The sequence below is a fragment of the Colossoma macropomum genome, unplaced genomic scaffold (genome assembly GCF_904425465.1).
Source record: "Colossoma macropomum unplaced genomic scaffold, Colossoma_macropomum, whole genome shotgun sequence".
Taxonomy (NCBI): domain Eukaryota; kingdom Metazoa; phylum Chordata; class Actinopteri; order Characiformes; family Serrasalmidae; genus Colossoma; species Colossoma macropomum.
This window is the reverse complement of record NW_023494809.1, coordinates 24573132-24645220: the sequence shown is the minus strand read 5'-3', so window position 1 is coordinate 24645220 and position 72089 is coordinate 24573132. Positions and strand designations below refer to the sequence as shown.

The 72089-nt window shown below is 40.3% G+C and overlaps 3 protein-coding genes across 3 annotated transcripts in view; all 3 read left to right on the top strand.

Annotated features, from left to right (window-relative positions):
* The window catches only part of ptchd1 (patched domain containing 1), a 14250-nt gene extending 2619 nt beyond the window's left edge, over positions 1 to 11631 (top strand). Inside the window, exons 2-3 of the mRNA XM_036558604.1 lie at positions 2708 to 3374; positions 9871 to 11631. Coding sequence (XP_036414497.1) covers positions 2708 to 3374; positions 9871 to 11522 — 2319 coding nt within the window. The 3' untranslated portion in view covers positions 11523 to 11631. The remainder of the gene's footprint in view (positions 1 to 2707; positions 3375 to 9870) is intronic.
* Positions 11632 to 22105: 10474 nt separating this feature from the next.
* On the top strand, positions 22106 to 66336 carry LOC118798558 (mucin-5AC-like). The gene is made up of 29 exons (XM_036557938.1): positions 22106 to 22279; positions 31906 to 32012; positions 40227 to 40814; positions 42376 to 42441; positions 42603 to 42644; positions 42791 to 42850; positions 43092 to 44300; positions 44469 to 45317; positions 45408 to 45566; positions 48038 to 48088; positions 48186 to 48265; positions 48358 to 48516; positions 48611 to 48648; positions 50578 to 50708; positions 50877 to 50994; positions 51081 to 51145; positions 52912 to 52959; positions 53049 to 53116; positions 53243 to 53283; positions 53384 to 53414; positions 53522 to 53556; positions 54315 to 54442; positions 54870 to 54999; positions 55541 to 56154; positions 58174 to 58845; positions 61676 to 61904; positions 62032 to 62187; positions 63970 to 64116; positions 66237 to 66336. The coding sequence occupies exons 2-28, from the start codon at positions 31907 to 31909 to the stop codon at positions 64034 to 64036; spliced, it is 5940 nt and encodes a 1979-aa protein (XP_036413831.1). The 5' UTR covers positions 22106 to 22279; position 31906; the 3' UTR covers positions 64037 to 64116; positions 66237 to 66336.
* Positions 66305 to 70322, top strand: LOC118798955 (adhesion G-protein coupled receptor G2-like). Its single transcript, XM_036558594.1, has 6 exons — positions 66305 to 66368; positions 66447 to 66486; positions 67700 to 67806; positions 68251 to 68375; positions 69552 to 69823; positions 69930 to 70322. Exons 3-6 carry the CDS (start codon positions 67738 to 67740, stop codon positions 70031 to 70033), a joined length of 570 nt encoding a protein of 189 aa, XP_036414487.1. The 5' UTR covers positions 66305 to 66368; positions 66447 to 66486; positions 67700 to 67737; the 3' UTR covers positions 70034 to 70322.
* Positions 70323 to 72089: the final 1767 nt, after the last annotated feature.

The window sequence follows — 72089 nt, the reverse complement described above, 5'->3', positions numbered from 1 at the left end:
GGTCAAGTATTGAGCCCTGTAATGCTCTTTTAGTGTATGCAACACGTGCAGTCACGCACTTGTTGAGAACATGGTGAAGGCTGACTCTGACTTAGCCCATTATGAGTCTGAGGCTCCTGCCCTTTGTGTTCTAATAAGTAATTCTCTTTTAAAGTTACTTAGATCTTTTCCACTGGCCATCTTCGTTCAAAATCAAGGTCAGCTGGGTCTGCTTCACATTTTTATACGTGCCACAGAGCATGGTAGGACATTAATTGCTTAATTTTGTTGTGCAGTACACCTGTCTGGAAACATCTGCACTTGGTAGGTTTCTCCAAACATTTATTCAAGTTTTTCCTTTAATTTGTCACTTGTTTGTAAGTCTGTAGCATAAAAGGCAACGCTGTATCTCAAATCTAAACAATGCAACCAAGTGAGGTGTTTAAAGGAAAAAGGTTCAAGTGAAAGCATTTTGGATTTACTGAGAGGCAACCTTTTGGTTGATCGCCTCCTATTCTATGTTCTGTAAAGAACCAAGAAAGAATCCACTAAGCTTTAAATATCTTTTTATCACTACATAAAGGTACAGCCTATTCAAAGGTGAAAAAAACACAAAAAATACATTCACGTAATTCATTTGAGGAACATGAAAGGACTTGAACCCATGAACTGCTGGTTATGAATCCGCAGTTAGTTACAAATCTGCCAGTAGCACACGATTATAACATGATATAATTGCTATGTTGCCATGGTTCTTCTGACTGTAAAACACCCTAAGCACCCATTAAGGACGAAAAAGCTTTTGCATGACTGCAGAATGATTGTTCATAATCACATAAAAAACCCTTAGGAAACCTCTTTTCTCTGGCCTTGACAGAGAATGTTCTGCAGACATGCTGAATTTAGTTTAAAGCTGTTCCTGTCATGCAAACCGTAAATGTTAGGCCACTGCACTTTCAGTTATGTGATATATTTAGTACCAAGACTAGTTAGTATTACTTCTTGTTTCAAAACAGGCCCCAAGCTCAGTGGTAGCAAGGGACTGGAGCTGCATCCTCCCCATTCCTACCCTCTTAATATTCATACATTGCATCAAAATGCTCCACATCTCTGCGACTGAAGCCTTGTTTATATTCTTTCTGCAATATAACACTTCAAGTCTTACTGTAACCTTGAGCATTGTGGCACTGCATCAAATCTCATCCTGAGAGAGCAAAGCCGTCTCTTCACTGCCCAGTGGTGATTTGATAGAGTACAATGCACTCGAATAGCAGTGTGCGTGTGTGAAGGTCTGGTAGTTCTGGGAGAGAGAAAACTCATGGCTGATATGTTCAAGCTGAATGGTCAACATTGTCGAATATTGTTCCTGTAGCCTCTTGCTTTTCCTTGTGTAAAGAGCAGACGGCTAGCTAGCAGCATCCATCCAGGTCAGTGGTTCTGACTGTGGGCTTGCAGATGTCACGCTTTAGCCTCCAACGGGGGGCTTAATTAGCAAGGCGAAGCAATTAAAGGTCCAATTGGTGAGCGTCTGACATTTCTCTCGTTCTTGAGAGAGCTGCAGGAACACTAGTGGAAATGACTCACTGTGGCAACCTCCAGTGATCTGAGCCCGTCTAATCGCTCCCACACATGGCGTGGAGATGCTGACCTCAGATAAAGGATTTGTTTGTCTTTTTGTCTCCTTCCCATACTGTGCTGGGAGAAATAGAAGAAGAATACCTGCTAATCCAAGAGACCCATGTGGGGAAAAGATTTGTAGGTTATTTTAAGGCTATTTTAAAGACCATAATGTGGACAGAGTCTGTGTTCTTTTCTTTATGCCCATTTTGGAAAATGTTCCAAATAAAATGGGTTATTTAAACAGGCCATAACATAAAGTCTGCATTCTTCTATTTATGCACATATTTGTGCACCATACCCTTGAAATGTTAGCAGTTACACAAAAGAGTCTTGCATCTTCAAACGAACAAAACACACCAAACAGTTATTTGTGGCCTTCCTAAAAGGTTTGAATGAAACTATGCAGCATTTAGTAGTTGCCTGTAGTATTAACTTGTTTATCTGTGGGTCCTATTTTATGTGTATCATAGAATAAATTTAAACAGGAAGTGAAAGTGGCTGCCCACTCCTTGTACCATGCTTCCCTGTTGCCTGGCAACCGCTACCCTGCAGGTCTCAACAGTTGCCACTGAATGCTTTTAGAACTTGATATAATCACATACTCTTAGAGCCCCAATACCTCCAATTTCTCTGTCAGCCGCATAGCTGTCTTTTTTAATTGTCTTTGTGGACAGCTGGGCCAGATTGGCTCTTTGTAATTTTTAACATGATGTGCAGTAGTTGGTAATGCATCTATTACACATGGGTTGGTCTCAGTTTCATAGCCATCAGTGCTGCAGCAATGGAATTTGGGGAAGGGAGAGCATGCTTCCAATACAAGTTGTTCAATTTCTTGGCAAATCAGATCACAAAGTCGTGATGGGACGGCACTTACTGCTTCCTTCCTTTGGGTAGGGTGTGCATGATCAATCAGACACACTTTATCTAGTTTCACAGTAAAACAATTGAGCACTATTGAATGAAGGCATCATTGCAAAATGTTTGACAGCTGGAATTTGTAGAGGCTAATAAGGTAAATCAGCTCTAAAATTTCAAAGAATAGAACTTTTTGCAGTCATTTCTCCTGATGTGAGGCTCCGCTTAACTTCATGTCTTTTACCCCCACCAGCTTCACAGCACCATCACCCACATCCAGGTTCCAATGCTGGGCTTCAACTACACCTTTGCCCACCTCTGCCTGCTGGATGACAGCAAGAACTGCATAGTGGACGACATCCTGCGGGCCCTGGAGGAGATGCGCACGGCTAGGGCCTCCAACCGCACTGTGCTGCCACTGCGCTACCCCATCACCAGGCTCAAGGACGGGCGGGAGGCCTACATTGGACACCAGCTGGGTGGGGTGACTCCAGTCGGCAGTGGACGAGAGGGTGTGCGCACTGCCCGCGCCCTCCAGCTCACTTATTACCTGCAGGCAGCCAGTCCATTAAACGAGGTGGTGGCAGCCCGCTGGGAGCTTCTGTTCTGCAAGGAGTTGGAGCACTTTGGGAAGGCACACCCGGAGCTAGGCCTGTATCCTTTCACCTCATCCTCACTACAAAGGGACTTCCAGAGGACAAGCCGTGTGTCAGAGCGGCCACTGCTCTTTAGCCTGGCTGTGTGCCTCTCACTGGCTGTGCTCTGCTGCTCCATGAGGGACTGTGTGCGCACCAAGCCCTGGCTGGGCCTCCTGGCGCTGGTCACTGTCAGCTTGGCCACCCTCACCTCGGCAGGGATATTCAACCTTGCGGGGGGAAAGTACAACTCCACGTACCTCGGCATTCCTTTCGTTATGCTAGGTAAGCACTCCCGTCTTTACACTCTTAGGCCGGAAACATTTCACACAAGTACGCATCGCAAATGACAGTGCTGCACCAATATTTTGCATTGGTGAATCTGCTGAATTGCTCTAAAAATGTCCAACCTATGCGTGGATTAAGATCACTTCAGGCAGGGTCATTTTGAACATGTGGTGGCCCTAGGCAACATTCAGGGATGCAGGAAAGTGTTTTAAGTCTGAGGTGCTGAAATTTTAATTTAAGTTTAATATAGGTGACACACACTAAGATGTCATGCTAAATACTATGTGTTTCGTTTTTCATTTGAATTGTTTGGATAATTTACCTGAAACAGAACATATCAAACATGCTAGATTGTGATGGGGAACAACAATCATAGGTGATATACACCTATGACCAATACAGCACCCACTGATGCACACCCTGCTCTTTCTTACTGGACAAACTTTATGCAAATAAGCTGAGCTTCGACCAGTCAGGTTGCTAATAAGGGGCATGGAACCCACTTGTATTACTCATATTGTGTATTTTTATACTACAATATTCTATACTACTTTAGAATATTTTTAGGCTGCATCTGGACACAGAAAAAGCCAATACATGAACTCCTGCTCGTGTTTTAAACATACCCCCAAAGCAGCAAGTCGGCAAGGGAGGTAAACTTAAACAGTGCATGGCTACTGCAGCTTTTGAACATATATAAACAACACAAAATGAAAAATACAAACTATATTACAAAAATACAGCAACACAATACAAAATCACACATGGGTCTTTGCTATACTTAAAATGTTCTGCTATACTTAAAAAATATATTCAAAACTGATCTTTTATTTTTCTGCCATTGGTTTTAGCAGTTCCAGCTAAACAGTACTGAAATCTGGGGGTGCTGTAGCCCCCACAGCATCCTTGCTTCCTGTGTCCCTGGTGATACCCTAGTTGAGTAGCCCCACACCCTCCCCAAATTTCTTTTGCCTACAAGAATAGAACAAGAATTAATATCTAAATCATTTTGATGAAGAAACAATCTAAGATAATCTCTGAACTCATTGCTCTTTCTGACAAATAAAATTAAATACATTTTTAAAAAACAACTGTACATTCGCGTGGGCCCCCTAGTGGCTTTTGGGTCCATGAGTGGGCCATACCACTTATACCTAGAAACAGCCCTGGCTGTAGAACCCCTGCATTGCTTGCAATGCATTGTACATTTTTAGTTGACTTACTTTAGAATGCATTGATGCGTGAATTCCTGTCTCGTAGCTCGAAGCATTTGCGTGGAGTATATTCCTGGCCTTAAACATCAACAGGGATACAAATGTGCTCATAATTTTCATGTTGTCAGTGTTCACTTTCACATTCTCATTACTCATCCCTTCTTCTCATGTCCTCTTGTGTACAGCCTTCATTTCCCGAGGCTGTCACAGTAAATCATCAACAGAAAAAGCAGAGGGGGGAAAGTGAGCACACCTATTGACTGACCATCGCCACTTGTGGCCGGGCTTTTGTAAACTCTTCATTAAAAATTAATATCCAAAGATCAAAGAACTAACAGAGCGCAACAGTGGCTCTCCAAGGGATTCCATGCTGATGTCATCTTTGTGCTCCATCCCTTAGTCATTCAGAAACAAATTTCCAAACTGACAGATTCTCTCTGACAAATTCTGCACATAGACGAACATACGTAAACACACATGCAGTCAGCTTCCACTGACAGATCGCCTCCGTCTCATTCTCTTGCTCTTTCTATTATTCTGTCTCTCTCGCACACATGGTAATTAGTGTCATGTGTAGGAGGGGGTTCTGTTGACTGGAGTACTGGGTGAAAATAACAGACTGGAGCAAGATGGAAGGGAAAAAGAGCTAGAGGGGAGAGGGGGAATGTCAAGAGAGGGGGTGAGGAGAAAGAGAAGGGTAGGTGCACTATATAGACCCGGGGGCCACTCCATACAATTACCATTGCCTCTTTATCTCAGTAAGACTGACAAGGCTCTGGGGTTGTATGTCTGATTGTATGTGTGTAAATCCAAGCATCTACCACAGTGCTGGCCCCAATAATGTGAATACTCAAATATTTTTTTTGTCATGTTGGTTTTCTGTTTAGTATTCAGAAGCTTTGTTGTTTTTTTAAGCCACAAAAATTGTAGCCCAAAATAAATTTCAATCTCAAAGGTCTTTAGACAGAACAGTTATTTTTAATTTATGGAATTTTTAAAAAAGAAATTAATTACGGCTGGTTTAGTTGAACGCATCATAAATTCACGAATGCCATCCACGTTTTGTTGGATGATAAGAAAAATACCCAGTGCAAAAAAGATATTGGAGGTAGAGGACTGCCTTCCTGCAGATTCCTGCAGGACCAGCCACAGTATCTTGAAGCGCAGGACTAATTTTCAGTGCTGTGTGCAAGAGTGGTGGGTAACCAGCCACTCCAACCAACCTGCAAATTAATTAATAGCCTAAATAAAGTAAAACTAAATCATATATAAAAGCAATATAAAATGAGAACAGTAAAACAATTAAAATTAATTAAGTCATTCTAAAGAGTTGCAAAGCAATCAATTATGTGAATAACACACAAATTCGCGTAGTTTATAGAGATGGTGGAACCTTCAGTTCGACGGCCACAGCTGCCCAGCATAAAACAAAAGATAACCACTCTGTGGTTTAATTCCTGCTTTGTGTTGACTGGGAATAAAGGGCGTTTGGTGAAGTTACTTCACAGTGAGCCTGATGACTATGACTACCATGTTATTTCAGCAGAGAATAACGTATATGTGCATTGACTGTGTCTTATATTGGATGTCACTTCACCTTGACGGAACTGTGTGGGCCGGAGCGGGACAAAGCGTTTCGGTTGCGGGCTGGAGCGGGACAAATAATTCCGATTTTCTGCAGGAATGGTCAGAAGCGGGATGAAATCTTCCGGGAGCGGGACTGAAAAAACAGCCCTGCGTAGACCTCAAATTGGAGGCACTATTAAGTTTGATGAATCATTTCAAATTTGTAAATGTAGCGATCTTTATCGGGGTACTGCCACGCTGCCTCCGAATCAACTTAGGCAAGAATTTTGGCTATTATTTCTCCTTTTCTGAATAAACAGTTTTACAGCAGGTTTAAAACTTTAAAACACAAACAGCAGATCTGTTTATTGTGACAAAATTACTGCTGTATCAGAGAAGAGTAGCCTCCACATATCATTAGTACAGCACAGGAGCTGCTCTGCAACTACCACTCCAAAAAGATCAGCTCATTTAGGTTAGTATGGTTTAGAACACTAAAAAAGTGAAAAAAAAAAAAATGCGACAAGTCGGAAGGGCTCGTGTTTGGCGACGGTAAGATATGTGTAGTGCAGTGAGTGTGTACTGAAACACTGATTAAAACAAACGTATGTGTTATGTCAGATGCTCTGAATATAATTGATTTTAAAGGTGATTCTGAGAACAAGTATTTCAGTACTTGTTTGGAAATACTGTTTGGGACAGCTCTAATCTCATAGCCTCCCCCAGTTCAGTTGAATCCCACCCCTTGGTCATTGTGTTGTTCAGTGGCAGCATTACGTATTAAAAATATTGCAATATTGCAAAAATGTTGCAATTCAGGATGAATTGTACCACCTAATGTCAACTTTCTGCAAATAAAAGAGCTTAAGTCATGCACTCAGGGCAAACACTGCCCTCCCCACTCTGTAACACAAATGCTGCACTACATCTCCGTCTGTCTCTTGAGCTTGAATAGACACTATATACTCTGGTGCAGTCAAATAGAAATATGGAACATGATAATTACCGCATTACAGACTTAGGCCAGCACAATGGCCCTTATCTCCATGCACCACCAGCCTCTCGTTGTAAAAGCTAATTCCATTACAGAGACATCAGCCTTCAAATGGGCTCATATGATAGTCTCCCAACAATGATGGAATGATCGACATAGGAGATATGAAGGGTCATAATTGCTGGGATTAGTATTGCATTTATGGGGACGAAGCGTTGGTTATATGCTCTATAATATCTTGCGAGACACCAGAGTGGTTTCTCATGTGTGGAATAAGCAATGTATTGTGCGGCAGAAATGACACAGTATATCATTCTTACTGTGTCTTTTTAAACCATGTTTTTAAATCAACAGCTTTATTTAACTAATTTTATCCCACTGGTCACAACTGTGACCAAAATTTTGTTCTGAATTTGAAAAGGTCTACAACGATAAACTATGAACGACCTGTGTTCTTGATTTCAGGCATGCATGTGAGTAAGAAGGAAAAAAGGAAGCAAAGAAAACATGCTATAGTACAAGTACAGTTACCTTTATTTGATTACTGTTTTAATACTGTATAGCTACATTTATGTAATTCTCGCAGATGCAAACATGTAAACAGTCACAGTTTCCTGTTGATAATCCTAATTATGAATTATGAACTTTTTCTTTTTCAATAACAGTCAGAAATAGATTCTTTAAAAACCTATTAAGCTTTAAAATTAGTGATTTTCAAAATTAAGCACTGCATTTAAAACAGTCTAAAAGTAGGCTATCATGCTCAAACTACTCAAACACTCTACCAGTCCACAGGAAGAAATACACAGTTAACAACTATTAGTTTTTTCTTTGTGGTTCACTGTTTAACAACGCAACTATGTTTTATCTTTTGCCCTGTTCTTCAATGGTCAGGACCCCCACAGGCCCACCACAGAGCAGGGCATTATTTGGGTGGCGTATCATTCTCAGCACTGCAGTGACACTGATATGGTGGTGGCATGTTAGTGTGTGTTGCGCTAGTAGATCAGCAGTGCTGCTGGAGTTTTTAAACACTGCGTCCACTCACTGTCAACTCTTATTAGTCACACACTTGTTGGTTCACCTCGTAGATGTAAAGTCAGAAAGTGCCTGTGTTAATCCAAGCAGTAAAATTAATGTAACAAACTCTCTCTGATAAAAAATGTGCATGTGTGTGTGTGTGTGTGTGTGTGTGTGTGTGTGTGCGCGCGAGTGTATGAAAGAAAGAGATGACAAGAAGAGAGAGAGATTTTTTTGTGCTTGTATATGAGCCATGAGAGCAAAGTAGAAAAGCCAGGGGCAGAGTGGAGAATGGAGTTCAGGCTCAGGTGAATGCCAGTACTCAAGCTCCTCCACTCTCTTTATTCTTTTTATCTGCCTTTCTGCATACTGCATCATCCTCCCCTTCCCCTCCCTCGCTTCCCCATGACATTTTTCTGCATTTGTAATAATTCATTGTGTCTTTTGAGCCCTTTTAGCATCAATCTCCTCCTTAGCTCAGGTTTGGAGTGTAGCCTGGCTCAGAATGTGCTGTCTCCTGAGTGCAATCAGATGGCTGTGCCCTGTGGGCAGTGCCCTGAGGTCAGTGCAAGCTGGGGGTAGTGCTCATTCCTATGTGCAGGACACCGTTCCTGGGTCAGTGTAAAGGCAGAGGTGGGCAGAGAGGTGGTGACAGGGCCGAGGGAACCTCCGTCATGGCCGATGAGTCACTGGTGCCGTGGCAACCCTGGAGGTGAGAGCCATCTGCTCCGACTGTGCTGACAACCCAGGCAAGAAAGAGGGAGAAGAAAGAGAGAAAGGGAAAAGACATAAGGGAATAGCAGGAATTTCGAGTACATGAGGGAATGGGCCAATGGACAAAATCGGCAGTGTTTCTTCATGCATCCTTTTCCATGATTTATCCTCGAGATGCATTTGAGGGACGCAGCATCACTTGTGGCAGCCTCTAAAAGTAGGCTGACCCAGTTCGGGCTTCTGCAGCAGAGTCCCTGGGCAACAAAGCAAAGCTCTTACCCAGCCTGGCATCTATGGGCCCATCTTCTCTCATCAGATCAATTTTGCATGAATGAGTGGCTGGCCTGGGTGCCTGAGAAACTCACTTAAGCACTGCTGTAGGGTGGAGAAAAACGAGTCAAGCAAGATCTACAGAATCATCTGTAAATAAAGTTGATGAACAAGAGGGTACACAGGTCATCTTTCCCCAATCTAGCAATACTGGCACTTTTGTTTGCATTTATGGATTGTAGTTACAGTAAATTACATGATGGCATGTTTGCTCTTGAGCTGGTATATATGATTTTGAGCTCTCTATAGGAAGAACAGTGGAAATAAAGTAAGAGGATAAATTAGATTAAGAAGATGCAGTATGTTTGGTTAATTTACATGCTTTGTGGTGCCACACGCCCAAAAATACTCCAGCAGGCAGTGCAAAGGAGTGAAAAAAAAGAGGGGCGAGAAGGAAAAAACAAGCACCTCTTACATCCATTTATCACCGAGGTTCTACTGCAGTGCCACCGTCTTGTCACCCTTTTATTCAATTATTTACGTTTCCCTTTCCCAGCAGGTTCCTCGTCACTTCAGGTGAAAGGAACTGCTGCCTGAACTATTCCAGTATGTGCGTCTTGTTCAAAATTTTAAAAACACTAAAAACATCTCTCTCTCTCTCTCTCTCTCTCTCTCTCTCTCTCTCTCTCTCTCTCTCTCTCTCTCTGTCCTTTAGGTCACGGCTTGTTTGGCACATTTGAGATGCTGTCGTCATGGCGGCGGACGCGTGAGGATCAGCATGTGAAGGAACGGGTGGCTGCTGTGTTCTCGGACTGCATGCTGCCCTTCACGGCCAGCACTGCCTTGCACCTGGTCACCTTTGGCATCGGAGCCAGCCCATTCACCAACATTGAGGCTGTGCGCCTCTTCTGTCGCAATGCCTGCATCTCCGTCCTTTTCAACTACCTCTACATCCTCACATTCTATGGCTCCAATCTGGTCTTTGCTGGCTACCTGGAAAACAATTATCGCCACAGCCTGTTTTGCAGGCGCGTACCCAAGCCCGAGTTACTGCAGCAGAAGCCGGCCTGGTACCGCTTCCTTATGTACACACATTACAATGAAGAGGCAGCAGAACCTGGTGACCTGCGTGCCTATGAGACCCATTTACTGGTGGCCTTCATGAAGCGCTACTACTGCGACTGGATCACCAATACCTACGTCAAGCCCTTTGTAGTGCTCTTTTACCTGGTCTACGTCTCCTTTGCGTTGATGGGCTACTTGCAGGTGAGTGAGGGTTCAGATCTCAGTAACGTGGTGGCTACAGAGACCAGCACTATTGCCTACACCCGAGCACAGCAGCGGTACTTCAGCAGTTACAGCCCTGTGATTGGCTTTTATATCTATGAGTCCATCGAGTACTGGAACACCAGTGTACAGGAGGACCTCCTGGAGTACACTAAGGGATTTGAACGCATCTCCTGGTTTGAGAGCTACTTGAACTACCTGCATGGGCTGAATATCAGCACCAGTCTGTCACGCAGTAACTTCACTGAGCATCTGCGTTCGGGTTTCCTGCGTCAGTCCCGTTACCTGCACTTCTCGGATGACATCATCTTCGCCAAGCGAGCTGATGGAGAGTTTGATGTGGTGGCTTCTCGTATGTTCCTAGTGGCCAAAACAACAGAGAACAAGCGAGAGGAGATGTCCATCTTGCTGGACACATTGCGGAAGCTCTCACTGACATCTAGAGTAAAGTTCATCATCTTCAACCCCTCTTTCGTGTACATGGACAGATATGCGTCTTCAGTGGGCGCACCACTGAAGAACTCCTGCATTGCTGCTCTCTTCTTGCTCTTCTTCTCCACCTTTCTTGCAGCCGACCCACTGGTGAATGCCTGGCTAACCGTGACAGTGGCCTCAGTGGAGTTTGGGGTTGTGGGCTTCATGACTCTGTGGCAAGTGGAGCTGGACTGCATGTCTGTGCTGTGCCTAATCTACGGGGTGAACTATGCTGTGGACTCTAGTGCCCCTCTGGTGTCAGCCTTTGCCCTAGGCCGTGAGTCAACACGAACCCGCTGGGTGAAGGTGTCCCTGGAGCGCCATGGGGTTCCGGCTCTGCAGAGTTATGTGTGCTATGGTGCCGCCCTGCTGCCCCTGGCGGCTGTACCCTCCAACCTCACCCGCACTCTGTTCAGGTGCCTCTTCCTCACTGCCCTCATCACCGCCTTCCATTGTCTAGCCATCCTGCCTGTCCTCCTGACCTTCTTACCACCCTCCAAGAGGAAGAGGCGGGAGAGAAAGAATGTGACTGAGAACCAGGAGGAGATTGAATGTGTGGAGATGGCGGACAGTACACGCGTGGTTGATCAAATTACCACCGTCTGAGCAAATGCTGAAAGGTAAAAGTCAACCAGGTGAACTCTGACCAAAGTACCCAGGGGGAATGGCAGGGAATTGGCTCACAGTGCCCATCCAGAGTGGGTCAGTATGGGCCTAGATGAGAGACACACCCTGGTCCCACGATGTGAGCTCGCAGGTGTCTCTGCAGTGGGCCTACTTTCTCAGAAAGAGTGTGAGCGCTCCTGCTGAAACTAGGCTTTGTTGTCATGGTAAAAAGTGCTAGGTAGGCCTTGCCATTAAAGCGAGACTAGGTTGTCATGGTGAAAGCCCTGTGAAGGCTATGCTGCACAACTTCCATCCCTCATGGTGTAGAGAGAAAGCTGTTGCTTGGCAAGCCAGATTCTCGGCCAGCTGCAGATAATTACAGAGTGGCTTCTCTGGCTGGCAGTTGTAGAGTAGTAGATGAATGCTGTAACAAGGTCTTGCCTTAATGCGGCACAGAGGCACATATATATGCGAACTACTGCAACATTACTGTGAGACAAGACAGGCAACCAAGGTGTCATTACAGTGTCCCTACCACTCATATTTAGAGATGGTTAGGAGTACTCATAGCTAAATCAAAGCAGCCATAGTCATCCCTTTGAACAGCCATGTCTTTTAGTAGCCATATAACATCATCTATGATTATCTTTCTCAATAAGACTCTTTAATGGTCTCTGGTTATTTTGTGGTAATAAGGAAGGTACATGCTTGAATAGATGTCAATAGGCATCAAGACTTCATCACAGCCCCTCCTGTTTTTCTTTTTGCTGCTGTTGATGTCAGTCCTCTCCCCTCCCCAACACATTCTGTCTCAGAGGCAGTAATAGTTGGGTGAGCGATACAGGAGAAAAGAATAGGAAGAGCAAGGGAGAAACAGATGCTTGTAAGCGTTGGCAGGTTGAGATGCAGTGCAATGCTTCCATGGTAACCTCCTTATTGCAGGTCACAGTTTGGTTATACTGTGCATATTTAATTTCCCTCGTCTCAAGCTTTCAATCATTCCCTAATAGGGTCATTGGTTGCCAATTAGGTTGTATGTTATATTGCAGGCCGTAAATAATCTGCAAAGGGTTTTCTCCTGGAGTCCTTTTGTGTTTTGGTTTCCTCTGAAAATGCTGAAAATTATCCTGTCACAGACTATGCTCCTCATCAATATGTATGAGTCAGAAAAGCTGTTTTTTTGTCCTTGCCCTCTGTATATGAGAGGCAGAGAGGAGGAAGGAGAGAAGGATAAAGGCAGAGAAAGAAAGAGCAGCGTGGGGAGAAAGAAAGAGCAGGGTGGGGAGAGAGAAAGAGAGGTTAAGAGAGGAGCATCTGGCAGATTAAATCTATTTATTTTTGAGATACCCCTCAGTCCTGAGGCTACTTGTCAAATCAATTCTAATGTAAAATGGAGTCTACTCTACCTCTTCCTCACTTCCTCCTAGGACGACTATGTTACCATCAGGTTAGTCTCAGACCCACGCATATACGGAGCGTCTGTGTCTCTTGCACACAAAGCTGGCTACAACTATGGGATTTTGTCAGTTGCATTATGATTGATCTCCACGTCCATGCATACACACTTCTGTGAAGAATTCTTTTTATAATTCAGATGGGAAAATTTAGTTTTTCCAGTTGAATTGGAGTCATCAGTAGCAAACAGCTGCAAGCACTGGACATTGTGCCAAAAATTAGCCTTTCAGAGCAAGATATATCTGTGGGATTTTTACATTCGACTCCACTTGCACGCCACGCCAAAACAGAAGGCTGAGTTAAGTCATTTTGCATGGCCTCTTGCTGACTAGGTAAGCAGTCACTGGCAGGAGAATGCAGTGAAAAGTGCAAGACTCTGCCGATAGGCAGAAGTCTGGCTTGACTACCTTCAGGTAGACCACACACCAAACATCAGTTTATCAATAACTTCTTATTTCTCATGTTAATAGCAAGAGTCTTTTAGGGCGCAAAAACACTCTGTCTACAAAGTTTGTAAGGAAAAGAGAGGAAAAATACATAATCCAAATCCAAACTGAAATCTGTCAGAGGTCTCTGTAGTAAATGTCTGTGATGAAAGAGGAAAAAGCCAAGGAAGCAGAGGAGAAAAACAATCAAAACAGATGTCCGCCGGAACTGTGTGCAGTTTTCATATAGTCATGCACACTTGATGTGGCAGCTGTCTGTCTCAGGCTGTGCCTATTGGAGAGTCTGAATTTCTGCTTTGTCAGGGTGAGGAACCATGACGTTTATGGTGGAGCATTACAGTAATGCGTGGCCCAAGGGGCTCGGGCTCCCTGCATGACTTCTTTGGCCGGTGGCCAACAGCTGCTCCTTTCTCCTCTCTCGCAGTGCTGGAGCTATGCACGACTGCGGTACATCTGGATGAGCGTGCTTACTGGACGCTCCAGTCTGGAGAGCTGATCAAACCATACTTGCTACTGCAGCACTGACATACAGCCTCACCCTTAAGCTCGCACTGTCCCCAGCACAGCACTCTGAATGTAATGTACATGGAATCCCATTAGCTCCCATTGTCTACCATTCTAACTTCTCCCAGATCAAAATGAGAGATATCTGCCTGCCTATCTATTTTTCTGTTATTCAGCGTAGACTAGGGCTGCACGATATGGACAACATATTAGTAAATATTAGTATTGTGATTATACTGCTACATACTGCAATTGCAGTACCTCTCACAAATATTAAGAACACACAGGTGAACGACTGAGACATGGTTGGAAATTAGTCTGTTTAAACTTGACAAAAAATTATATTTACTGTTGTTGCTTCACACAAATACCTTGATTCATCAAAACACCCACTGAAACTCATCTGAGACTGGTCAGGATGCTCACATCTGTGATGAGTTAGAGGGCTCAGTTGCATATTACAGCCTCCTGTCATATCTGTACTGTAAAGACCAATATCACAATAATGATTAACCAACAGTATATTGTGCAGCCTTAGTATTGACCTGCATATCGGCATATACAACTGCATACACCTTGATATCTAGGCTAGTGCAAGCATTTCACTCAGTTTATCCTGGGATATACCTTCTCAATCTTGTTCTAGGTCGGAGTGTACCATTACCATTAATCTGGGGTAGCTGGAGTTCAGACTTCATCAGGTTGTACCACTCTCTTCTTACTGTAGAAGCCAGGAGCAATGTGTCACTGTGTGTGTAATGACCTGTAAATGTACATAACTCTGTCCCTCTCCGAAGATACTGTACTTGAAAAAAACTCTTTACCCTTTAAGAGATATCCTATGTAATTGTTTTTTATCGTCGTTTTATAAATGAGTCCATTCTGTATGTACTGGATGAGAATGTCTGATGAATCCCCATCACCTCATACAAAAAAACACCCCCATCTGCCCATGTAGCCTGTTGACTTTAGTGGCTGAATATGAAGATGCACATCCATAGCATACCTCTATCAAACACACTCAGGCCTGCACTTTTGACCATCCATAACACATCTTTCTTTTGTTTTCTTCATCGAAATGGACATATTATGAAGCAGCATAGGCACCAAGGGTCATCTGAAGGTGTTAGAAAGACAATAAAAGGACTAAGAACACGAACAAATCACACACAATAATATGACAAAATATACACGAATTTGCCCTTCAGGAGGGAACTGTTGCTTTTGTATCTGTTTGTATGAATTCCAAACCAATAAAGCAAAAAACTTGCATTTGATTTGTTATTGTCTTGGCCTATGCAGTATTGTTCTGTGCAGTCTTCTTCATCCACTGTTTCAACAATGTCTAGGTTTAGAGGGCCAACAGTGCCATCTTGTGGTTATCACTCATTGCCAAAAACACCAGTATGGTGAGACTATGTAAACTGGAGTAATGCCCTCCTGTCTGTCGTCATATGGTCAAAGTTTTCACTGTATCCACAGTTAGAAAACACACACACATTTATGAAGAGTAACCCTTGGCAATTTAAATAAAATCTGCTCACAAAGCTTAAAGTATGACACAGTCTAACTTCACACTGAGAAATGCTACTCATTGGTAACTTCACTGTGTGCTATACTATTATTAACATTATGAAAAGCTTAATTAAACAACACAAGGAAATACCGAGAGCAATCCTACACTCTCTTCGTATATTCGGTACTGGGCAATGAGAAAATAAGTACATACTGTACTGTGCAAACATCCACCCTTCATTTACTTTATTTCCAGTCAAAATGGCAATTAAGTACCAATTCTTGATTTATCAGTATCCAGAAAAAAAGCAGAAAGCATACAAAGTATGAACAACTGAATATAATATAATATACAAATACAGCTTTCTTTTTGTGAGATTCAGTTTTTTTAAATAAATATGCAGGGATATTTTTCCACACCTCCAAAGTTAGAAGTTGGTTGCATTTTCTGCTTCTCATAACCCAAGTAATCCCCAACACATTCAGTGATGTTGAGGTCTGGAGGTCTGCGGTGGTCAGTCCATTGTTCTGAGAACACCAGGAGCTTCTTTGTTTGATTTACAAATATTCTTCCTTTTTGTCTATTACCTTTTCTCAGTGAGGGCTTCTTGACAGATACACATCCTTTCAGACCCATAGCGTTGAGTTGTCTTCTCACAGTGGAAGGACGGACCGAAACGTCTGTAGGTTTTTTTTTTTAGATCTGAAGCAAAAGTGGAGTTTTATTTTCTCCTTTCTCTCAAAGATGAAAGTCTTAAGTGCTGTTCATCTGGTGGTGACAGCTTTAGTGGTCTACCAGGCCTTGCATGGTTGTTAGGAGACCCATGTCCTCTGTGTTTGAATAATCTTTTGAACTGTACTTTTGGAAATTCCCATCTGTCTTTCTATCTATCTGTCTATCTATCCCTTTCCCACGTATCCAAGTAGTTTATTTTATATCTAAAAATACCTCAAAATGTGTCCTGAAAAATTAATAACTTAAAAAAAAAATTGACTTTTGCACAGCACTGTATGTTCCACAATCATAATACAAACACTTATTTCCCTCAGTATGTAACCAGTACAAGTCAGAACTGAGCAGAGAGACCTGTACAAACCTCTATGCAAATTAATGTATAACACATCACGTGTACAACAGTGCTTAACACTTGGCCACTCTAGGACACAAGACCAAGGAAAATCCTTATTACAGCAGGTGTTGTGGTGGGACCCAGTTACTGTGGTCTACAGTATGTTGAAGTTGGACTATTCAAAAGGGCGTTACTCGACAATTACTCCCCCCCCCCCACCATGCTCCCTTTTTTTGTCACCACTGAATGAGGGTTAGTGTAACAGAGCTGGTGGGAGAGCGCTTTAGTTAATTCCTCCTCTTCATGTGCCTGTTTAGGATTGACAGAGTTCAAAGTAGTACACTGAATTTATTTATATAAACTTTGATTATTGCAGACTTGTCCAGAGATTACAGAAGAATGTGACAGATGTGCACCAGATGTGTCTCCAGCTAAACCGACACATGTTTTGAGCTTGTCCCAAACTAACTGGGATCTGGCTGTATTTTTTGAAGTACTTTCAAAAATACTAGGAATTCAGTTACAGCCATCAGCAGACATAGCCATATTTGGCATTCTCAGCAATGGCAATTTGTTTTCCTCTAAACAATTAGATATCTCGGCTTTTTACAGCACTCAAAATCTCCTGATGTCTCCCGAATCTCACTATTATCAGAAGATGTGATGCACTTTTTACAGTTAGAGAAAATTAAATTAAGTTTTATAATACTCAGCAAGCACTTCGGTCATACATTCATGATCTGAAAAAGCTCCCTGCAGACATCAAGACATAGTCTTACAGCTTTATACTGAATGTATATTGTTTTAAATAGAATTTAAATATTTTTTTCAAGTATAGGTTACTGTGATCCCATATGATAATTTGCAGTCAGCATAGTACCATGATGTAATGTTGTGAAAGGCAGATGGTGAGGAGGTTTAGTTGGATTGATCCAGGGTAAATTGATCCTGTATTTTGTGTCTTGAATCACTTTTTCTTTGTTCTTCGTCATAAACAAAAATTGAAAAAAAAAAAAAGAAAAAGAAGATGATTCATTTAAAGATCTGTGAGAGTTTTGAGGTGCTAGAATAAGTATCACCAATCATATCCACAAATGGCTGGGGGGGCTACAGATTTTTATTGCAACCAAGAAGGATCACACCTCCTTGGTTGCATAGTTATATGAGGTTATATGAGGTGTGAACATATGACTAATCAAATATTGGAAGAGATGAGACCAGCTGATTAATCAAGTGAAATCAAGTGTGCATGGAATGAAAACATACAGGTGAGCCCTGTGCTAGAAGAATAGGACAAAATACAGAGAAACATATATATTTCCTACTTGTTTCTGCATTTTCGAAGACATTGTCTGGAATCATGGGAAAGGGATCAGGTGGATGCTCATCTCACACCGGTTTCAGGAGTTTCAAAGGAAGAGAAATCTGAAACATAAACAGTAGAATCACATACTGCCCTGAGGCATGTAATCCATGGCCTTAGTTGAAAGTAATAGTAAGTGGGAACCTGGGGGATTTCATGGCAATAACACTGGGCATTATACTTAAAAATCAGATAGGGGCGTTCATTCAAATCAGTAGCCTTATTTCATTGAAATTTGTGTGTACCATGGAGGACACTGAGTAAAATTATTCCATCAGCTGGTGTTCATAAATATGCATGCAAATGTTCTGATGCTGGGTAACTAGGGTCCTTTCTGTGTGGAGTTTGCATGTTCTTCTTGTGTATGCGTGGGTCTCCTGAGTGTTCTCCGGTTTCCTCCCACAGTCCAAAGACATGCAGTCAGGCCAATTGGAGACGTTAAATTTCCCCTACACAGTTACAAATAAAGGTACTGTACAGGTACATTTTTTGTTATCAATGTACAAACAGTGTAAATGTTCCCTCAAAGGTACAGCAGTGGTCCAATTTAAGGTCCAATTGTGTACCTTCAATAAGTTTGAAAAGTCTGTATTTGTATCTTTTCATAACCTAATGTTTTAAAACAGAACAATAAAATAAAAAGCCTGGAGATGAGATGAAGTGTGTGGAGTCAATGCAACTTAGAAAATATAATTTCAGTAGATTATGATAGGATTATGTTCCCTGACTAAAGGTACTGAGATGTACTCTTGAGGGTACCACCCCAGTGACAAGAGGAGTACTGCTAGGATAGACTCCAGCTCCCCCCCGTGACCCAGAAGGATAAGCAGCTTAGAAAATGTGTCTGTGTTCCAAAGAGTCACGCCATGTGGATGTAGCAGAACATTCAATGAGTGAGTCAAAATGAACCATTACTACAGCATGTAACTGATGCATCTTTACAAATTACAGATTAATGGATTTATATTGCAATATAAGGTTGGTGACAATGTCAGAGAGAAGCAGAGATGCTAAACAAGTTGGCAGGTCAGTAGAGTAACTAAGATCTTATGAGCCTCAGCACAAGAAATAATAATTATAATAAAGACTGTCTTGAATAAAAAATGCCAATTTGCTGGTTAACTTGGTATGAATATGTCTTAATCAGGTCAGTGCTCTAATGTAGGCTAAAGGTTGAAGTATATTATTAACCCATAACCCCTCCACTCTAGTGTCTTACTCTCATAACTACATAACACATTTTATAGTCATTATTGAAGCATTTATAGAAATTACTGATGAATAAGAATTTATTATTCTGCTATTCTAATCTTCATAAACAGATTTTAATACTAATACCAATAGTAAGTCTAGGGTTAAGTTACTGTAGCTCATGAGTAATGGGTGTATTGTATAAGTAGCGATACAAGTGGTCAAATAAGGGGCCAGTACCCCCTCCATCCACACCACCCTCCCTACACTACTGCCCCAGTGCAACTGACCTATTGAAGCACACCTATTCTTTTGTGATCCACACAGCAAGTGTCTGGCACCTCAAGTCCAAACATCTCGTTCCCTAGATCCCAATCCCTGTCTGTCTCAGCCAGCCTGCTAAGGAACACGACTTCTATCCCCAAATTATTCCTCACACACTGGGCTTTGTGGGTTGACCTTCTTAGGGCAAACTTACAAACACAACCCAACATCTTTCTTCAGTCATCCACAGCTTTAACCATAACCTTTTATCAAACTGCCCTCAGGAGAACTGTCTCATCATAAATCTTAACGCCGCCTCACTCCAGATCTGACCAATTTCAAACAAGCCTAATGAAACCTTTCATGAAAGAGCCAAGAGGCATATGACGTGAGCACTGCTCCTAGGCCTGCTGGGATGCCGGACTGGGGTAAATACCTGGAGCCCAGGGGGGAAACCATGGGCCAGCCACAGACAGACGTGCTCTACCTCCGTCGGCGGATTGTCTGTCCAGGAAACGCCTGGCCCCACATCCTGGTCCCAGGAGCTCGAAAGCAGGACCAGCTGCTGCATAAACCCACTATAATCTCATCAAGAGCTACCATACCCCCCTCACTAGTCTGGCTGGACCATGGAGATGCTAGCGCTAAAAGTCCTCTGTGGACAGAAGTTATTGTTACCCAGCAAAAGCAAATAAAGTATATTAATGTAGCAAGGCCTTTTTTGTTGTTTTTTAAATGCCAGCTGCCCTTTAAAATATGTAAACATTTCATGATGAACAGAGCAACAAAAATTCTTGAAAATTATCCACAAATAAACATAAAAAAACCTGCAAATTATGAAAGCAACCTGCAAATGATGAAGCAACTGCATACAAGTAATAGTAGTCAATTTCAAAAGACTACTGTCACTGGGCAGTGGATTAGTCAGAGTGAAATTTCTATATAAGGTACAGAATACACAGTAAGACCAAATACAGTGTATCTAAGTGGCAAGTCCAATAAATAGTAAGAAAAAGTTACAACAAAATGCACCAATGTTACAGAATCTCACTATAACAGCTTATGCTCAGGGTTGGGATGTATCAGAATAGAAGTATTGGAAATATGAACTCAGAACACAGTATCTGTACTCAGTCCATGTCACATTTTGTATAGGCAGTATTCAGAATACAGTTACCTTTTACATTTTTAGGAGGATATTTTTAGAATACTTACCCACTAAATTTAAAAATATATACCATCTTCACAAGAAACACCATCAATTCTTATTGTATCAAACATGTTTGTTAGATGAACTATAAAGAGGACCTCAAATAACAGCTTCTTTACAAACTGAAGTTCCTACTAAAGCCTGAGTAGACTGATAAATCAATGTGATGAACCAGTTATTAATCTCAGTGTTACTGAGCTCTGCTAAAGCCTGAGTAGACTGATAAATCAATGTGATCAGTTATTAATCTCAGTGTTACTGAGCTCTGCTAAAGCCCGAGTAGACTGATAAATCAATGTGATGAGCCAGTTACTGATCTCAGCATTACTGAGCTCTTTTGAAGGATGATCAAACAAATCTCCTCAGTAGTGAACATGTATGCGAGTGAAAAGTTTAGCATCTGTGTTATTCTGAACTCTTGGTTGGTCTTGGTTGGTGGATTTTAAAAGCACCAGGAGACTAAAGCAGACAAAGAGGGAGAAAAAAAAAATTGGACATTCACTTACATGATAAGTAAATTTTTCATGAAAACTATTTCTGGAAACAGAATTATTACATGAAGAAAACTGACAACCAGTAACAGCGGGGAACAGTAAAAAAAAAGATTTGCAAAGTCTATTCTGAACATTGCTGCTGTCCGATCAAAACCTCGTATCTCCAAAATGGCAACTTTACAGGAGAAGAACAAACTCCACTTTTAATGTAGGTCAATGGAGCCAGAATTTTTTCCAAGTCATTTTGGGCCATTTCTTTTGGTCCATTCATCATGAAATTAACATACAATGTAAAGGACAACAGGCACTTTCACTTTATGACAAAAACTGAAAAACAACAATAATGGAGATACGAGGTTTTGTTCCAACAGCAGAAATATGTTACTTTTTATGTACTGTAATGGAATATGTTTCTGAATACACTGCCTTGTATTTCCATTTTTGACGTTTTTCTTTTTTTTACATAATTTGAAAATACCTGTTACCCTTTACATTGTATGTAAATTTCATGATGAATGGACCAAAATAAATGACCTAAAATGACTTGGAAAAAAGTCTGGTTCTATTGACTTCCATTAAAAGTAAAGCAGGTTTTTTTTCCTTTTCCTGTAAAGTTACCATTTTGGAGATACAAGGTTTTCTTCCGACAACAGCGATATCCTTTGAATGAATGATTTTTTCAATCGATGTAGTTTTTGAGTAGAATAAACCTAGTTTCATTGCTTGTTACCACATGAAGAAATTTTTTAGGTTGAATTTTTTACAGTGTAATCTGCTGCTAACGTTAGTCTATGACTAGCACAGTATGACCTTGTCTGCAGTGGACAACCAGCAAACTATGTGATGAAGAAACTCCACACAGGCTCCTAGCTGCCACACAGCACACAGAAGATTACTGTCACCCTGTCAGACAGGACGGTGGATCAGCCAGGGTGAAATTTCTTGTCAGGAGAAAAGACTTCAGCTTCGGGGAGGGTGTGTCATCTTCTCTCACGGCTAATATGGCTCTCACAATGCTAGGAGTGTCCTAACGCCGGCCCCTCTGGCTAAGAGTCACATTTCAATTTTCATTCTCGTTTTTTTTGGGAGTTGTGAAGAGTGCGAACGAAAGCTAAAACTCGCCATCACTTTCCGTGGCTGTTTTTAAAACGGAGTGTGAAAATCTGAAGTTTTGTGAAGACAGCTAAGCCAACGCTTTACCTCAGAGGGCAGAGAGACGCGCGCGCCGGAGGATGTCCTCACCAGGTGAGCGAGCGAGTTTCTCCTGTCAGTGCTGAGGAAAACGAGACTGTTTCATTATTTCACGGCGCAAATTAAAGTGGAACTTTAATTTCCAAAAATTCTGCATAATTAAATGGTTACCCTGTCAACAAAGTCGTTCAGGGTGGTTTGGACTGAAATGCTTCGTTCCAGAGAAACTTAGTGAGTCAGAATTGTTCACAGTGGTAGTGATAGGAACCAGACGTCCACCTCTAAAATCTCCCTCAACATGAAGTTATAACATGAAATGGTTATGAATACATTTCCTGATGCCTGAGACATTGTTTTACAGTAGTTTTGTGTTAAAGTTTTGGTCGAAAACGTATTGTAATCATTTTATTTTATGGTGGAAGGATACAGGAAGAGTGTTCTAAGGCAAAATAGTCCCCAAATGAGACTTAATTTTTCATATTTGCCACTATTTTAACAAAATCAGGATTACATATAAAAACTAAGAAGACGCGTGTAGGTTCACTGGTGGTACATAAACTAGCTATGTTTGCCTTGTAGACATCAGGAGCCCTGGTTCCTATCACCACCACTGTAAAGAAATCTGAGTCTGTAAGTTTACAATGAACTATATCACGTCAAACCACTCTGAATGACTTTGTTTATATTTCAACCACTGTATTGTCCAGAAATTTAGAAAAATCAGTGGAATTCCCCTTTAAGCAAAATTGGGAAACTTTACAATTAAATGTCTCCTACAACAACAACAAACGTCTGAAGTGTGAGGACACTCCAAACACACTATCAGAGAGTGTAGCAAGTGTTTGTCACCTGGAATTAGAATTAATTCGAGCTAAAAAGGAGACTTCAGTCTTGCAAAAGCTATCAAAGTGTGTAGTGAAAACACATAACTTGTGCTTTTAATTGTGGCCTTTTCTCACTAAAATGCACACATTTACAGCAAAACCTGTATTGTACAGTTTAACAATACAACATTGCTGAACTCTCGTATGACAGTCCATCGTAATGTCAATGAGATTGTTTCCACTGAAACGTCTCGCCTTCTCAAACAGTCCTGCCACAGAATTAAAGTTCTTTCAGCTGTGTGTATTATTTGCATGTATGTAAGGATTAGGGCTGAGTCTCAAATGGCTCCCTACTCCCTACATAGTGCACTATGCAGGTCTTGTGCTCAAACAGTTGTAATATGTCTAAACAAAGAGCCATTTGGGATTCAGCCACATACGCACAATTACCTGCTGGATGTACAGGACACTGACTCAGCCTAGGTTTAAAGCCTTAAGCTTACAAAATAGACCTGGAAAAATATCTTCATAGCAAGTGAATACATCTTAAACATAAGCACTGTAGCTAATATTTCTCATTATGAAATTATTGTGAGAATATTATAAGAATATTCAACTTTTTCTAGACATTTCATTCATCATTCACTTATTTCCAGGCATGGTAAGTTGCTCTTAATGTACGGGCAGATTAGACTTCCTTCAATTATTGTTTCTTGAAACAGGCAAGATGATCTGCCAGTGCAGGAAGGTGATCTTGCTTGTTTCAAGAAATAATGTTATGAAGAAGTCTAGAATAGTCTAGGTTGAGTAATCTTATAATAATGTGACAGTCTGATAATGAGAATTAGATATATTTTCTGCATTTAAGATGCCTTTGACTGGCAAGAAAACACCTGCTGAAAAATAGGCACATAAAAAATTTACACTTTTGATAAACTGATTTCAGTTTTATTAGTTTTAAATCATAGATAGATAGATAGATAAAAAAAATTACAGCTTGAAAATATAACTGATTATGGTACTGAAGATGTACCCTTAACAGTACCACCCCAGTGACAGTTTAATCCCCTTTTTCTGAGCGTCTATAGTGGCTTTACAATGTGATGTGCCTCCTTCTTTATCTTCTAGCACTGTTTGCACACCAAAAGTCATCCGATCCTTTTTTCTTAAATAATTGTTAAATGGGAAAAATTAGCTAAGACCTGGAAAAATATCATCATAGCAAGTGAATGCATCTTAAACGTAAGCACTGTAGCTAATATTATTATGAAATTGTTATGAGAATATTATAACAATTTTTTACTTTTTCTAGACATTTAATTTGTCATTTGTTTATTTCCAGGCATTTTAAGTTGATTCCACCGCACGGGCAGATTTGACTTCCTTCAAACATTATTTCTTGAAGCAAGCAAGATTATCTGCCAGTGCAGGAAGATGATATTGCTTGTTTCGAGAAATAATGTCATGAAGGAAGTCAAATCACTTCACTTGATAAAATCAAATAGTCTAGAATAGTGTAGGTTGAGTAATCTTATAATGATCCATCATTATAAGATTATAAGATTACTTATAATCTTATAATGATGATTCTCTGCGCTTAAGATGTTACTGAATACTGAAAGAACACCTGCAGAGATATACACACATAAGGAATTCACACTTTTGATAAAATGATTTCAGTTTCATCAGTTTTAAATCATGGATGGATGGATGGATGGATGGATATATATATATATATATATATATATATAGATAGATAGATAGATAGATAGATAGTGTTATAGAAGTACTGACCATATTCTCAGAAAGGTATACCATGAAATAATTTATAATGATAACAATCAGATAGATAGATAGATAGATAGATAGATAGATAGATAGATAATCAAGCATGAATGTATGAATTAAGGATGAGTGATATGGTAGAAATATGATGTCACAATACCTGAAGACATTTTCAAGTCACACAATACGTATCATGACATGTAGTTTTTCTAATGTTTGTAAACAAGTTGGATCTGACCAAATGCCCCAGCAAACCTGCAGTGTCACATTTTAAAAAGCCATGTAAAACTTTATTTACTTAAGCCTTTACAAAAATAGGAACCAGAGGAAAGTTTGTTTTTAATCAGACGATGGCATCCAACCAGCTACTTGTAACCATACAGGTTATGCAGTTGTTGTCTGTGTTGTTGTTTGCAGGCTGTCTAAAACTGGTCTTTCTTTTTTAAGGTACACACCATTGTTGATTGTTATAGAAGTACTGACCATACCTGTTCTCAGAAAGGTATCCCATGACAGAATTTATAATGATAAGGATCACAAATCATCATATCGCCCACATCTAAAATGAAGTATTGAATTCCAGTGCTATATGCCATCACGTTCTCATGGCTGAATCTGTGATTCAGAATGCTAGCATGCCCGAATACAGTCAGATACTCTGAGAACAGGAGATGCATTCTGGAGGGGACAGTGTCACACGGCGGGTCAGATTGTTCCCTAGGCTCGAACTGGAATGCCTCTTGTTTTTCTTGGCCTTCATTTACTCGTACGTGACAGGCGATTAAGTATCTGAATAATCCTGGCGTACCAGTTCAGCATTTGTCAGTGACCCTGTGATTCACAAAAAAACAAAAAAACTGAAGAAGATTATAAGCATTCTCAGGTCCTGTCCAACCTGCTCGCATTCCAAAAATAACTATTACACACACACACACCTCTTTGAATCAATTCAACCTTCGTTGACGTGTTCAAAAACAGCATTCAGGCCATATTCAAATGAACAGGATGATCTTTGCCTGGTGCACGAAGGTAAGATCGAAATTCAACCTGAACACTTTACATTCACATGTCTCGGGTGTCTCATAGCAGCAGTAGGTGTATATGTTGATGTGCACTGTCAGATAAAAGGTTCTGTGCAGGTACATTTGTCTTCAAGGTACAAACAATGTAAATGTTCCCTCAAAGGTGCAACAGTGGCTTTAAAGTCCAACTGTACCTTAAAAAAGGTTTTTCCAAAGGGATATTTGCATATTTATACCTTTTTTTATAACCTAATGTTTTAAAACAGAACAATAAAATAAAAAGCTTGGGGACAAGACAGTGTGTGTGGAGTCAGTGCAGCTTAAAAAATATAACTGATTATGGTACTGAAGATGCACCCTTGGTGGTACCACCCCACACTCTCAGAAATAAAGGTACTAAACTATCACTGGAGCAGTCCCCCTCCTCTCACTGGGGTGGTACCCTCAAGGGCACATCTCAGTACCTTTAGTCAGGGAACATAATCGTACCATAATCCATTGACATTATATTTTCTAAGCTGTACTGACTCCACACACCCTGCCTCGTCTCCAGGCTTTTTATTTTATTGCTCTGTTTTAAAACATTAGGTTATGAAAAGATACAAATATTTACTTTTCACCTAAAAAAAACTTACTTAAGTTACACAGTTGGACCTTAAAACCACTGTTGTACCTTTGAGGGAACATTTACATCGTTTGTACCTTGATGAACGAAAAGTGTACCTGCACAGAACCTTTATTTCTAACACTGACAGGAGGGGTACCACCCCAGTGACCAGTTAGTGCCTTTTTTTCTGAGAGTGTTCAGTGGCATTACAACGTGATGTGCCTCTTTCTTTGTCTTCTAGCACTGTTTGCACATCAAAAGAAATGTTTGTTAAATGTGAACCTCAATGAATATGTACAACATTTCCGCATAATTTAATGATTAAGATGTAAACAAAAATCATTCAGAGTGGTTTAGTGTGAAATGCACCATTCTGTAGAGCCGTCAAGCACCATCAAGCAGGGGACCAAGGGGGGCCACAGCCAACCTAATACAATCCTTGGCCCCCCCAGTGGCCCCCTCAGCAAGCTTTATATGCACAATATGCTTCTGTCTGATATATTAGGAAGCCGGGCTGTCAACGAATATTCTAAATTCAGTTGTATGGAATTGTAAAAAAAAGCAGACATTCGATTGTGAAAATTAATATTCAGTTAAAAAAAAAGCAGCTGTCTGCCTCACGAGTTCTCATATGTGCCTGGGCTACTGCACTGAATGCACTGCATGACGGACAGAAGCCACACAACATCACTTTCATGATTGAAATATCATGAAATACAGTGAATAATTCAACAGCAACCATGTGGTAATGATGGAGGAGAGTTCAGAACCCAACTCTGACGCAGAGAGAGTGATCTGCACTCCGAGGGATCTACAAGTCCCCTTTTGGAAATACTTCAGAGCAGAACTTAAAGATCAGTAGACGGCAAAATTGTGGAACCGTGAGATAAAGTTGTATGTAAGCTATGTAAGCTACAGTTAGCCTACCATTCCAGCACTGGCAACCTGAGGGCACATCTCGAAAAATATGCACCCAAAGGCCTCCAATTCAGTTCTTCCTCAAATTAACATTCCCTCTGATTAATCTTGGTCACAGGCACACGCGGCACTGAAACAAAGGAGAGCGAAATGGGTGAAAAAGTCTTACGCCTCAATTTAATAATCCAGTCAGCGGCAAAGCGAAGACTTAAACCTTTCTTGAACCGTTTTTACTTTCTGTAGTTGCAGTGTTGTTTGGTGCTGATTTTTTCTCAGAATACACACTCCTGGGGACTTGATTCGTGAAGGGGAATGTAAATTTGAGGGGGAACTGAATCTGATGCAACACTCCTTTTATGTTTGTTTTGCCCTCTTGTGGACATAATGCACAAAAATAAATATCTGAATGGTTCTAGCATACGTGTTTTTCAAAAGGAACATCAATTGAACATCATTTTTGGCCAGTTTAGACAGCCCTAATGCATATCAGACAATTAGTAACATTAACTGTACAATAAGGAACCAAAGTATATCAGTATGTAATTCCACAATTCTTGGATTGGCATAGTTTTTAACTAGCCTACATCCTACAACAGCATAGTAGAATTCCTGAAATTCATTTATGGCTTTTGGTTTTGGTGGGCCACCCCGAGAATTTCAGTGGCCACCCCAAGATTTTCTGGCCACCCTTATGAAAAATGTCTGGGGGTGCCACTGAGTTGTGACGATAGAAACCAGACATTCAAAGCGTTTGTGCCTCTGAAAGCTCCCTCGCAGAAAGCTATTACATGAAATGGTTACTTTTACGTGGTTGGATGCCCAAGACATTATTTTGTAGTAGTTTTTATGGTAATATGGTATATTTTAACATATGCATGGTGGAGAGGGACCTGCAGGGTGTTGTAAGGCAAAATATCGCAGAAATAAACATTTTTTCAGATTTACCGCTGTTTTATCATCATCACCATTGCCTATATAAGCTCAAACAACATGGATAGGTTCACTGTTTCTTTCGGATAATAAATAAAGTGGCTATATTTTCATTGTAGACATCACGACCGCTTGAGTCAGTAAGTTAGCTTCTCCACAACACATCGTTCCACATCAGACCTGTCTGAATGATTTTGTTAACATCTCAATTCCTGAATTATGCGAAAACATTTTAAAAGTTTAGAAGATGCAATATGATCAAGTGACATTTTCTTCATTTTTGACGGTGGGTATCATGCCCTGATGCAGTGAAAAAAAAATTGGCTTGATTTAGACACAGTGATGAATTTAGCTGCATTAAATGACTCAAAACACAGTAAGTAATTGTTTGTTTATTGGGCTGTTAGGCTAAGAGAAGTCATTCTTTAGTCATACGACAGTGAATTGCTCCTTTCATATGCTGTAACAAACTGTCAGCCTTTATTCATTTCTTTTCATGTTTGTGTTCTGAGACTGAGGTGCCAAGGTGCACTTTGTGTGCTTAAAAGTTGCCATATACAGTACTGTGCAATAGTCACAGAACTGGCAACCTTCATTTATTTTATTTCCAGTATAAAACAGCCAATAAGTAACTAATTTTTCAGCAGCTGTAAAAAGAAAAACAGGAAAACAGAATTACAGAAGCCTCAACAATTAAATATAATGTTATATAATATAAAATTATGCTATTTAGAGAGTCCACCCTTCACAATATTACAGCTTCCATTCTTTTCGGACTTGCTTTCTGTTAATCTGTAGGGATATTTTTCCACATCTCCAAAGTTCAGTCTTAGAAGTTGGTTGCATTTTCTGCTTCATATTAAATTCTGTAGAGGCTTGACCATAGAGTGGTCAGTCCGTTGTTCAAGGGCTTCTTAACAGCTGCACATCCTTTCAGACCCATAGCGCTGAGTCGTCTTCTCACAGTGGAAGAATGGACAGAAACACCTGTGGATGTTTTCAGATCTGAAGCCGCTTGATTTTCTCCTCTCTCTCAAAGATGAAAGTACTGTTTATCTGATGGGGGCAGTTTTGGTGGGCTACCAGGTGTTGCAGATGGTTGTTATGAGGTCCATTTTTTCTTGAACTTTTATTCATTTTTTGAACTTCAGTTTTGGAAACGCCTGTTTTTTTCACTCATTTTCTTTTGACATGAACAATGAACAACTTTACCTAATAGATGTTTTGAAGTGTCTGACTTTTGCACAGTAGTATATATTTTAGAATGTATACATTGAAAGTCTCTTCATCCTGCTGTCATATTAACTTAGCAACCAAAGGCCACGTGCACCCAACTGCACCACAAATGGCCAACAAAGTGAAGGCCATGTGCAACTTGATTAGTATAGCAAAGCTCTGACCACATATTTGTTTATTCCCCTGGCTACGTTAGCATTTTGCACCTGATCGCGTTACATAAGATATTTGTATCACAAGGTATTGCACTTCCCTAAAGTAACTTCCTGTAAAACTAGATGGCTAATATATTTGTGACAAAGACTGACTCTTGATACCTGTTCCATTAAAAATGTAACAAAAGTAAAACTTGTCACTTAATCCTCTGTCACAGAGCATTGTCCAGAGGCATTCATAGCAAATACCTAAAGCCCTGAGAGAACAAAAAGAAACAAGAGAATGAAAGCAGTACCTCCAATACAGGACGGCATCGTGATGGAAAGTGCTTCTGGCCATTTCTGGGAGATGTTTGTCACACTACAGAGTGCTTTTTTCAAACATGGTACAGAACTGCACCTTTATACAAAATGGCAGTTCACCCAAGCAACCATAAGATTTCACTCCGATGTCCCCAGAGATGCCTCTTTCAAGCAAGACCAGTGGACCCGATTTAAAGGCTTGTGCACTATTCAAAATAAAGGCTCATGGCTTGAACATACAGTTCTGAGAAAAAAAAACTTTAATTATTATAGAACCTTTACATTATATGGAAATACTATAAAACAAAAAACAGCTAATTTACAGTAAGCATTCTAGTTCTTTAGGGAACCAAAATAAGCTTGAAAACACTTTTTGTAGCCGACACTTGTTTGCAAACAATTTTCGCCCACTCTTACTTGCAGAACGCTTTTAGTTCTGCAATGTTCTTGAACCGTCTTGCATGCACTGCATGTTTAAGATCATCCCACAAATTTTCAATGATGTTCAGGTCAGGGGACTGTGAGGGCCATTCCAAAGCTTCAGCTTGCATTTGTTGAAGCAGTTTCTGGGGGATTTTGAGATGTTTTATCACTATCCTGTTGTAGAAGCCTGCCTCTTGTCTGCCTCAGTTTCCTGACTGTATCACATTTGCTCCCAGAATTTGCTGATATTTATTAGAATCCATTCTTCCATGTACTTGTGCTGTGTTTCCTGAGTCTCTGGCTCCCACATAACCTCAAAGCATAACAGTCGACAAGGTGTTCTTTTCATCAAATGCTGTTCAGTTTGTTCTCCAAACATACCTGTGTGCTGTGTGCGTGTGTGTGCTCTATTGTACGCTGGCACAATATGGCTGCTGCTTTATATCGGGTTTTTCATTTGGTTGAGGAGTTTGCCATCATATCCACCGAGATCGCGGCCTAGAGCGATTTGCCATCCGTGGCTCAGAGGCTTCTTGGGCTGGCTGATTGGGTGACGCTACATCACACTTATGATGCAGCCTGGACCGTCCGCTTGAGTGATGCTGTATTGTCGGTATGAGGCTTTCTGAACCTTGGATTGGTAGTGTTCAGCTGTATGAGCAGCGCTACGCCGCAGCTACAATGCCTCTCGGGCTGGCTGCCAAAACAACGCTACATCGTAGCTACGTTGCTGCCTGGGCTGGCCACTTGGGTGATGCTGCATTGCAGCTATGAGGCTGCCTGGACTGGTTAGTGGCTGCAGGAAAATGCTACACCTATTGTGGCTATGGACATTTTTGGCTTTCGAGGCTTCCTGGGCTGGCCTCCTCTGTGATGCACCGTGGTGTGAGACTTTCCCCCGTAGCTAAGGACCCATTCCAGGCTAGCAAATGACTCTATACCATGGTCAGTGGAATTCCCCCTAGCTGTGGGAGCTGTGTGTGTGTGAGTGTGTGTTCTGTGTTGTTTTATATATATATATATATATATATATAAATATAAAAGTGATGATGATGAGTGATGATACCCTTGGTTGTGTCTCAAGAGCTTTTGTATTTTTATTTAATGAGTTTGGTGATTTTCTAGATCTTGCCTTGACTTCCATTATTAAACATTATTGGTTCATATTATTTTTCCTTGCACACTTCTGCACGGTGATGTAATCATAAGACGATTTAGAGGTGAGCAAAAGTAACTATACTTTGATCAAAGATAGACTTTTCTCTTAAATTGTATAATAATATGTATTGTGCTTAATGTGATGAGCAACAAAGTCAACTAAATTATGCAACTAATCAAGCTAAAAATAGGTCAATGTTGATTTTAGTTTAGATACTTGAGTGACAAAATTGGTCGAAATGCACATCCCTATATCCAGCCCCAATTTAGAATTACAAATAACTGCAAAAGTAAGATTTACTTTGCTCTCTTTCAGAAGGATGCCTCGAAAACACAGGGACCACCTGGCTGAGCGAGAGAGGAAGTCCAAACATCACTTCCTACATGCTCTCTACTTATGGATGTTCCTACCTCTTGTTCCTCAAGGTATGAGCACAAAGTTGTAGAGTCAATGTGGTGAGACATGCAAATGTACATGTTGGTGACTACGCGACCAGCAAAGCCACAGAGCTGAAGGCACAGTGGAAAATAGCTTTCAACAGGATACAGAAATTAAGGGGGAAATTATGTTTGCCTAGAAATTGTCCATCTGTCCACCCTGGATAGTTCTCAACTTGTGTCTCTCATAACTGAGATCCATTGGAGTCAAGTTCAATGAACAAGATCAAAACGAGATCAAAACACATAACCTGAACACTTCGTTTTCAGTTTTGAAGTAACGTATAGCAGCACATGTGTAGAATACACAGTGGCATTAAAAAGTTACACACCTCTTTCTTTCTATTCTAGTATATATCCTGGATGTTCTAACACGGAACGTTATCAGATCCTCAATCAGAACCTGTTATCTGCTCAATAGTATATCAGTGAATTTCAAAAACTATGGGTCCCATATCGTCTCTTTTTATCCTCTGAGGTCCCCTAATAATGTTTAATGTATTAAAACCTTTACAAACAGTCTTAATTATTTTTTAAATTACCATTTTCATACCTTTCCCCATCGCTTAGAATTAAACAGGCTATTTACTGTGTCTTTGAGGCTGATATATGAAACAATGTCTGTTCTGACTAGCTGCCCTAATAGAAGAAGCAGTCTATGCTAAAACATTCAACTGCACTACTACTTCACTATGAATGGGTGGGGCTAAACTGCTATAATCTGAATATATGAGTTTTGGTGAAATCACAAAATCAGTGAATTCACAGTAGTCCTGTTTGCAGGTTAAGGGAAATTCTTCAAAACATCTGCTTAATTCTTACATTGACGTGTAACAAAGTCATTCAGAGTGGTTTCATGTGAAAAGGTGCCTTATAGAGAACCTTACCGACGAGTATTTCTTTACAGTGGTGAAAGGAACCAGGGTTTGTGACATCTACAACGCAAATATTGCCATTTTGTTTACTAGTCGAAATCTGCCTTTTGAGTTTTTATGCATGGATCTCTCCTCCATAAATGAGTGTGTTTACATGCACTTAATACTGCTAACTGCAGAAAATCAGATTTTGTCAGTAATCCGATCAACATGTATATGCGCTTGAGTAATCAGATAATGAGGAAACTCCAGGTCTACATGATTAATTGGATTTTTGCTTTGAAACCGGTCAATAAACTCACAGAAGAAGACGTGACGTAAACATAAGGTAAAACTTCATGTGGCTTTTTTTTTAAAAAAAAACATTACACCACTTTACCTGCAAATATGAACTGAAAATTTAAATCCTTAATTTCATCAAGGACCTAGTTGGTTTCAGCGTCACTCCAAAAGTGTTTTGCTGTGATAAATACTGCTTGCTTATTTCCGGTGCCGCGGTCTGTTTTCACACATGCACAGACTGAGAAATCTGAAAGAAATCAGAGTAAGAGTTTACATGCACTGAGAAATCTGATTACTGAGCTAAAGTCCAGCTCTCTTTATTGGATTTGTTAATCGGATTTCTAGACCTTACTCCAATCTAAGAAATTAGAGTATGCTGTTTACCATTTGAATAAACAGATAACTGCAGAAATCCAATGATCTAATTATTGAGTGCATGTAAACATACATACTACATTAAAGTCATTTCAAAAAAGCAAAGATAATGTGGTTTTCTATGATATAGACCCTTTAATACTTACCAAAAATGTAATAGAAGGAAAAAGCATCTGCACTAAAGCCCTAAATGATTACATTTTCTTCATTACTGACAGGACGGCCGATGTGCCCTGATGGGCTAAATATAAATAAGACTTCATTTGATTTAGGCGTGATGATTCATTAACTAGATCAGGGCCATTATATTTAAAACATCTAAGACCAAGACACGGACTCAGGTGTGATTTGTTTCCATAGCGACAAGGCCTCTGAAAAATCTTTGCTCTTTAATAGGTCTCAGCTTTCCACAGTGCTTCGAATGAATGGCAGTGTGGTGTAAAGAGGAGATGGATAAAGAGTAGAAAGCCAGATTGAAGGCCAGAGCTCAGCGAGCTGGAGTTTGGCTCAGAAGCGTACCTGGAGACAAACACTAATGCTCCGTGTGATGTGCTAATCCCACTAAAGAAGCATTGGCTTAATTGCTCTGGCAGCACTCTCCATGCAAGTCAATAAAGCACCTTTAAGCTGTAAATTGAATGAGAGAAAGTGCAGGAGTGAATAGACTCTGTACATTAGCGAGAGGTAAAGGGTTGGAAGAGGAAAGTGGGGACAGCAGAATGCGAAGGGCTCAAAGGCCACAATCAAGGATCACTGCAGGCTAGTTTTCCTACACCTAGGTCACGGTGGTGGGTGATCTTGAGACAACAAATGAATAGTCTCAGTCTTAGCTCAGACTTGGCTACTACAAAGCCTAGGCCTTGACTCAGACTCAGTGTCTCCCAATGTCTGTCTTGATCCGTTCTTGCCTCTATAATTATCTTGACCATAATGTTAGTGGTGGGTAGCAACCAGTAGTGGTGTAACAATACACATATTTTCAAGTTAGATGATTCTGAGGTCAAGATTTGATTCAATTTTTGATATTTTATATGTTAAAATTGTATTGATTTTGCAGAACCTTTTGAACTTTTTGAATGCCTGCCACACAACCTTGGTTACTTCAGGCAAAAAGAGCATGGGTGAACGTAAAGCCCATCTGTCAAACACAAGGCCTGCCAGCCACGTCAGGCACGAGACACAGTCCTGTTTGGCCCACAGAATTAGTCCCCAGTATGCACTGCATTATAGTGCGTGTTCTGACCCCCTTCCCCCAACAGCATGGGCCATCTATGGGCCAGTGGTTACACAAAAAGAAAAGATGCCTGGTGTCTAGTTCAAGCAAATAGGCAGTTTAAAAAAACCTAAAACAATTTATTTTCATTTGGAATTATTTTTGAATAAGTGTTCAGTGCCTATTTTGCTGTCGCAGTTTTGGCATATTTTGAATAAACAATGGCCGGTCGGGTCATTGCAAAATGTTAAGTAAAACTGAAATAAAAACACAGCTGGCCCACAGATTTGCTGAAATTTTTTAATATGGCCCTTTTGGTGGTTGAGTTTGACACCCTTTATGTATAGCATAAGCCCCACCCACTTTACTCAGATAGGATGTATCCAGATGCCTAGTTTTGAACACTGATTGCAGATTTCATGACAGATGCTAAATAAGAGACCCTCGGAACAGACCACGGGGCGAATCGGGGAAAGACTTTCAACGTTTTTTCATACTCAATTCCAATAATTCATAATCGACTGTATTTGTTCAGAAAATTGATGCTGTCAGAATCATATTAAAAGATTAAAAGGTTTTAAATGATATTTTCTTGAAAATAATTACCTGTCATCAGGAGATCACAAATTCGTTCCTTCTGATGCCGCAGACATATGTGGCTGGCATTCCAAGACAGCATAGTTGGCCTTGTTCTCTCTGCGTGGGTAAGGTGGCCCTCCATCTCCCACATCACTTAGCGCAGCGCTAGCCGGCGGGAGCGTGTGTTAGCTGATGATTGCCTGTTAGAGTCTGTTTGTGTCCTCCAAGCGTGTTGAGCTGTCCAGTGGCGTTGCATCAGCATCACTTTGAAAAGATATGGTGGCTGCTCCATTTGTCTCATGCTAGTCTTCACCCTGCCAGCTTGGTAGCACTGCATGATAGAGGAAGACACATTTATTGCACCCTGGAAGATCAGATCATGTAATGCAGATTCCCTGTTAGTATGCTCAAAGCTAATCCTGAGGGCATGTGATGTTTTGGCTGTTCTTGATTGGGGCTTCTGTGAAGTCTGAGGAGCAAGCCTCCCCTGACCCAGTGCAGCTTTCAAGATAGCCAACATATTCTCTAGAATAAACAGCCTGTAATCAGTTTGGTATTTTCACAAGGAAGACCGCTAACTCTAGATTTAGCTCACAATTCCTCTGATTCATCTGATTCATAATTCTATTCAGGGGAATGGCCAGATGAATTGAGATACTGTCGGTCAGGTGTGTTTGTGGCATCTGTGGAGGGAGAGAGAGAGAGAGAGAGAGAGAGAGAGAGATTTTCCTGGCACAGGACAAAGGCTGAGCTAGAGAGTCTTTTGATCCTCGGTGAGCGTGGTGGCTAAGTCCAGCATGCCCACAGCGTTATGACATTTCCCTGCTTTAATCTCAGATTAATTAGCAGAGGCGAGTGTGTGGGCTGCTGTGGTCAGCCAAGGAGAATTAGACCATTTAGCCCCTCATCCCTCCAGGGAGCCACCAACACCACCCTGACTGCAGCTGAAAGGACAGACAGACAGGGTTACAATTAAAGAGGAGAGGCTGTGTCATTGTATGTGTGAGTGAGAAGTGAGAGGTAGTGCTTTTTTCAAGGTGGTGAGAGAAAGAGACAGAGGAAGTGAGTGAGCAAGAATGTATGTGTGTGGGTGATTGCGTGGGCAAATGCCTGGTCTCTATAATTACACAATTACACAAGTCTTGTCCAAGTAGGTCTAGGCGATAACATGATAAGTACTGAAATTGAAAGATTTAAGGGATTCTGTCCCACAATCCAGTATAGCAACAAAGACCAGAACTTTGAACAATTACAACTCCAGTCCTGTAGACGCCATGTTCACTTTTTTACTCGTGAGATGGGGAGGAAGCCTAGCCAGTGGTGTTACTTCTGGCAGGGTGTGGAGGCGTGCCCGCTGGGCCCCTAATGTCTTTACTGAACCATTCACTGGTGTAAAATAAGGTGGGGGCGGGCAGGACATGTTCCACCTCACTTTTTGAAATCTTGTTAAAGAATGTTGGGGACCTTAAGATGATGGTCACATAAGGCTGTAACACAATAACCTGTGTTAGTGATGACACATTTCTAAGAGTGACTTTTCCATAAAATCTCTCACATCATTGATACCCTCTTGTCATTAAGTATTATCTATGCTCCAAAACGTCCACATTTGGCGTGTTGTTTTCACAGAAATCTGCCAGAAATCCAGAAATGAAGCACTGACCTGTCTTCATACATCAAATTATTTGCAGCGCTTATTTACTGTTCTGTAATCATTGACTTTCCTCTTCTCACGTTTATCATTATCAAATTATTTTTCTAAAATATGCTCCCGAGTGGCGCAACTAAAGCATTGGCCCTATCATCAGGAGATCACAAGTTCGATCCCTGGTGATGCTACAGCCATCCGTAGCCGGGAGTCCAAGAGAGCACAATTGGCCTCGCTCTCTCTGGGTGGGTAGGGTGGCCCCTCCTTCTCCCCCCATCACTTAACGCGATGCTAGTCAGCGCAGGCGTCTGTTAGATGACGTAACAGATCTGGCGGTTGGCGCTTTCCTCCGAGCGCGTTCAGCTGTCCAATGACGTTGCGTGACCGGCAGTTCGACCAGATGCGGTGGAGCTTCACAGGTCTCGGAGGAAGCCTGTTTTAGCCTTCACCCTCCTAGTGTTGATAGTATTGTGTGATTGGCTACAGTGATTTAATAATATACTTCAGTCATTAAGCTACATTAGAGCAATACATTGATTTAGATTAAGCAAAGAGGAGGTAAACCAATTACATTGTCAGTTTTATTATTCAGTCGAATGGGTTCCCTTGCACTTGTGGTCATTAAGATCTTGCATGCTGCACTGAGTCTAGCCATTCACCAGTAACAGCACAAACCAGCATGATAGTCAGCATATTTAGCTTTCAGTTTGAGGAAAGCAACTTGGAACTTGAAAATGTTTTTACAATGAAAACAGTCTTTTTCTGCACAGTGGTATCAGTTCAGTTTTCATAAATAAAAGATAATGTAGAGTTTGCTGACAATGGCTATCAAACCGACCGTCACCACTGATGTGTATATGCACACAATATATATCGATAATTAGTAATATGTAATTCTAATGAAAAAATGCATTGTGATGAAATGTTGTTGCCTAGCTTTGGGCCAAAATCCCAAACATTTCTCATTTTCAGAAAGAATGTAAGTGCTCTCGGGGGGACATTTGCACCTGTTTTCGTATTGTCCCATGACGCTAGAGACGGCAGGTGTAGGCCTTACCTGCGGGAGCATTCCAGAAGTCTTGCACAAACAGAACACTTATACACATACATGCAAGCAGTTTTGCGCTCATCTGCTGCCACTTCAGCCTGTCAGTCATGGCTGAGTTACAGTATGCGCATGCAGAGGCCAAATCTGGGCTGGCCTGTTTTGGATTTGGCAAGGTATCACACATGGTTATGAAACAACACAGACATAAGCTAACTGCGCAAGCAGAGCTACAGAGAATTTGATAAGAATGTCGTTCAAACTGGCTGATGTGGTTTCCCATAAATTTACAGATGAAACAGGCCGCGGCTGCTCTTGCAGTCTATATTACAGTGAAGGGGTATACACTTTGTCTGTACAACACAGTCTGAATAATCTCATGTTTTTCAACCTAATTCACTACATCTCTAGCGTAAAGTGACCACACTGTTCTTAGTGAACCCAAAACACACTTTTGATAAAACCCATTGGGGCAGATGCTAAAGCTAGCTCCATTTTAATTATTCAAATTTAGTTTTTACTTCATTTTATAGGTTTAATTCCATTCTCTTGTGTTGGTTCAGCCCCTGTGCTGCTTTGCTGTTAATCACACCTCTCACCTTTGAGCTTTAGCATTAGATTTAGACTGAAATGATCTTAAAAAGAGAGGATTAGAGCTTAACAAACTTAAGTTTCTTTGCTGATAGATGGTGGACGCACTAGTAAGTTCTTTTGCAGTTTTGTATTTTATGAGGTATTATTTAATTGAAATAATGCTACTTTTACTTAAGTATAGGTTTTGGTTCCTCTACCCACTTCTGGTGGATGACAGAAAATGCTTTCGTGTTCCGTGGTGAGGCAACCTGTTAGCGGCCTTGCTAGCACAGGAAAGATGCGAAGCCTTTTGGGCAGACGCTGAAGCAAGTTCCATTTTAGTTATTCATATTTACTTCTTAATTCATTTTTTATAGGTTTATTTCCGTTCTCTTGCATTGGATCAGCACCCATGCTGCTTTGCTGTTGGTCACATCTCTCACTTTTGAGCTTTAGCATTAGATTTAGACCAAAGGGATCTCAAAAAGAGAGGAATAGAGCTTAATAAACTTAAGTTCCTGTGCTGATAGACGGTGGATGCGCTTCTATATATATTATTATATATATATATTCTATATTTTTCACAAGGTATTATTTCATTGAAATAATGCTACTTTTACTTAAGTATAGGTTTTGGCTCCTCTACTCAATTCTGCTGGATTACAGAAAATGCTTTCAGTGGTCTGTGGTGAGGCAACCTGTTAGCGGCCTTGCTAGCAGAAAAAAGATGCTAAGCAGATGCTAAGTGGAGTGGCTGCAGGCCCGCAGCACTGCTGCTGTGTAGCTGGGCTGAGTGTTGGACAGATAGGAGGAGGCCGTGGCTATTCTTGGTCCTCTGTCTCTGGGAAAAGGGCTGGTTGACATTTTCAGCATATTGTGGTGCAACTGGTGACGGAATGCAAAGAGACATGCATGAGGTAAATGGTTAATGTGCAGGGTGCAGCTCTCACAATGAATCATGACTCTTGCTAACCTGATACAGGAAGAAAACAATGACAGCTTAAAGAACATATCAGCGTTCCAATGTAAGTCCTTACAGCAGCATTTGACATCAAGGAACATGGGCTACCTTTCTTACAGTTCAAACGTTGCATCTTCTCTATCTTGCAAGTCATTTTAATAACTTACAATGCATTGTAATAGTAATATTTTTCATTTTGTTGTGTTAAATAGTAACTTAAATGAAACCCAAAAAATGGAATATTATGAACTACACACCAGAAGATATTCAATGTTTCAAGCATTTTGGGAACTACAAGACATTGTAAACGATAATTTACATACTGATTGTCTGTTTACAACATATTTCATAATTATCTACCTTGACATTTTTGCACTGCAAGACTTGATATTAATTTCATTGTCATTTTATTCCTGATGCTATACAGATTATCTCTAGCTCTGTTTATCAGTCTTGACGCATCTAAAATGTCAAAATATTTAAAATGTAGACATAAGTGACACCATATAATACAAATCTGCCGCCACTTTGGTTTAATATTTATATTAATTATATTATTTTATATTCATTTCTTTCTGTTCAGTTCAGTCCAGTGTTAATGCCGTGACTGTATTAAGTACAACATTGCCAAAGGGTTTTCTCTCTCCCCAGCGGGCGGCTACTTCATGAGTGACTCTAAGGCTGTCCTGCAGGGCTGCTCTGACTACTGGACACTGCAGGACCACTGGGCCATGCCACTGCTGTTCCAGATAACAGTGTGCGTGGATGTGCGTGTGATGACCCCGGGTGAGTGGACAGCCTTTAGCTACACATCTCCCCGCCCACCATACTACGACCTGGCCCTGCAGGGTGACGACAACGCCCTCTACGCCTGGCTTTTGGGTGTACGGCACCGATTCCCTGTGCAGCTGGAGCTGGGCCGCTGGTACCGGCTGTGCCTGCGGCGAGATGCTATGCGAGACAGCTTCAGCCTGGAGGTCAGCGGTAACCCGGACCCTCAACAGCGCACGGTTATTGCTCGGGGAATCCCACCCACGGGGACCCTTCTACTGGGCTGCCAGCTGCGGGATGCCTCCCCTGGGGTCACTCTGGCCACTCTGGAGCTCTACTTGTTTCGTGTTTGGAACGACGTGTTGCAGCACGGGCCCTGTGAGGATGGCACAGTCGTGGGCTGGGACTCTCGTATGTGGGGCATCACCCGTCCCCAGGCCAGGGTCCGGGACGATGCGCTGCAGTGTGGTGAGTGCAGTCACCGTGGAAACGGGCCTAGCGCCAAGCGCAGTTAGCTGACAGTGGGTCTGGCTTAAAATAGCAGAGATAATGTGAGCAATTATAGTGCATACAGCAGTGTTAGTCTGGGTGGCTCACTTAGCCTCCAGCATATAGAGTCATGCATGCGTTCTCTTTCACCCACTCTCCCTTTACTCTGTGCGTGCATGCTTTCAGTTTTCTTCCTCAACTAAAGGAAGAACTGATTCAGACACTATGTAAACCATATAAACCTCATGATGTCACCACTTTCTGTAGCATTTTGCATGAAGCCAGACTATGCATTATTTGCATGTTGTGAATATGGATACTGTATGATGCATGAAGTGGGTGTTGGCTTATTTGTTGTGTGATGCATTGTGGTTCTGTTTTTTTTTCCACTTTAAAGCTTTCATCCACTTTATAGAATGAACGTACAAACTCTGTCAGTAGGGGTGCACGATTGGAAACAGCGAGACTCAAAATCAGCTAATATTCCCTCAAACACATGAATTTATTTTTATTATTTGAATTTCGGCTGATCTGTGGTTCAATTTTATGACGTAAAATAATGTGAGCCAGTATGCTGCATAGAGTTGGGCAGTATTACAGTAATACCACCATATTTAAAAATGATGCCGGTATTTCAAAATTATGACATGTCAAATTTCTATTCCATGTCTGAACAGACAAATAAACACATTCCACCCATTTATATTTTAGAGGGGCTCACTGATTGGTGGGAGCTCACCAATAGGTGGGGCTTGTTGTAAGAACCAGGAAATAAGCTAGAAAAAACCAGCATGGCAGTCGCTCAGTATTGGCTATTAGCTACACACACCACACAACAGTACCAGTCTGACTGCATGTTTTAGGCTACTGCAGACCATATCATCACTTATCAAATAATACTTTATAGGCTGTATAGATTGTAACAACTACAACAAAAGTCCTCATAGGAAGGTCTGTTCACTCTACGCCCATCTTGGCAGTTGTTTCTAGTTATACAAGACCAGGATCTTATCTGTTTGCATGGGGCAAGAACTGAAAACCCCAAACTAATAGTCAAATTAAAGTTACAAAAGCATACCTCACTAAAAATCACTAAAAATCTGACAAAAAGCATAAATAGTTTGTACCTTTTGGCTTGAATAACTTATTTATCACGATTGCTATCAGTTAACTACCTCTTCTAAAATTCACTGTTTTGGAGCTTAAAAGGTACAAGGTGAAATAAGTTACGATATGACTAGGCCAGGGGTCGGGGGTCCAAATGTTAAGAAGAGCCATTTTGTCCTTCCAACAAAAATCAAACCACCTTGGGAGCCACAACATCTGCGTCTTGCGTGTGTTACCCTTCAGAAATGCTTAGCAGCCAAAACATTTTATATCAGTATGTTAATTTACCTCACAAAGACCAATCATCAGCAAATTTCACTATAATTGTATCAGAATCTGGCATATAAATTCATAATCCGTGCACCCCTAATTGTCAGTCATAGTAGTGAGATCTGCTCTTGGTTCTTTATCTTTGTGCATGACTTTCCTGTAGGCATGCTCAATCATTTAGGCCGTGTACGGGTCAAACGACAAAACAGCGAAACACAAATTACACAGGGTGAGTGCACAGTTGTCTCATTTTACTAACACGTTTATTAACGTGTTAATTTAGTGTAGAACTGTTCTGTGTTTTTCTGCTGTGAGCTTTGAAATACTCATCTCAGGGAAATGCTTGTAATGTTCAGTTTCACTAAAATTGGGTCTGTAATTCATTTACAGTCACGACCTCTACAAATGCACGAGAATTCCTCTCCACTGCAGGTAAGTGTATAAACTACTGTGACAACATTTTATAGAATCAAACTTTTTCCATTAGATAGGACATCACTCGCTCTGTGTTTGATGTCTATTCATGTACGTTCACCTCTCTATGTTTCTCTTCTTATGCCCCTGTCCTTTTCTCTCAGCTCCATTTCTCTCCACACTGGCCCTGATCTCTACTACAGTGAGTTCACCTCCACAGCAAGGTCAGTGAGCAATGGGAGCCATTGTACTGTGCTGCTGGCAGGCTTGACATTTGCGTTGGTGTTTGTGTGAGTGTGTGTGTGTGTGGGTGTGTGTGGTGGGGGTGGATGTGCAGGCAAATGATTGTCTCACACTTCATGTAACATCCATACAGTCTCTTTAACATTTTGTAGTTAGCCTGACAGCTAAGGCTATGACTATGATTTTGTATCTATTAACACAATCTTTGCTTTTAATCATTAGCAGATACTACAGCTACTACTCCACCTACAAGTGCTACTGCTACTACTACCGCTACATCTACACCTACTACCAGAGCTGTCACAACAGCTACTACTGTTGCAACTAACCCTACAACCACTAGTCCTACTACCACTGCTACGCCACCTACAACTGGTGCTACTAGTTCCACTACATCTACTTCTACTAAGATAGGTCCCACCACAAATAGTACTGCTGAAGCTAAAGCAACCACCACAACTACTACGACCACACCTACAACTGTTACTCCTAGCACTACTACATCTACTCCTGCGATCACCACAGGTACTACTTTTGCAGCCTCTCCTGCAGCCATACCTACTACCACAACTACAGCTTCGCCTACAACTGCTACTCCTAGCACTACTTCATCTACACCTACAACCATAGCTGCCACAATAAACACTACTGGTGTTGCCACTACAGCAATGACAACCACCACAACAAGTCCAACTACTACAGCCACCACCACATTTAGAAGTACACCTACAACTACTACTACTACTACTACTTCTACCCCTTCTAGCATATCTACCACCACAACTACAAGTCCACCTACACCTGTTACTCCTAGTATTACTGCATCTACTCCTACTACCATAGCTACAACCACAACTGCTCCACCTACACCTGTTACTCCTAGTATTACTGCATCTACTCCTACTACCATATCTACAACCACAACTGCTCCACCGACACCTGTTACTCCTAGTATTACTGCATCTACTCCTACTACCATAGCTACAACCACAACTGCTCCACCTACACCTGTTACTCCTAGTATTACTGCATCTACTCCTACTACCATAGCTACAACCACAACTGCTCCACCTACACCTGTTACTCCTAGTATTACTGCATCTACTCCTACTACCATATCTACAACCACAACTGCTCCACCTACACCTGTTACTCCTAGTATTACTGCATCTACTCCTACTACCATAGCTACAACCACAACTGCTCCACCTACACCTGTTACTCCTAGTATTACTGCATCTACTCCTACTACCATATCTACAACCACAACTGCTCCACCTACACCTGTTACTCCTAGTATTACTGCATCTACTCCTACTACCATAGCTACAACCACAACTGCTCCACCTACACCTGTTACTCCTAGTATTACTGCATCTACTCCTACTACCATATCTACAACCACAACTGCTCCACGACACCTCTACTCCAGTACTGCTGCATCTACTCCTACTACCATAGCTACCACCACAACTGTCCACCTACACCTGTTACTCCTAGTATTACTGCATCTACTCCTACTACCATAGCTACAACCCACAACTGCTCCACCTACACCTGTTACTCCTAGTATTACTGCATCTACTCCTACTACCATAGCTACAACCACAACTGCTCCACCTACACCTGTTACTCCTAGTATTACTGCATCTACTCCTACTACCATATCTACAACCACAACCACAACTTCTACTACTGTAGCTACCACTACATCCACAGCTCCACCTGCAACTGCGACTACACCTACTACTTCTACTCCTTCTACCATATCTACCACCACAACTACAAGTCCACCTACACCTGTTACTCCTAGTATTACTGCATCTACTCCCACTACCATAGCTACAACCCCAACCACGACTTCTACTACTGTAGCTACCACTACATCCACAGCTCCACCTACAACTGTGACTACTACTACTACCACTGCTCCTTCTACCATATCTACCACCACAACTGCTCCACCTACACCTGTTACTCCTAGTATTACTGCATCTACTCCTACTACCATAGCTACCAGCCCAACCACAACTTCTACTACTGTAGCTACGACTACAACCATAGCTCCACCTACACCTGCTACTACTACTACTATTACTTCCACACCTATTACAATAGCTACCATCACACTTACAAACCCAACTACTACAACTACCACCACAGCTACAGGTCCACTTACAGCTGCTACTACCAGTACTACTGCATCTTCTCCTGCTACCACTGCAACTACAGCTGCACCTACAGCTGCTAGTGCTACTACTACATCTTCTCCCATTACCACAGATATCACAACTACAGCTGCTGCTACCACTACTATCATACATACAACATCTACCACTACCTTTTTTCCTGCCTCGTCCAGTGCACCCAGCACTTACCTTACAACTATGTCCGCCCTGCAAACCACAGCCATGTCCAAAACAGCAGATACAGTCTATAGCTCCACAGGTAATGGCCAGCCCAGTAGCTAGATAGGCCTCACTGCTTCTGGAAGTTCAGTGGTCCACATGTTTGCACTTATATGTCTTTCTCCTACAGCAGCGAGCCCAGGGGGCCATGAGGAATCAACCGTTATCACCACAATCCATCCCACCACGGCAGCATCTACTCGACTGAACTCATCTTACCTCTCTCTAATAACAGTAGCCCCCACCACTCTCACCGTAAACCAGACTGCATTCAACACTTTATCCACAGGTATGTAACTGTTAACCTGAATGCTCTCAATGTCTTAAAGTTCAAAGAGAAAAAAACAGGAAGGGTGTTCTTAGGCACAATGTGAAGCGGAGTGCCTAAAACTTCCTTCCTTGTGATAAAAAACGCACAGCCTCAAGTGGCTTATTGCTTTTATAAAGCAGCAGCCAACATAAAAGATAAGATACACACTTTTTCAGAAAATAATGTTATTATTAATAACATTAAATTAAATGTTATTATTAATAATAATCGGCATAAGCAAGTGTTCCGCCAAGAAATGTAGTTCCAACCATGGACTGCTGATTGAGGAGAACGTTTGGTCTCCCGTCTCTGTATACTGCGGTCATTTTATTACTTTTTTTACTTTTTGTCGTGTAACAATGAACATATAATAACACGGCGCTATTTAATGCAAAAATCTTTGCTTTATAAGTACTTTTTGGTCACCAAATTACCACCACAAGTCTTATTTGGCACCAATCCAGCGGCGCCCTCTTCTCACACTGGCTTGAATCTTAAACGGCTCCCTGCTCCCTACAAAGTGCACTACATAGGAGTTTAAATACTGGATCCTGCAGCCCGACGGTGCATAATATTGCTAAGACATAGTCATTTGGGACTCAGCCACATCCATGCTCAACAAATGATGCGCTATTTGGTTGTAGAGGGTAGAACATCTACACTTTCATAGCTAGCACACTATTTAGGGAGTATGGGGTTGTTCAGGATTCAGCCTGGGTTTGACGCTACTTATGACTGAAACACGAACATTTGAAGTGTGTAAGCCATTGAAGTGACATTCTTTAGACTTTTATACTGCCGTGCACTACAGTGTCCTACTAGAAATGCATTGTTGGTTGTTGAACTCCTGGCTAGCTCACCAAACTATAGAATCATTTTTGTCCATTTTTGACTGCACACAGTATACATAGTTTTAAAGGGCTCATATCACAGAAAAGTAATAATTCCTCACTTTTTTAACAAGAACAGTATGTAGTGTTTAAACACGGTTAAAGTTTCAAAACGTGTTACTGACTCCATAGTCCATTTTGTCCATATATGGAAATTAAGCCGCAGTTATGAATGCAGCAGTGTCTTTTTTTGTGATGTGTTGGAATCCAATGCATCTACATATCTATAAATAAACAGGAAAAACCTTCTACAAAAGTATTTTGATGTCATGGTTTTTCTGATGTCACAGAAACCAAAACATTTACCTGTTTGGCCTGTAGCAGTTTAGCTGAACAGAGATCATTTACATATATCAGTTTAAGAGGTACTATAACTAAAACAGCCTGTTTGATTTGATTCTAAGGGATAAAAGAGAGGTTGAAAAATGGTCACATTATAGTGAATTATATGACTGCATTTGGTACATAAAGCCGTACAAGTATCATAAATGGACCCCAGGGAAAAAATACATTTCAAAAAATGTGAAGAAGTTCAAAACAGATATATAGAGATTAGAGACCTTATCTGCAAATCTATGAGTTCATGAGATTGTTATTATAATGTAAACAGAGTTAATTCCTTTTATCTAATCATAAGAGAACAGCTAACATATACCCAACAATAATGAACAGTAAGGCCCAATCCCATTTCACCCCTCGCCCCTACCACCTAGCCCGTAGCTCTTCGTTCTGGGTGTTCACACCTAGGTAAGGTGTCCCGATTTTTGTTGAGATAGAGGGGTAGGGCGAAGAGTTAGGGCTACATGGCCCTCCAAACGGAGGTTTTTCAGAGACACACTCCAAACGGAGTGTCATGAGAAAAAAAGAAAAACCGACAAGATGGCTGCACGAGTGACCAGAAAAACGCACAGATGTTAATATTTTCTCAGTTAAAAATTACAATAACCATTGTATTATCTTAGTTTAATGATGTTGTAATGTATTATGGTCCTTTTCTTCATTACAAGCATAAAAAATTGCTAATAGTACGCTAATGTTTTGGTAGATGGCTTGCTAGATTTCCCTTTCCACCTTAAATAGTCCAGCAGTACTGATGCCTGAAGCAGCAGAATGTAACTGCTGCTCCATTTAAGGTGGAACAGGAAAATTCAAACAAGAAGCTGGCGAATAGCTGACTTAAGCTTCATATCACCAAAGAATTAGGGGTGGGCGATAATAAATAAGTATCCCCACCTCTTTGAAGGCATATGATGCCCTAAATATAACTAAAGCCCAGCAGTGAGGTTGCTGAACTTTACCCTCCTCTGCTATCACTGCAGACTGGCAGTGTCGCCTACAGAGCAGCGCTAGTAGCTGTTAATGAAGTAATGTTCTTTTTATTTGAGGGTCCCATTTCAGAGGGAAGATTTCAACCACTACCTCTTGTTACTCAGTTCCAAGGGGCAAGGTGACACTCGAAAACAAGGGGTAGGGGTGAATATAAGAAATGGGATTGGGCCTAAGTATCAAAACAGCAAAGGCCTTTAAAGCTCTTTAAAAATGCAATCTTACCCTTTCCAGATTCGACAGTGGTGGTGCAGTGCAACCTTTCCCAGTTCTGCGACAACAAAAGTAAGCAAACGAGGCCAATCTTAGTAAAATAGTGCTCTTCATATTTATTCTTTGCCTCAACATTAAATTCAAAACTCTGCTCTCGATCTCTCTGTAGCGTCATACTACTGGATGTTTGTCAGTGTTGAGGTGGCAGTGGAAGGATCCACTAAGAGTGAGCAAGATGTCCAGGCCTGGGTAAGTACACATTAATAGTTCTTCACAAAGCAGCCTTTTGTGTTGAAACTCTTGTTTTACTCTATCGGTCTGTTTCATCCCTCTCTTATCAGGTTTCAGAACTTTTCAGGTCTGAATGTGATCTTGGGGATCTGATGCAAAGCTCATCAACCACATTAGCCACATATTCAAAAAACATATCAGATGGAATTACAACAGGAACAGCAAGCACTTCAACTTCATGCCAGAAAAACTCCACAGTCGCACTGCAGGTGACTGTTGCTGACATGGAACATGTTTAAAGTTTAATCTTACAATGTGTGATTAAAATGAAATGTAATTTGAAGTGTTTTGTCTTCATTACAGGACATTAGCGTGGACTGTGAAGATAAGAAAAATTTCACGTATGTCGTAAATATAAACATTAAAACTGTAGAAAAATAATTTCATATGAAATATTGAGGATGGAGCTTGTGTGTCATTCTGTAGTCGGCTTCATGTCTGTATTAGGATCTCCAGATCTAAGCTGGTTTTCTGTTTGAGACAAATGAATGGCATTTTCGAATATTGGTGCTCACATGCCCAGTGGCAAAGAAAAACGTCCCAAAGCTGATATGTTTTGCAGTACCAACTTTTCTCCTTTGAAAGTTGCCAGATCCACAGAGTTACGAAGTCATTAAGAATCCGAAGTACGACTATTGCTACATGCAAGCTAAAACTGCAGCGCACTGAATGGACATCATAAGACTGGCACCTCGCCAAAATACCCCATGCAAACCAGCAGGCTTTGTCAAATGTGGCAGTCTTGGCAGTAGAAGGCTACAGTCTGAGTAGCTGATAATATATAAAATAAAGTGACCAGATATTTGAGATGAATACCGGGGACGTTTCCAGTTGGACAGTCTGTATATCATTAAAATATCCAATGTTTTTATGTATGAAATGAAAAAGGAAAGCACAGTTCCAATGTCATGTATTTTGTCCATGGTAATTTTTGTACTATAATAAACTATAGTCAAGGCTGACAGATAAGATTGGGTACTATGTAAGTAATTTGTCAGAGGTTGTATAAACCTGTAATTCATATTCAGATTAAATAACAATGAAAAAATGAAATACAGAAAAAAGACCCATTGCTAAAGCCCAATGGCCAGACCCTAAGCACACCCCTAAACACACGTAGCTCCAGTTCTGCAGAGACAGACGGCGGCTATCAACATATGCCTTTTGTCATATATGGATGGCTGAAAAAGTGAAGCAGTTTAAAAAAAAATTATGCACTATTTTTTTTAACATTCAAGAACATTGTATGCCTGTACAAATCAAATCACCTATCACCTGGTAGTACGATTCAAGTCCCATAACCCCACCCCTGCTTTTAATCCCTGGGTTACCTTGTGTCTTGACAAGATATTTGTGGTTATGTTGTGGATGCTATTGACACTTGCTAGCTTCTGATCGTGGGAAAGGCTCCAGCCAGGGACAGGCCACCAAATACAGGGACTGTCCCCAAAAACAGGGATGTCTGGTCACCCTAGTATAAAAGTGTTGCTTAATACTAGACTTACTTTCACGTGATGTTTTCAGTGCTAGCTTGCTTGTAGCATAAATGTAGCAATATTTATATTTCGACTGCTTAATTGTTATGGAATTCCGAGGATCCAGTGGCTTGAAAAGGTCGGCACCCCACTATCTGTATGCCACTGGATCCTCTGTATGCCACTGCTGGTCTACCTCCGGACCACCCATTTTATTGTCTTACCCGTACAAGGTCCAACTAGTTTTCTAACAGATTTTCAATTCACACAGCCTTTTATTTTGGAAAATTATTTTTGGAGAATAAACTAAGCCAAATATTACAAACAACTGAAATGAATGTCTATGTCTAGTATAAAATGAATCGGATGCTGACACTGTGCTAAATTAAAAGTATTTACTGAACTAATTTACAATTATAATGAAAGAAAGAAATGAAGGAAAAATAAGTGAACTGGACTGAAAGTGAAAAACGAGCGATGAAAAGTGGCTTTTTGTCTAATACTCTGCTTAACCACCAGTAGGCCTCCCGGAAAATGCTGAGCAAAAACACAGCTTTTTTATCAGCAGGCCAACAGTGGCCCACCATCCTCTTGCCTTCTGGGTCAGGACGAAATGTGACTCGACAAGATTTTTTAAAACCCCATTTATTTTTCTCATGGAGAAAATCTACTTAGACCTGAAGTTCCTAACATGGGCACAAAAGCGACTACAGAATGACACCAACTTTAGAGGTCAGTTATCGTACTAGCCATAAGCAGTAACCAGCTAACTCTCTGCTTCCCTCTTCATTACAGGAAGACTAACTGCACTGTGCTGATTCAGTTAAACCAGCCCACAGACACATGCTCCATGAGGCAGCTCCTCCAGAACAGAAGCAGAGAATCTTCTTTACATGCTAAATTAATGGGGGAGGTGGAAAGAGTGGGTAGGTGAGACCAGAGATGGTCTTGAATCTAATAAATTATTCATGCAGTTTATGAAGAGGCTCTGAGTAAGAGGTGATCAATCATCTACCAATCACCCACAATAATGCTTGGGTCGAATGGGCCATTGATTATGCACTGCTGCAGCACTCAGTAATTTGTCTCTGTAGGAAAAAACCTCTGCGTGGATGAGAACATGTTGCCCCCTGGAGATGGCTTTGTGTACTGCAACTCCTCCTTGCCTTCCTCTGAAGTCTGCCAGGCTAAGAAACCAGTCAACGTCACATGGTATGACATATGTTCTTCATGTTCTCCCATTTACTTGTGCAAGACGTCACTGAGACCTAACTGCTGCCTAATGTTTTCTCCACCAGCTCATATGAGAAGAAGAGCTTCACCCCTCGTGTCCTGAATGAGGCTCAAGCACAGCCCTGTGACAGTGAGTATTAACCATGGGACCAAGCACCTTTACCAAAGCTTTACCAAAGCTTTAGGTGTGAGCCTAAACTTTATACTATTGGTGGTCTCACTGCTGTTAAAGTGATAGATTGGCAAAAAGTCTGGTTTACACATTTTTCCCCTTGCCCCAAATGTATCAGTCAGCCAAGACATGTTTGTCAACTGAGATGTCCTTTGATTTTGCACTGAAGCTGGAGCTATGAGGTTAAAATAGCTAAAAAGTGATGGTAGCTTACACCTTGCCAATTACCATCATACAAACTGCATGCCTAAATAATTAAATACTGGTATCAATATGCATCAAGTTGTTAAGTAATATCAAATAGACTTGCTTATGTGGTTTCTAACACTGTATGACATATTGTTATCCATAAAAATAAACAAAGGTCCACTGCTGAAAACAGTAGTAGCAACCATTTTGAACAGTGACGTTTGTCCATGTACACTGATCTATAACCAGGTTAGATTATAGGTAAGTGTGTATCATAAAGCATCAGAAACCACGTAAGTACGGAGCCTTGCTTTCTAAATACTGTATAAATAAAAATAATGCGTGGCCACGGCGTATTAACATGTGAGAATGACATCCTAATGCGTGGCCATGACTTAATAAGGCAGAGTGAACGAGATCATCGTACCTTTATAAGCTGTGTCCAGGGCTAAATTATCTCATTCCCATGCCTTACTACGTCTTGGCCACACATTAGGCAAGGCAAGGAAAGGCAAATTCATTTATATAGCACCTTTCAAACACTGCTGTCATTCAAAGTGCTTCACAAATGAGAAAATTCAGAGTCAGAGTTGTTTTAAAAAAGTGAGGTAAATGCGAATAGAAAAACATTAAAACAACATTAAAAACATGATTAAAACAAATTTAAAAGAGGAAATCATTACATTAAAAATCAAATTAGAAATTAAATTAGTATAGTTAAATAATCAAACTAAAACCTAAAAGTCAGATTAAGATTAAAAAAGTGCCGTTACGGAGGAAAAAGAATCTCTTTCTCATGCCTTACTAAGTTACTTAATTATTTTATTCCCATGATTTACTAAGTCGCGGCCACGCATTATTATTATTTGTACGGTATGTCACCATCAGGGCTCTGTTCATAAGCGAGACTGTATGAGTTTTTGACATTTAGGCTTGCAGTTTGCACAGTGCTACAGTTGTATGCAAAAGTTTGGGTGCTGCTGGTCAAATTCCATGTCCTGCTGCTTTTCTAAGTGAAAGTAACTTAACACATCCTCTAAAGAGAACACACTTCCGCACATTGAAATGCACAATTACTGTTTATTTGCTGAATTTAACATGTTGGAAAACAAAAATGTGGCCTGTGCGGAAGTGGCACATATATGTCTTATGTTTTTTCAATTTCTCCTATGTGTTAAACTAGAAAAAAATACAAAGTATGCTAAATTATATAAAAATATATAAATACACTAAAATTTGCAGACACATTTTATAGTTTGCTAGAGGATGTTTTAACTTACTTTCAATTCTGAAATGAACATATAATTTGAGTGTGTGTATAAACTTTTACATATAACTGTAACTAGTGAGGTATATGCTTTAGATTAGCTTTGGACTAGTAGATCCAGTGCAAAATTAATGAAGGAAACTTTGGGCACCAAATATGTCTTGACTTATTGACTACATTTGGGGTAACCGGAAAGTTGTGTAAGTTTGATTCTCTTTCCCCAACTTGAGCTGTCATGCAGTGTTCACTCCTGTCCTCTCTGTCTTAGATAACACACAGAACCAGTGCAGCTGTAGCAGATTCTGTAGCGACTCAGGTGAGAATACATTTAGGAGTTATCTTTGGCATGTTTGTAGCTTGTGTTTGCAATTCTGACTCTATGTTGTGCTTTCTCACCACTTTCAGGAGCATTTTATGCATTTAGCCTGAACATCAACAGTCCTGATGTTACGTTTGACGATGTGAAGAACACAGTGAGTACATAATGAGAAGACATAGACATACAGTAGAGTGAAAAAGGTGGAAACTTTAAATGAGATAAATAAATGAGAAACAAATTTTACATCTTATTTGACGTTCTGTTTTCTTGAACCCACTAGATTACGCAGCTGGATTGTCCCTGCAACTCAACCATCCTCCCGTATGTACCCCCCTCAGAGACCACCAGTCTATAGCATTTTCTATGCATACTTTTATCAGAGCATCCTACTGATCTGTGTAATGATGTTCCTTTATTACAGTTTTCTCTGTAATGTTTCCAGTCACTATAAGGTAAATCTTTATTGCTGTTCGTTGTGCTCCACACTGCTACCACTGAAATGCTTCCTGTTCTTGTTGCTGCCTATGTTTCCTGAGAGCCTGTTTTTGTTTGACTGCAGGGTGTGCACATACAGTGTCACGGTGATGGAACAAGGTAATCTTTAGATGGCTAGTCTGTGTGTATGTGTGTCATCTAGCCCCATTCTGACAAATAAGGCTTTCAGAATGATCATTTGAAAAATTCTTATTAAAAACGATATGATGTGCGATTTTGTGTGTGTAAGAATCTGTTCAATGCGTTGATATTTGTTTCATATCTTTCATAATTGTGTTTATTAATTTTTAAGCAAATTATCAATTTTACTGCCCAGAAAAAGTCAGGTGGCACAACCACACATTAATAAAAAAAAAAATGATTTTTAAATTTACAGCTACTGAAAACCACTCTTTGTTTTTGGACACTTGTATAAGCGTTTGCTATTTATTTTTCAAATAAATAAACATTATAATATTACTAAGATAACTTTCATGGGGTCACACCACCTGACATGGTAAGCTGATCCAGCCTAACCATGACTCAAAAACCGCACCATTAAGGTCACTTGGGGTCTTCCTTCTGGTGCAGTATCCTGCCCGCTCCTTCTTAAAAGCATATCATGATAAAAGACCTTTTTTGTCGGTTGTGCCGCATGACATTGTGCAACGTGTCATAATTTTAAAGCTTTCAAACATAAAACTGTGCCAAACTGTTGTATTTAGAATTGTATATAACTTAATTATCCTTTTTATAGTTTACATAATCTATATATTTTTAGACTTTGGCAGGTATAAAAACCTAAAATGAATTTTGTTTTTGTTGTTTGAAAATCTCTTTGACCCTCTGGTAAAACAAAAATGATCATTGTCTCTCAGGTTGTATAGCTGTTTAGTAGCACTGCAGCTCAGTCAGCTTCTAGATCTGTGTTCAGTCAGTGAAGTCCTGGCAGCCCTATTCCAGTCCAGCACCTTCATCACCTATGATGGCATCCTCACTAGATTAGGTAAGTGTTGAAATATCACGCTCATAAATATGCCTTGCTAACAGTCTCGAAAATTAATGTTTCTAAATGGCTCATGGCTTGGCACATGATTTATGAGCCATAATTGGCATAGAAGTTACATTATTTGAAGGTTAAACTTCACTCTCATTTACAAACATAGTTTTTCACAGAACCTTCCAATGAAAGGAACCAAAAGTGGTTCTTGTATGGCACCACTCCAAAGGCCTTTGAGTAGTGAGCCTCAAATCAATCAATCAATCAATAAATCAATCAGTCGGCCTTTATTTACACTCCGAGTACATTGTGGGTGACCCTCATTTACAGTGCAGCCAAGCCAAAACAGAAATCAGGGATTAAAAAACTAGACTGTAAAACTTATCAGTGTTTTGCACAGCTGAAGTCATTCTTACTCTCTTTTTCTACTCAGCTCTGTGTGGTTCGCCCGGTGATTCTGCATATAGCCTGTTAAACTCAAATTTCACCTGGGTCTCTGCAAACATCAGTGCTGAACAGATGTGCACACTGAGCCAGTTCTCCCTCACCACTCAGTTTACATGGTAAGTGCTGCTGACACATGAATAGCCATGGATCTTTTAGCTTTTGAGCTATGCAGCCAAATCCACAGTACTGAACTAACTCATGCAGTGTTCTCTTTAAAACCTGTCATTGCTCGCCCTTAAATGCATACCTTGAGGCGCTACACTGGAAAAAATGATGCATTGAATTGACTTATGATGTACACACTGAACTGTGTACGTTATTTCAACATGGATAAAACGTGTTGCATTAACACAGCTGATGTAATATATTTTTTCAGTATAAAAAAAATACTCAACCCCCACCTTCTCATCTTTTTTTCTCAGATAAATGACAAAATATCAGAACATGTTAAAATGTGTTTTATTCTGTTATTTTGTTATTGCCAATAAAATATTTTTACATTTTGGTACTCACTGGGTCACCATAGTTTGAGAATAAACACTGTGGTGTTAATTCAGTATTGAGGATTTTGCTGTGTATGTTTTTCACATGTTCATAATAGTTTCTAAACCATTTTTTGAGGATGTTAAAGGAGAAAATTTGTTTGTTTTTCTACAGTGGCATAGGTCAGGTGCTGTCTGTGCTTCTTAATGAGAGCTGTACTGTTGGACGTTTTAAGACTGGAACCAGCCCAAGCCAAACACCAAGCGTCCCACCCCGCACCGGTGCCATTTCCCCAGCTGAAATGGGCTTAGAACAAAATGCTACTTCTTCTAAAATAACAGCCAACTCAGTGAACATCCAGTCAAACAGCACATTCACACCTTTAGATCCTATAGTTACACCAGTTGGTCCTACAGCAACAACAGCTACACCGTCCACTGTGGTTGCACCAATCAATGGCACATTCATAAAACCCAATGCTACAATGTCATCTCTCAATGCAACAGTCACATTATCTAATACGGTTACACCATTCAATACTACACTCACACCAGTCGATCCTATAGTGACATCTTTTAATGTAACAGCTAATTCATCCAGTTCTGTGGTTTCATCAATCAATAGTACAGGCGTAGAACCCAATGCTACAGCGTCCTCTCCCAGTACAACAGTAACTTTATCTAGTACAGTGACACCATTCAATACTTCACTCACACCAGTCGATCCTGTAGTGACACCTTTTAATGTAACACCTAATTCATCCAGTTCTGTGGTTTCATCAATCAATAGTACAGGCGTAGAACCCAATGCTACAACGTTCTCTCCCAGTACAACAGTAACTTTATCTAGTACCGTCACACCATTCAATAACACAGTCACACCATTCAGTCCTGTAGTAACACCTTTTAATTTAACAGCTAATTTATCCAGTTCTGTGGTTGCATCAATCAATAGTACAGGCTTAGAACCCAGTTCTACAGTGACATCTTCCAGTACAACAATAACTTTATCTAGTACAGTGACACCATTCAATAATACAATCACACCATTCAGTCCTTTAGTGGCACCTTTTAATACAACAGCTATTTTATCCAGTTCTGTGGTTGCATCAATCAATAGTACAGGCGTAGAACCCAATGCTACAACGTTCTCTCCCAGTACAACAGTAACTTTATCTAGTACAGTTACACCATTGCATACTACAGACACAGCTAATATTACAGACACACCATTTGATTCTACAGCTTCACTCAGTAGTGCACACACTACCTTTAGCACACCATACAATACAACAGTCATGCAGATCAATGAAACAGTATCACCACATACAATGCAGCATAATACGACAGGCTTACAACAAATCTCTACACGATATGAAACACATGCGAATGTAACACAAGTGAACACAACCGTTTCTACGGTTCTCAGTGCAGATTCTAGCTCTCTACTCAGTACACACTTTAATACGACAACAACGACACAAAATACATTACACCTCAATACAACGACCCCTCTATATAACATTACACAGCTTAGCACAGCAGACACAACACAGTTTAGCACAAAAGTCTCAGAAAACACAACACATTTTGGCACAACAGATCTTTCTCAAAATATTTCAAACTCAAATGCAACAGCCCGTGATCTAAACACAACCCTGCCACATACTACTGCGCAGTCTGCGAACACAACACAGTACAATACAGCAGCACCTCTGAACGCAACTACTTTCAGCACTGCCAAACCATCCTGGAGCGCAACACAGCCTCAAACAGCTACAAATGCAACTGCATCAGTGAATATAACACATCCGACCACCACAAGCACATCAATTTACACAACACACCATCAAAACACAACAGCATCAGTGAACACAGCATATCTTAACAACACAAATTTACCACTTTACACAACAGCATCACTGCAAAATACAAATGCAACAGCTTCTGGCAGTGTAACGCATACAAGCAGCACAAGCGCAAATGCCAGTTCACCAGTTTACACAACAACATCTTTCAGTAACATGACAGAATCAGCCGCATCGCTTGTTAGAAATGCAACAGCGGCAGTGGATATAACATACACTAATACCTCAAGCTCACCACTCAACACAACAGAGCATAATTCGACACATCTAAACACCACAAGCCAACCATTTTACACAACAGCATCATATCATAGCACAACAGAATTAAACACCACACTGCATGTTACAAATGCAACAGCGTCAGTGAGCGCAACACATCCAAACACTGCAACCTCAAATACTACAAGTTCACCACTTTATACAACAGTCTCATTTGGTAACGTGACAGAATCAATCGCCAATCCAAATGCTACAAGTGCACCAGCATCAGTCCATATAACCCAACCGTATAACGCAACAGTGAACGTCACAAGCTCCCAGTTTTACACCATGGAGAACACCACAAGCTCACTAATTTACACAACAGGCCATCACAATGCAACAGTGAACACAACACATCCAAACACCCCAAGTTCACCACTTTCATCGGCATCCAACGCTACACTAAATATTACAACTGCAACAGCATCAGTAAATATAACGCAGCCCAACGCCACAAGGCCACAACTTTACACAACAGCAAATCCCACAAGCCCACCATCGTACACAATAGAGAACACCACACAACCGAACACCACAATAAATCAGCTCAACTTCACAATCTTTACTGCAATAAGCACAACACAAACTGCTCAGGAGAACACTACACAGTTTAACACATCAGCTTTAGTGCTAAATGTTACAACTCTTAACACAAGAGACTTCACACACAATACAACAGTACACCCGCTAAACACAACAGAATTCAATACAACGTTAAATCCATTGAACTCAACAGTGATCAAAACCACAGCACCCCAAAATGCAACACAACATAACAAAACAGACAGTTTTAACGCAATACAATCCAATGACACAACTTCAGTACCTCCCACAACATGGACCAACACCACAGAAATGGTGAATTTCACCACAGAGGTCAATTTAGAACAAAACACCACCGCTAGTACCCTTAACACAACACAATTTGATATCAGAAGCATGATACAGAATACTACACTGGACAATGCTCACATTAACAACATCACATCAGATACCACAACCACAGTAAACATGACCAACCTCATCGATAAAGATGGTTCTGCCGCACCCAATACGACATCAAGTCCTTCCATTAGCTTGGCCATCTTGGCCAGTAACACTACAGGTACTGCAAATAATGCAACATCCAGCCCAGACAGCATCTCAGAGGCCCAGTCCAGCTCGACCACCTCTGACAAGGTCTTGACAACCTTGGGTACTACTGTGGTCACCAGTACAGAGACTACAAAAAGAAGTACTACTGCCATAACGGAAGCCGGTGCAGGCCCCCCAAGCACTACATCAGGTGGTGCTCCTGTTCCTCCTCAACCAGCAGTGCAGACCACCACTACTACCACCACTACAAAAACAGGTAAGATCACAGTGGAATTGAATTTAGAACCAGTGACCAAGTGTGCTTGCATACAGAGGAATTAGACCTCTGCATTTTACCCATCTGTGCAGTGACACACCCACATACATGCACACTAGTGAACACACACACTAGGGGGCAGTGAGCACACTTGGCCGGAGTGGTGGGCAGCCGTATCCATGGCGCCTGGGGAGCAGTTGGGGGTTAGGTGCCTTGCTGAAGGTTGCTTCAGTCATGTCCTGTCGGCTCAGGGGATCGAACCAACAACCTTCCAGTCACAAGGCTGGTTCCCTAACCTCCAGCCCTGTTGCTAGGATTGGTGTTTATGAAATAACAAAAGTCACACTATTAAGACAGATCAGATATAGTTTTTTGTACTGTAATGAAGCTAAAGTTAGCATGGTAGCAGATCCATTGTTGTTCTTTCCAGCCTACATATCTACAAGAACATAATCCAGTAGAGAAGCATTTTAATGTTATATAGCGACTCTAAACATTCAGTTGGATGCCAACATTCTGAAAAGCCTGCCCAACCTAGCAACAGTTGCTATGAACAAACATGTTTGTGGTCAATTCACTTGTAAAGTTTTAAAAATGCTCCATTCACAGCTCAGTCCATATAGTCCATATCTCTAAAATAAGCTGCATAAACAGCCTGATTTGAATTCATTGGTTGTGTGATGTCATGAAAACCTTCACATTTACATATATCTACCTATTCAGCCTACGGCAGTTTAGAACTGCTCATTCCCAGCAAACACACAACATTGTCACAACGTTGTCTGCTTTCTTACAATGTTGCTACAACGTTGTCAAAAGGTGGTGGTGTTTACATTGTCTAAACAAGGTCATCACAACGTCACCACGACCTCATTATTCAGTAACGTTGCCGTATGGTGTTATGACTACCTGTTGGCAACTTAGCAAAATTCCATGGAGTTCCATGCACAACCTAATGGACCCCATGAGGGTTCTAGGAGGTTGTGACAATGTACTGACAACGTCACCACTACGTGGTCACAATGTTGTCAGATACCGTTGTCACAACTTTCTGAGGAATTACAATGTTCAACTTCAACGTTGTAACAGCAGGTTGTCACAACGTTGTCACAGCGTAACTGTGTTTGCTGTGCTTATGCTGCAGTAATAAGGAGAGTTTCAGGCTGCACACTACAGGGCAGTCATTCACAACAGAGGTCATTTACATATATCAGTTTTAAAGGCACAGTAACAAACAGCCTGTTCAGTTTTAAGGGATTAAAGGAAATGTAAAAAATGGTAATAAAGGGTAATAAATGTAGAATATGGCCCTGGATATGTAGGATATGGCCCTGTTAAGCAAAGCTCTATTATGTGTACTGGGATCCACTACTCACATATGGCAGTAATAAGCTACAAAGTACACTGCCTGTCAAAGGTTTTTCGCCACGCAGCTTTTCAAAATGTTTTTTAATAAAAATGTGCATGTTTTTGTTGGCGGCTTGCAATAATCTAACACATTATAAAATAAGCAGGTTTATTTTAAGAAAAACAATACCACAACAGTTTTGAGAATAATATGAAAATACATGTATTCCAAGGAAGACATCTTCATGAACATGAAGCTGAGTGTTGCGAAATACATCAAAAGTGTATGCACATAGGCTTTTTATACTAAAATGGGAGTTTGCCAATTTTTTCTTAACTCCTTAACAAGTGATGGAGGGCCCAAAGTCTTATTACACAATTATAACCTAAGAATAACTCCATGGGTTGCATTGAAGTCCCTGTAATAATAAGCGTTTATATGTAATAAGCCTAGAATCAAAGCTGCACTATTTATTTGTTAAAACTGAAAGAAGTACACTCTTAAAAAGATGGTTCTTCGAGGGTTCTTTAGTAAAAACAGTGGTTCTATTTAGAACCATAAACACTTTGCAGGCACTTTGATAGAGAATATGTTGTATACGGGTCTATTTTTGAAAATGGTTCCATATAGCACCAAAAAGTGTTCTGCTATTGTTTTGTTGTCAAGCTTGTAACAATAGAAGAACTGTTTTTAGTGCTATAGAGAACCATTTTCAAAAAGGTTCTAAATAGAACCATATGCAGCACATTCTACATCAGTCTGAGGAATGATTTCTCACTGCAAAGATCCATTTAAGCATGCAAATGGTTCTTTGAGTGTTGATGGTTCTACACTGTAAAAATGGTATCTTGTCAAGTAAAATTATCTTATAGTCAATAAATGTAATATTTCTCCTGTTGAGATTGTTGTAAACTTAATTTATTTAACTAATTTCTAGACATTTTTACTTGTTTTAAGTGATTTTATTAAGTAAGTGGATATTTTTGCTGGTTTCAAACACATTTCTTAAAACGAGCAAAATTATTTGCCAATATAATGAAATAATTTTAATAATAAAATTACTTAAAACAGGTAATAAATCTTACAACAATCTCAACAGGAGAAATATTAGATTCATTGAATAGATTGAAGATAATTTTACCTGACAAGAGACCTTTTTTGCAGTGTATATAGAACCACTGTCACCCTGTAAAGTCGTCTGCAAACTTTTGTCAGGAAGTGTGTAATAATCCAAATAATAAGAAGAATCTTTATTTACATCAACGAGTGCTTTACAAAGAAAGATTGGCGCAGCAAAGATAAAACATGGTTCAAATGAAGTAAACGCACAATTATAAAGTGTAGAAGAAGAAGAAAAGAGAGAATCGTTGCTCTCTGCCTATGAAATCATGAACAAATCTTTAAAAACCTCTGTTGAACTTGCGTGTTTCGATCTTGCATGTATGTGTGTGTTTAATTTTAATCTTTTACAACACATTGCAGAAACCACAACATCAGGTAGTCCTGAAGAATCGGCCAGTCAGCTACTAAACCAGACTCTGAACCAGGATATGTCCACCCTGAACGCCTCTCAGCTGGAACAGCTGGTCAACGGGGTGGAGAACCTGCTGTCTGGACCCAACATCAGCCTGGAACTGGGCCAGAAAGTGCTGTCTCTCATTGACCGCCTGCTCAGCAGTTCCACAGACGCTGTGGCCTCCTCCTCAAACCGGTAAGAGACGGAGACATCAGCATCCTCCACAGCTTCAGAACTGAAGAGCATGTGAAACAGAATGGTGAAATAATTGTTAAAAAGGTGGATGATATGGTTTATGATTAGCGTATGTTGTCGTTGTCAGCTTGATCAAGGCTGTGGACACGCTGGGGTTGAAGCTGCTCATTCGGGACAAGACAGAGAGCATAACAATGGCATCACTTGCTCTGATGGTGACAAAAATCGATGGAACCAACTTCATGGGAACATCATTCTCAATCGCAGATCCAGTGTCCTTCAGGTAAAGTACGACCCTCAAGTCTTATGCAGTGCACTCAGTTTTAACCCTCTGAACCCTAGACCTGTTATTCAGACTTATGACGTAGTAACTCGTTCATTTACTCAGTTCCACTTGAGTCATTTAGTCACTGAGTCACTCTGCTGTCGGTTCAGCACCTGGTGTACTTTCCTGTTGTTCACGTCTCTCACTTTTTATTATAGACCAAGAAAAGAATCGTAGCTAACAAATGTCATTTTCTAAGCCGAAAGATGCTGGTTGTTCTGAAAGATGTTCTAATGCAGTCCTTGAAAGAACTTAGTTCACCATGCTCTTTTTTTTTTAATGTGATATTTTTCTCCTATTCAAGTTTTTGCTGAGCTGTTTGAGCTTCTACTGAGGAAGAGTATTTTTACCTGATTGTGGGTTTAGGCTTCTACTGTGGAGTTAATTTTATGACAAAAGCTTCAAACAAAATAATAAAACCCACAATCAAAATATACAAAATGTCAAAAAATATGTTACCAATACAGAAAATGTGAGTAAATTAAAATGATTTTTTTCAAAATTATCAGTACCTTTTTTCACTCATTTTGATATAAATTTATTACACATCTTTGCCTTAATTTTGTTCTGTTTGCTGATTTTGCTGATATAATTTTTGCTTCTGGATTCGCTTTTTTTGCTTCTGACTTTTAGCACATTTTCACAGGGGGCTGGTCTTAGAAGAGGGTATTCACCTGCACTCTCTATTGGTCAACTGATTTAGAGTGACAGGTCTTCTGGCACTTAGTCATGTCCACTCTGTGACTCATGAATTGCCTAAACCATGGCAGAACTGAGTACTGAGTGCAGTACTGCACTGGTATATCTGACATTATGAGCAATGTTTGTCTTATTTCTTTTAAGCCCTTAAATGGCCAGTGTCCACCGGCAGGCCCAGAGATTTATTACACACATCTGTGACCTAAGAATAACGACTGTTTGGATTGAAGTCCCTGTAGTTACTGAATAAAAAGCCTTAGTATGTAATAAGTCTGGGATTTTAAAAGGTTAAACTGGTAAGGTAACATGTTTGGAATCGTGTGTACAAATAAAGTTTATCAATGTAAAATGTAAAAATGTATATAAATGTAAAATACAGTTATGTTAATAATAACATTAATAGAAACAAATGAAAGCAAAGGCAAAATGCGTAATAAATTTATATGAAAATGATTTTTTTTTGTATTTGCAAAATATTTTTGACATTTTGATACTCAGTAGTTTGCTTGTGGATTTTATTATTTTATTTAAAATATTTGGCACAGATTTAACTCCATATCCTACCCAAACAAGCTTTATTTAATAACCACAATGAAACTAATATGTAAGTTATGTAATGATGAGGTGTGGATCACATACAGACCCTTAGGGTTTAAGGTGTTAAATGTGACTCAGATCTGTCTGTGTCACTGAGAGGGGATTCTAAACTTTTCTCCTTCATTCTCAAGTCTCAAATTCTTTTAATTTTTTGGCACCTTTCATAAGACGGATTACATTTCATATTGAAATCTTATATCTAAAATGGAAACATTTTCACTTAGAAAATCAACAAAACATAATCTGATCTGGGGTGTTCAAACATTGGCACAGTTGTGTTTATACACTGTATTATCATTATTACTTTTATAATTGTAAATCACTTGAGAAGTAGCTTTTAAATACTGCATGTAAGGGAAGAAAGATGGTAAAGGAGGAGACATCAGCTGAAATCCTGTCTTCATGCTGCTCTGAATGTGTGTGTTTGTGTGTTTTGATGTGCAGGTTAACAGGAGGAGAAGAAGGTCTGCGAGTTCTAGTCTGGGTTCCATCTCCCTCCCTGCCTCTCTGACAGAAAACCTCTCCCTGGTAGAACAGCAGCAGGCTTCACGGGTTCAGTTCACCTTCTTCAGTAAGAGCACCCTGTTCCAGGTAAAGAAGAGTTGAAGAGCAGCACCGTTCGTTATCACAAACAATGCATCTTGTGTTAATATATGCAAATGTCCTCACTGTCATATTAAAACACAGAACCCATTTTTATTCTTTTTTTTACTTTTCACTATTTGAAAACTCCAGCTGGCTCTTCCATTGTGTGAACATTTCATAACAAATAGGACAAAAGAAATGATCCAAAATTACTAAAATCTTATTATATGTTTATATCAGTGGCGGCAGATGCTTTCTGACGTAGTGGAGGGACGGGTTCTAAAAATTTAATTGCAAAAAAAGAGGACTCATAAACTACTATTCAAACGTCTGGAATCACTCGTCATATTAGGTCAATGTTGTTTTATATTTAACAACAAATTCTTTAAAAGTAGCTTTAAATATAGTAAACTAGACAACAAAACATTTTATTTTTGGGAATGAAAAGAAATGATGACATGATAAACAGTGTAATGTAAATATCTATGTAGAAACAGTTTCTGTCAAGTAATCCACATTAATCAACACCACGCGAGGCATTCTGGATATGAATTTATTATAACTTCATTCTTGATGTTATAGAGATATATCAGTGTAAAGCTCTGTTCATCATTCTGGACACATCTAACAGTGGCTTTGTTCTTTCTTACAGATTCTCAGTTTCTTATTAATCATTGAAAAGCTGTGAAGGCACACATCACTAGCATGTTACATGTTTGAAAATAACTGCATTTTTATTGAAAAAAATGACTCAATGTTTGAATGGTAGAGTATCTACACTATATAGACAAAAATATTGGGACACACCTCCTAATTATTGAGTTTCAGGTGTATCAGCCACACCCATTGCTAACTCGAAACTAAGTCGAAACGCATTCTGTGGAATGATGAATGTCACCAGGAGAACGTAACCTGCCTGACTGCACTGTGCCATCTGTAAAGTTTGGTGGAGGAAAATAATGATACAGGGTTGATTATTAAGGGGTTGGCCTAGATCCCTTAGTTCCAGTGAAGGGAAATCTTGATGCTTCAGCAGATCAAGGCATTTTGGACAATTCTATGCTTCCAACTTCGTGTGAACAGTTTGTGGAAGAACCTTTTCTGTTCCAGTATGACTGAGACCCAATGTACAAAGCAAGGTCCATAAAGGCCTGGCTGGGTGAGTTTTGTATGAAAGAACTTGGACTGGCCCTCACAGAGCCCTGACCTCAACCCCATCAAACACCTTTAGGATGAACTAGAACGGAGATTGTGAGCCAGGCCCTCTCGTCCGACATCAGTGTCTGACCTCACAAATGCTCTTCTGGATGAATGGGCAAAAATTCCCACAGACACTCCAACATCTTGTAAAAAGCTTCCCAGAAGAGTGGAAGCTGTTGGAGCTGCAACGGGGGACCAACTCCATATTAATGCCTATGGATTTAGAATAGGATGTCATAAAAGCTTCTGTAGGTGTAATGTGTAGGTGTCCCAATACTTTTGTCCATATAGTGTATTTTACACCTGGATTGTCGAGAACTTACAGTGTCCGTCAGGCTGCTTCAGAAAGTAGCTATAGCTGCTGAGTTTCACTCACACAACAGCTTCATTTTTAAAATGGTGATGGCAAAATATTATAAAACCTGCAAATTATACCAAGACAGTGATGCTAATGCTAGTTTTCAAATGACTCTCCTGCAGCACTGAATACGTATTCAATGACAGACTATTTTTAATTTGAAATAATGTCAATCAGGCAAATTACAGTGTCATTTTTAGCAATAGGTTCTGTGACCATCAAACACAAAAGTCAGTCTTCCAGACCGGACCCAGAGTAATGTTGTAAAAGTCTACAGTCGAAAAAAACTTTTACCTTTGCTCCACTAAAACAGTGTATATTTGAATCTGCCATAAACTCACATTGAAGCGTGGCTGTGGGACGTGCTTCACTGGCTGCACAAACACAGTCATGCAGATTATGCTGTCTGTCTGACACTTTCTGTTGGTACATTCACCATGAAATGTTCACACAGTGCAGAGGGCAGCTGATGTTTTCAAATCATGTAAAAAAGTTTTTTTTAATAATAGGGACAATATGCAAAATGCAAGGCCCTTATCTTCTTTCATGTGCTTATTCATTGTTGCAGGAGAAAACACATGTTCCAGGAAAAAACCTGACGCTTAATAGTCATATTCTGGGGACGAGTGTAGCCAACCTGTCCATCAAGGGGCTGAGGGAGAACGTGGTATTCACTCTGAGGAATAAAGCGCCTGTAATAGTGAGTCCACTCACTCATACGCACACACTGTCTCTCTCTACACTGGTACCTTTCTCATTTCTCTTTCTTCTCCCACAGGGAAACCTGACCTGTGTTTTCTGGGACTTTCAAAAAAATCGTAAGTTAATCTGTTTCTCATCACTCAGATCATTTAAGGGTAAAAAACATAATATATTGTTATTTTTAGATATTTCTGATGAGATTAGAGATAAGATAATCCACCTGCTTAAGGAAGGAGTAAGTCAAAGGAAAATAAATGAGTTTCCAAAGCTGGAGTTCAAATTATTAAAACCCTAAAAAAAATATTAATAATTATTAAAAGCCTCCTAACAACCACCTGCAAGACCTGGTAGACATCAAAACTGACCCATCAGAGAGAAAATCAAGCTCCACACTTGCTTTAGATCTGAAAACATCCACAGGTGTTTCTGTCCATCCTTCCACTGTCAGAAGACAACTCAGCAATAGGGGTCTGAAAGTATGTGTAGCTGTTTTTTCAGCTCTTATTGAAAAAAATTAAATAGACAAAAAATATTTGCAAATTAAACAAAGAAGCTGATAGTGGTCTCAGAACAATGGACTGACCACCCTAGAGTCACTGAGTATGTTTGGGATTACTTGGATGATGAGAAGCAGAAAATGCAACCAACTTCTAGGACTGAACTTTGGAGGTATGGAAAAATATCCCTGCAGATTTCTTTGAAAAACTAAAAGCAAGATTCCTGAAAAGAATGGAAGCTGTAATGAAGGCAAGAGGTGGACGCACTAAATACTGGAAAAAAAAAATATATTACACTTTTAAAAAGATGGTTCTTCAATGGTTCTTTGGTAAAGAGAATCATTCTATATTGAACCATGAACACTCAAAGAACCCTTTCCATGATTAAACGTTTTTTGCATCATGAAAGGGTTCTTGCCATTAATGAAGAATGAATGTTCTTCTGTTGTTACAAGCTTGACATTGTAACAATACAAGAACCCTTTTTGGTGCTATATAGAACCCTTTTCAGAAAGGTTCTATTAGAACCATACACAACAGATTCTCCATCAATCTGAAGAACGATTTCATGATGCAAAACCCTGTAATCATGGAAAGGGTTCTTTGAGTGTTCATGGTTCAATATAGAATGATTCTCTTTACCAAAGAACCACTGAAGAACCATCCTTTTAAAAGTGTAATATAATTTTTATTATTCAATTAATTATCAAAATAATCTGTAGTTTCCTTGATTACTAACATAATCTATATGCTGCTGTAAATTAAGTTCATGTCTAAAGCCATTAATTATGTATGTAATTGTTATAATGTAAATGGGTTTTGCTCTCTGTAGAAGGATCAGGAGGCTGGAATAATGCTGGATGTGCAGTCATGAACACCAGCACAGAGAATGAGACCATGTGCAGCTGCAACCACCTGACTAGCTTTGCTGTGCTAATGGTGAGCAAGCATACGCTACTGTTCAAAACTTGTCATATTAACAATTTTTCTAGATTGTTATGCAGTGATCATTATACAGTGTAGATTTACATACTAAAAACTAACACCAAAACGTATTTTTAGATGTATTTTTCAGAACAATGATAAGTTTATAATGATAAATAACATACTGCAAGAAAGGTCCGTGTCACCTGACTTAGGGGTTAAGTTCACATCAAAGTTGACAAAAGCCGTCCTTTATGACAAACAACGCCAGTTGGAATTTATGTAGGTTTATGTCGGTTGTCATGATAAGCCTATATATGCTTCATATAGCCTTATGAACACTGCCCTACAGGGAAGTATTACCATTTTTGTTACACGACAAACAGTGACAAAGTGCAGAAGATTGGGTGAGTTTGGTATGTAAGTTCAGCAGAGATTGTGTTTTATACATATGTAAAGGACCTGTCCAGAGATGTGATCACTGACCCAGTGCAGGCCACCATCCTCACCTTCATCACTTACATCGGCTGTGGCGTCTCTGCCATCTTCCTTGCTGTCACTCTCCTCTCCTACCTGGCCTTTGAGTGAGTTAAACAGTCATTACACATTCTTTTCAATAATTCCAAAAAACACTCTCGCGTATGATTCTTTAACAAAACTGCTGCTGTATTAGCGTAATGTTCTCTTTGTATTTAATCATCATGGTATGGTTATGGTAACAGAATTGTTGCTACAGTACTGACACAGGGCATCACAGTGCCTGATACGAAATGATGGCAAAAAAATGATGAAAAAAAAAAAATGTATCTCTCATTTTTAATTCAGCCACTTTTTATTAATGGAAAAGTCACTTAAAATGGAAAACAAACAGAAAAGGTAAATAAATAATTAACATATGGCTTCATTCAAGATAAAGGGAAGGTTAACATACAATATAGCCAAATTATTATGTTACTGAATAAAACTTTTCATCTATACATTTCAAATGTGTTAATAAGAGGTCCATTTCAAATTAGCATGCACAGTTTGATTCTTCAATACACTCTGTTACTATCTAGTATTAAAATAGGGTTTTTTGGCTCATAACAATAGTGGAACCTTTATTGGTGAAGAATCATTTTTAAAATTCTTCTTTAAAGAACCATATACAGCTGGTTTTCCATCATAGAGAAGAACAGTCTGACCATGCAAAGAAGCATTTACACATTTAAATGGTTCTGAGTGTTCATAGTTCTATATAGAACCATCGCCTTTACTAAAGAACCCTCGAAAATTCCAACACACTAGCCAGGTTTTCATCCACAAATTTATATTTTGGCATATTGAATAAAAAAGATTCAGTGGAAACAAACATAGCAAATATAAAAGATTTTCTATGGTGAATCATGTTTTGGCCATAAAAAATGTGATAAATTATAATGGAAAAGCATTTTCCAGGTAAATAATGTAAATGAGAAGAAAATAAAATCATCTGACTTGGCATGTGTTTGTTTGGCCATAGCTACAACAATTAATAAATTAAAAAATATCTTTATTTTGTCAAAGAAAAAACATATCAGTGAAATTAGATGGTAAACAGACAGGCAGGGTGCAGACGGGTACCTGCCACCGATTATTGGACATTTCCTGAGCCATCAGTGCTCTTTATCCCTATTTAAATAAGGAACTGATTTTTAGTGTTAGTGATGTTGAATTGTTTACCAAGTTGTTGAAAACGTACTAAACCTTTGACGCTAATTCCGTCCTCTCTGATTCCTCAGGAAAATCCGGAGGGACATTCCGTCCAAGATCCTGATCAACCTGTGCTTTGCGCTTCTGCTGCTGAACATGGTCTTCCTGCTGGACTCATGGCTGGCCCTGTACGCTGATGCTGTAGGCCTCTGCATCTCCACAGCATTCTTCCTGCACTACTTCCTGCTTGCCTCATTTACCTGGATGGGTCTGGAGGCCCTGCACCTGTACCTCGCCATCGTCAAGGTCTTCAACAATTGCATGTCCCGATACATTCTCAAGTTCGCTCTGGCAGGATGGGGTGAGTTCCTAAGCAGAACCAGCAGTGGATACAGTGTAGGATACAGCGGTTAGGGTTCTAGATGCATAGTTAATTGGCTCTCTGTTGGTGTACGAATGCATTGCAGGTGTACCATTGCTGGTTGTCATCATTGTGATCGCTGTGGACAAAAACAACTACGGCCTCATTACATATGCGAAGTATACAGACGGGACCACGGACGATTTGTAAGTATGGGTGGGACATGGTTCATGGTAGAGACTCAGGAACCAGGGGTCAAATACAGCCATTTGATTTACTGTCCAAAACCACAAGTGGACCTACACGTGTCTTCTTTTTCTTAGTTTTTTTAGAATGTTGATGATGGCGAAACAGTCATAAATCTGAAAATAACAAGATTTTCATGGGGCCTCCCCTTCACCATGAGTGGACTGAAATTAATGGATTTAAATACAATTTAAGCCAAAATTTTATCATAAAACTATCATAAAACAATATTTCAGACATCAGGCAGCATATTCATAACCATTTCATGTAATAACTTTCTGTGAGGGAAGCTTTTAGAGGTGGTTCCCATCACCACCATTGTAAACAAATGTGACTTTGTGGATTCTCTAGAATGGGGCATTTCACACCAAATCAGTCTGAATGGCTTTGTTTACATCTCAACAGTTTAATTTTGTAGATTTCTGTTTAAATTGGTGGGTTTCCTCTTTAAAGCAACGGTCAAAATGGAAATCCAACCTGATGAGCTTTCCTGCTATTTTCTGCTCAGATATTGTTTTACCCCTTAAAGCACAGGTTCCTAACCCTGGTCCTGGAGTACCGCCTACCCAGCACATTTTAGGGTTTTCCCTGCTCCCAACACACCCACATCTAGCCATGCAGGGCTTGTTAATGAGCTAATTAGTTGGCTCAGGTGTGTTGGGTTGTGAGCCACTAATAGGTATAGATCAACTATACATGCTAACATGGCTAACAATTAATGGAAGGTACTAATGACATCATTCTAATTGGTGGCCAGTCGCTTTCATTCATTAGTAGCAACATTAGCTTTTTGGCTGAGCACTCTAAGCCAGGGGTTGGCGACATATGGCCTGTTGCAGCTCCACAGCAGAATTAGATTTTGTAGGTAAAAATAAAATAATCCTCCTTTGCAGTAAAATAAAGCTCTGCTGATCGTTCAACAGAGTTTCAACAATAAATGGTCTTAAACACTGGAGTTAATGTAGAACTGCTAATTCACCAACTTTTAACCCTGAAGGTTGGCACGCAGACTGCTGGTCACCATAGCAACGCAGATAACAATCTCACCTAGGTAGTAGCTAACGAAATGGTATAGAAAGAGATTTAACACAGACATCGATTTGTAGACGAATTTACGTATTTGTGTTTATAAGCACTCAGCTGGTTTCCGGATACGTTTAATCTGCAACGAGAAACTGTCAAACACTAAAAAATCGCAAAGCTGCTGTCAGTTTCTCATTCACATTTTCCCGTTCCACCTTAAATGGTGCAGCAGTTACATTCTGGTGCCTCAGGCACCATTTAAGGTGGAACCGGAAAATACGAACATGATGTTGGTGAATGAGAAGCGACTTCAGCCTTGAAAAAAGTCAACAATGAGAGACATTTTACAAGAAACTGTTCTACTTCTGCGGAAAAGTTTCCTGCCGGAGATGCGAGAAAAGTGGCTATAACTGAGCTAAAGCTTAAAGTAAAGTAAGTCTGCGTTTTCATTTATATTATATTTTTTGGCCTTTACTATAACATACAGGGACATATTTTGACGGCCAAGATAAAATGGACATAAAATGTTGTGGCTCCAAAGGTGGTTGGATTTTTATTGAAAGGACAAAATGGCTCTTCTGCTCTAAGTCTGTAGTCCAGACTTCCCTGTCTCACTCTTATAACCACGTTACATATTATTTTGATAAGTATTATTGCTGAATAATTCATAACAGTTCATTCATAAAAAGCCTTCCGATTAAAAACTGAATTCTGAGTTATATTCTAAAGGCCTTTATTTACTGTATGTGTCTTTTTCAGCTGCTGGCTGAAGAATAACACTGCCTTCTACGTGGCGGTGGTGGCCTACTTCTGCGTGATCTTTGTGTTCAACATGATCATGTTTGTGGTGGTCATGGTCCAGCTGAGGCGCATCAAACGTCAGAACCCCCACAATAACCAGTACCGCAGTGGGCTGCAGGACCTCCGCAGCATCGCTGGCCTCACCATCCTGCTCGGACTCACTTGGGGCTTCGCTTTTTTCGCCTGGGGAGTCGTC

Excerpts from the sequence above, each read along its gene's own strand:
- LOC118798558 (XM_036557938.1), top strand. The coding sequence starts at position 31,907 with ATGCCTCGAAAACACAGGGACCACCTGGCTGAGCGAGAGAGGAAGTCC. Across the intron at positions 42,851-43,091 it reads GAGTTCACCTCCACAGCAAG|CAGATACTACAGCTACTACT; the intron begins GTCAGTGAGCAA and ends TTTAATCATTAG. Across the intron at positions 48,266-48,357 it reads AGCAAGATGTCCAGGCCTGG|GTTTCAGAACTTTTCAGGTC; the intron begins GTAAGTACACAT and ends CTCTCTTATCAG.
- LOC118798955 (XM_036558594.1), top strand. The coding sequence starts at position 67,738 with ATGAACACCAGCACAGAGAATGAGACCATGTGCAGCTGCAACCACCTG. Across the intron at positions 67,807-68,250 it reads CTAGCTTTGCTGTGCTAATG|GACCTGTCCAGAGATGTGAT; the intron begins GTGAGCAAGCAT and ends ACATATGTAAAG. Across the intron at positions 68,376-69,551 it reads CTCTCCTACCTGGCCTTTGA|GAAAATCCGGAGGGACATTC; the intron begins GTGAGTTAAACA and ends CTGATTCCTCAG.